The sequence below is a fragment of the Panthera onca genome, chromosome A1, assembly GCF_046562875.1.
Source record: "Panthera onca isolate mPanOnc1 chromosome A1, mPanOnc1 haplotype 2, whole genome shotgun sequence".
Lineage (NCBI taxonomy): Eukaryota > Metazoa > Chordata > Mammalia > Carnivora > Felidae > Panthera > Panthera onca.
In genome coordinates, this window is record NC_138339.1 from 208,122,903 (window position 1) to 208,194,991 (window position 72,089).

Sequence of the window (72,089 nt, forward strand, 5' to 3'; positions counted from 1 at the left end):
ACAAAAAACAAAAAACAAAAAACAAACAAAAAAACACAGTCAACAAAACTAAAAGGCAACTGACGGAATGGGAGAAGATATTTGCAAATGACATATAAGATAAAGGGTTAGTATCCAAAATCTATAACGAATTTACCAATCTCAACACCCCCCCAAAAAAAACATATAATCCAGTGAAGAAATGGGCAAAAGACATGAATAGACACTTCTCCAAAGAAAACATCCAGATGGCTAACAGACACATCAAAAAATGCCCAAATTCCTCATCATCATCAGGGAAACGCAGATCAAAACCATAATGAGATACCACCTCACACCTCTCAGAATGGCTAAAATTAACAACTCAGGCAACAACAGATGTTGGTAAGGATGCGATGAAAGGGGAACCCTTTTGGACACCTGGTGGGAATGCAAACTGGTGCAGCCATTCTGGAAAACAGTATGGAGGTTCCTCAAAAAATTAAAAATAACACTACCCTACGACCCAGTATTGCACTACTAGGTATTGATCCAAAGGACACAGGAGTGCTATTTCAAAGGGGCACATGAACTTCAATGTTTATAGCAGCACTATTGACAACAGACAAAATACGGAAAGAGCCCAAGTGTCCATTGACTGATGAATGGATAAAGAAGCAGTATATGTATACATTGCAGTATTACTGACTATCAAAAAGAATGAAATCTTGCCATTTGCAACAATGTGGATGGAATTAGAGGGTATTATGCTAAGCGAAATAAGTCAGAGAAAGACAAATATCATATGACTTCACTCATATGTGGAATTTAAGATCAAAACGGATGCACATATGGGAAGGGAAGCAAAAATAATATAAAAACTAAGAAGGGGACAAACCATAAGAGACGCTTAAATACAGAAAACAAACTGAGGGTTGCTGGAGGGGTGTTAGGTGGGGGGGGGGGAATGGGCTAAATGGGCAAAGGGCACTAAGGAGGAAACGTGTTGGGATGATCACTGGGTATTATATGTAAGTGATGAATCACTAAATTCTACTCCTGAAATTATCATTACACTCTATGTTAACTAACTTGGATGTAAATTTAAAAACAAAAACTTTGAAAATAATTTTAAAAAGTAAGAATAAATGTGTATGTAAACAACAATAAAGAAATGATATTGTATTGTGCATGTTGATAGGCTACCATTACATTTACTAGTATACCACTTATCAGAGAATCAATTACTTGAGCAAGGAGGGCAAATATGAACAAAAATGATAAATTTGAATTAGTGAACAGAGACTTGTAATTCACATCAAGGCCCAAAATATAATTTCTTCTTCACTAGAAAGGTTGCTATCCCAAGTGGTAGAATTTGGGCATGGCTTAATTTGGGCTTTTGGGGGCTCAAAAAATGTGTGGATGAAGACTTCTGTGAACATTTTGGTTGGTATCATAGGGTGAAATGTGTGGCCCTCAAATTCACATGCTGAAATCCTAATCCCCAGTATGTCAGAATGTGACAGTATTTAGAGAGAGGTTCCTTAAAGAGGTGTTTAAGATGAAGTGTCATTGGGGTGAGTCCTAATCCAATATGACCAGTGTCCTTGTAAGAAAAGGAGAATAGGACACATACACAGATGAAAGGACATGTGAGGACACAGGGAGATGATCACCTGCAAGGCAAGGAGAGAGGCCTGAGAAGAAACTGACCTTGCCGCACCTCGATCTCAGCTTTCTAGCCTCCAGAACCAAGAGAAAATATATTTCTGTTATTGAAGCCCCCAGGTCAGGGTTACTTCATTATGGTAGCCCTTGCAAACTAACACAGTTCATACCTACTACCTTTAGGTTTCATGGTGTGGCTGCTTAACCATCTCTACAGGTCAGTTACAGACCACATGCAACCTCTTTCTGTGTCTTAATACCAAGGTCGTGAATTTAGAGAAGTTACAATCTCCATGGTCATTAATTACTAAAACAATTATTTTTAAAGAAGACTTTCCCAGCCAGCCAGAAATACACGTTAACACTAAATTCTAGTTCTTCCTTCAATCCTCAAAAAGGAGTGATTGAAATAAATGAAAAAAAAAAATCCTATACTTAATATTAACCCTATTTCACTTGGTCATTGATAAGAAGTTAGGTTCACTCTTTAAAAAAGTCATTTACTGCTAGTTTGGAAAGGCAAAAGTGAAAAAAAAACAGTGAATATAATATGAAAAATGCAAATACAATTTTGTATGCTTAAGTAACTCAGATGACAGGTAAATTAATGTAATTAAATATATTCATTTTTACATAAATGTAGGTTGCTCCTAATATGTGAAGTGAAATTATTATTTTTGAAGTGCAAATTTCAGAAAGACCTCTGAATCTGCTGCTCATTTTTAACATACCAAATTAAAAGAAAAATCACTTTATTGATTAAGTTTCGAAACTGGATGAGGAAGGGGCGCCTGGGTGGCTCAGTTGGTTAAGCGATTGACTTTGTCTCAGGTCATGATCTCATAGTCATGGGTTCAAGCCCCGCGTTGTGTCAGGCTCTGTGCTGACAACTCAGAGCCTGAAGCCTGCTCCTGGATTCTGTGTCTCCCTCTCTCTCTGCCCCGCCCCCACTTGCAGCCTGCCTCTCCTCTCTCTCTCTCAAAAATAAACATTAAAAAATTTTTTTTAATAAAAAAAATGAAATGGATGAGGAAGAGACATATGACTTGAATCACAATTTCAAAATCAATCTTTGCAATGTAAAGAGTTTTTAGATTATTAGTTGAACAAACTCATGAGAAATTAGCAACAGAAAGATTTTTTAATCTTCTCAACATTACTGGTGATCTTAAAAATGGTGAACTGATTGTGGATAGCCAACTATTGTCTCGATGCTTATTGCCATAGATTAATTTGGTCTCTCACCTCAAATATCAGGCAATCCAATTTAATTCCAAGGTCATATGAGGTCAAATTTAGTGTAAGAGGAGTAGCATAAAGCACTGGCAACTACATATTTTCTCAAAAAAATTTTAGTCATGGAAATGTTCATTTGGTTAATCATTGTGACAATTTTAAAGGTTAAAAGTAAAGTAAAAAGTACTCATAGTAACACATGAAAACTGAGAATGTAGAGTAAAATATAACTGCTCAACATTGATTTAATTTTCATCATTGTGTTTCTCTTATTTATAAAGCTGATTTAAACTCTGCAATTGCATTTTAGATACTTAACTCTTAAATCAAGATAAAAGAGTGGTACACAAGCCTCCCTACTATATTTACGGTAAGAAAGAATCCTACCAAAATTAGGCATTGACAGACACTCACTTAGGAAGAGAGGCTTTGAGCCTTTACAGATTCATATACAGATTTAGGACTTAGAACTTAGGATTTAGAAATCCCAGATACTACAATCCAACAATCACACTACTGGGTACTTACCCAAAAAATACAAAAACACAAATTCAAAGGGATACATGGACCCCTATGTGTATTGCAGCATTATCTACAATAGCCAAAATATAGAAGTAGCCCAGGTCTCCACTCACAGATGAATAGATAAATAAATTTATTTATAAAAATAAATAAATATTATAAATAACATATACATATATATATATGTAATTATTCAGCTACAAAAAAGCCATCAAAAAGAATGAAATCTTGCCATTTGCAAAGACACGGATTGATGGAGCTAGAGAGTATAAATCAGGAAGAGAAAGGCAGATACCATATGATTTCACATGATACCGTATGTTTGAGAAACAAAACATAGGCACCTGGGTTTCTCAGTTGGTTAAGCATCCAACTTCTGCTCAGGTCATGATCTAGAGGTTTATGAGTTTGAGCCCCTCGTTGGGCTCTGTGCTGACAGCTCAGAGCCTGGGACCATCTTCCAATTCTGTTCCCCCTCTTTCTGCCCCTCCCATGCTCATGCTCTGTCTCGCTCTGTCTCTCTCTGTCTCTCAATAATAAATAAACAAAAAAAAAAAAAATTTTAAGAAACAAAACAAATAAGCAAAGGAAAAAGAGAGAAGAGAGAGAGAGGGAGATTAAGAGAGAGAGAGAGAGAGAGAGAGAAAGAGACAGAAATGAAGAAACATTCTTAACTATAGAAAACAGGGGCACCGGGGTGGCTCAGTCAGTTAATCTGACTTCATCTAACTTTGGCTCAGGTCATCATCTTGTAGTTCATGAGTTCAAGCCTCACCTTGGGTTCTGTGCTGACAGCTCAGAGCCTGGAGCCTGCTTTGGATTCTGTGACTCCCCCTCTCCTGCTCACACTCTGTCTCTCTCTGTCTCTCAAAAAATAAATAAACTTTAATTTTTTTTTATTTAACTTTAGAAAACAAACTGATGGCTACCAGAGGTGGGTGGGTGGGGAGGTTGGGTGGGGAGGATGAGTGAAATAGGTGATGGGGATTAAGAGTACACATCATAATAAGCACTGAGTAATGTACGGGATTGTTGAATCACTATATTTTACAACTAAAACTAATATAACACTGTGGTAGCTCTACAGAAATTATTTTTTAATAGTACAAGAATAAATAAATAATTTGGAACTCTATATGTGTTTTCCTGTGGGAGAAAAAAAAAAGAAATCCCACATACTGAGTAAAAACAGTATGGAGTAGAGGGTAAAATAAGGATCAAATTAAAATCTATCAAGAGTAGATTACTCCTGCCAACCCTTCCTCATTTGCTGGCTTTGACTTTGACCCCATATATGTAGACAATAGCAACCAAAGTTTCCATATCTGTAGTCTAGCAATAGCTATCCTCCAGTGTGGAGGTCTGTTTTCCACTCTACCAGTCTAAATTTAAAAATTCCAAAAAGGCCAACAAACCTATAAACAACTCATAAGCAGCTGTTTAAAGGTTTTAGACTTAAATTTGAACAATAAACAAGGATTGCCAGTGTACTGAACATTTTTCAATCATTTCTGTTTTCCAGGATTTAAATTCTTTCATGCTCTCTGTGTCTCCCTCTCTTTCTCTGTCTCTGTCTCATCAGTGACAGGTTACACTTTAGATGGCCCCTGGGTTAATTTCCTGACAGAGGTGTCAGAAATTACAATATAATTGAAATTTTGGATTATTTCATTTTCGGAGGTACTGTTTCTGATAGCTTAGACCATAGGTCCTCAGCCCTCAAAAATATTTTGAGTTACTCAATATTTAATGAATCACTTAGTTAATAATATATAATAAGCTTTGATCATTTACAATTAAGACTGTTGACTGATATAAAAATTGGTAACTGGATTAAATGTGGGTCAGAAAACTTTAGGAACATGATAGGAAGGTGGCATTTGTTTTACGGTTTGTGGCTAAAGGCAGAGAAGATTCCAGTTGGATTAAGACATGGGATTCTGGCAGCCCATGACATTTAGGGGAAAAACAGCTAATTAAATTATTACCTGTGGTCACCTAGAATAAAGTGTCTATTAATGACAAGGCTTTGAGAGATTGAGTCACCTCTAAAAAGAACAGAATGAAGAGTATGAGGAATTCAAGGCTCTAGGGTGGGCTGGTTGCTTTTAATTTTTCTGAATAGCTTAAAGAAAACTGTAACAAGCTCAAGGTTCTAAATTCTCAGCTCAAAACTCAGATAGACAACCAAGGATTTTCAGTATCTCTCATTTCTTTTTGCCTCTAGGCTGAGATAGATGAAAATCAAACTAAAACTTGATCCTAAGGGTTTTCAATTTATGTAGGTTGAATTAACAACCTGACAATGCATCAAATGTGACAAAGCTTTGATAAGGAAAAGAATAAAACCCTGAATGTAGGCATAAGGACCTATTGAGAGATTTGGATGTCTTAAAATACACCAAATATCCAGACTCTAACCTTTATTTCCAACTGAGACATTACCTCTGTCTTATGCGACTATTCCTGTCCTCAAAAATCTTAAACTTATTTGACCAAAGCCGTTTCTTCCAAAGAGAATTCAATCCTTCCCATTTTCCATACTCAACAGCTCTCTTATTATCTTTAACTAAAATCAGATTCCAGCAGATGTATGAAATTACATATTCAAATGCCAAAGAAAAAAGCTTATATCAAAAAAGAATACAGTATGTGTGTTGTGTGTGTGTGTATATATATATATATGTATATATATATATATATACATATATTGTGTATATATATATATATATATATATACATATATGTATATACACATATATACATATATATGTGTGTATATATATATATGTATATATATGTGTATATATATATGTATATATATATAATCTTGCATAGAAACAATCATTTAATTTACTTGTATGGTTACTAAAATCTTGATGAAAGATCATTCACACTAACATAAGTGGACAACCTAAAAATTCCTTTGAATATGTAGATGAAGGAAGAAAAGGACTTAAGGATGCATTTCTCACATATAATATCTTAAACTATTCCCCAAACTAAGGAGACCCAGAAAACATTACACTCACCAAAGCATCGAGAACACCTTTAGTGAGAAGAGTACATGCATCTGTGAAAAGGCAGGAATGGCACTGCTCCTGGGGATGGCTTGTTGATGGGGTGCAACACTTGAAATTTAACCCCAGATACAAAATGGATAGGCCAGAAATGAGATCAGAGAAATCACCAGACTGATTTGATAAATAGGAATTATCAAACAGGAAGGTTGCTAATTTATCATGGAGTCTATAGGACTGAGATTGATATTTCAAATAGATTCTGCCTTATTCACAACCAAAATTTATGCTAGATTTGGCAAACAGAGCACTGACATTAAGAATCATTTCTATACCTAATTTCAGTTCCTATACCTGAGTTACTTCATAGACTTAAGAGTATCTAGAAATAGAATAATGGTAGGTAATTTTGAGAAATAACATGCAAATGTGTACTATAAATACTTCTATCACTACAGAAATTCACCTGCAAACATTCACCAGGATCATTAATCACTGCTAAAAGGGAAATAACCAAAATTTAGGAAATTGGTTAGATTGGATACCATCTCTAAATTAATGTTTATTTCTGTGGTCCAGGATAACACTGTTGTGCACTGAGGAGGGAAAGTTAAATTTTCACCTGACACATAATTGGTATGGTGGGCTGTTAAATCTCTAGTTTCTGAATTTATGGTTGAAGTAGTTACCCATATAAAACAGCATTTATGATAGGAAGAGTCTAATGAAACCCAATGGAACTGCTTTCTTTTTTCAAACAGTAAGCCAAAAGCAATAACATATTCTTGCAGTCATCATAAACATTACTATTGAGCTTTAGATGACCAAGGAAAGATGGTGATTCCTATATGTAACTTATCTGCTTCCCTAAATAGAACACAGATGAGATACTGTTTTTTTAATACATTAAGCTTATTATAAACTTAATTCAATTTCGTCCGTTAATTCAGATGTCTACTTTACTAAAGAAATCAACACAGCCCTTGACTGGTATGTAGCTATTGATCTAGAATGTCCTCTTGTACCCATCCTAACAAGCAGAGATTATTAGAAACTATATTTTCACCTCCCAGTAATATTAGCACACATTCAGCTTATAATGTCAACTCCCTGACTTGGGCCACAGTTTAGTCCACAAGGACTTTGATCATCATCTTACCATGCCATAGGAGGTCCTACTCTCAATTACACTGTGACAGCATTCTACTAACATTTGGAAAGCTAGAATCACCAGACATTCTCAAAACACCAAACATCCCAAGTTATGAGTTAATAAAAGAATAACAAAAAGTTAAGATACCCAATTCAATGATGGTCTTGGAGGTCAAGTAGTCTTGGTTTATATTATAATAAATTATCCAAGGTAAAGTACCAAGTACTGCCCTCAGCATATTTTATTATTGCAAAAGATACATCATGCCTATTGCATATTTTAACAATTTAGAGACAAATTGATATTTTGGACATAAATGTATATTGGGAAACCTGGAAGCTTTCTACTTTATGTGGAATCTAAAGGAAGTGAAGGTTCTCAATCTTCTCCAGACAGTGACATACTCATCTCTACTACTGGACTATTTGAGGCAGCAGGTACAATGTTCAGGCTGCATTAGTTCCATTCACTGTGCAACTCCAAGGATACCATTCAAAGCTGACAAAAATGTGGGGGATTCCTTGGAATTAGACAGTGCCCAATCTTCATGATTATATATAGTGACCCATACAAGTATATGACAGAGTAGAATTCTCTTTAATCCATAAGAAACTCTTACTGGAAATCCTAAGTAGATGCCCCTAGAGTTCTGGAGATAATCCATGATATCTTGGGGAAATAAGGAAAGATACCTTTTTAAAAAGTTGTTCCTAGCTTTTCTGAGCACTAACATAAACTAAATGGTTTACTCTGAGATACCAGGTGATCACTCCAGGTGATATCACTTGAGTGCCCATCATGAGCTGGTGTTGTATGCACAGTGAACAATATTTATTATTGAACATTAGAGATGAGGCTAGGTTCAAATAAGTTTGAAGGCACAAGTAGGTTGCATGAGCACACAGCTCATTAGCCTAAAATACCCACCCTATCACTTTCCTCAATCTACACTTATGGCTTCATAGACATTACAAATATACAGATAATGCAGAAAAAAATTAGTCTTATTTTAAAGACAGGCCTCTAAAATTTTCTAGCACCAGCACAACATGCAATATTTTGGTGAGACACTTCTGGGCTGAAAATGTTAATGATATATCTCACCGCCACCTCTATTAGAAAGAAGAGATGGTTAGAGGTAAGGATGTCTAACATTTGGGGCTAATAGTTAGACTATATTTTAAGTGAGTTTTTAAGAGTAATATTAGAAATCTAATGATCAGCTTTGGGAAAAAGGGATGCAAATGCTCAGCTTCAAATATTCCAAGAGTGGGATATCTTCGTCCTGTATGAATGCTCAAAAAAGCCTTCAACCGTAGGAAAGCCTATAAATGTCAAGTAACCCTTTACCCTGCCACACTCAGTTTTCCCACAAAGGACTCATGAACCAAGTGATAGTGGCAGCAGGGATAAACACTGTACATAGCCGAATACTGACTTCCCCTTATCAAGGCTGACCTGATTGCCAACACTAGTAGATGTAGAATTTTCCAGTGACATGAACCAATTCCATGTGTCATCATCCCCTCAGACAATCAAATAGTATGGTGGATTTTTTTTTTACACTGAATGTTTCCCACCCTGAAAAAGAGACATTACTGATTGGAAATCACCATTATACACACTATACTTTAGAAAGCATTACCTTATGAAAATTACTAAATGTGTTATTTAATATTATGGTATAACCAACAATAATACTTATGACCAAAATGATTTTTAAAATTAAAGATACAAGGTTGTACACTATTACTCATGGGACTCACCAATCTTGACATGTATTCCATCTTTCAGAAGTAATTGCCCTAGAGTACACTGGAATTAATATAAAATACGTACCTAATATTCTAAATGGTGACAACAACTTGAAAGGTTTTTTTTTCTTATCCTAAATCATAGCAACTGACTAATATTGGGCATCATTTTTCTACCCAGACAAAATACAAGGATCCAGAGGGTGAAAAATAGAATGAAGAGGTGAATCTTGTGATCATATCCATGACCTACTTGAGAGTATATGGTCTACTCCTTGTAATCTAACACTGTGCATGCCCACTGATCTTGTGCAAACAAACAAACAAAAAACAAAAAAACAAATTATGTGCATGAGGTATTTTGGAATAGCCTACCAGATAAAGTATTCTGTGGTGCTGCCTGAGAGCAAAGGAAACATGGCATAGATAAAAGAGAAAAGCAGTTGAAAATACCACCTGTGGCCTTGCGATCAGCTATAGGAATTAGTATATAATAACAACCTCTTCACTCTTATTTTACATTTAAAATTCCCTAGTTTTTTAATAATGTTTGTTCTTACAATCCATAAGCATGGAATGTTTTTCCATTTTTCTGTGTCCTCTTCAATTTCTTTCCTAAGTATTCTATAGTTTTCAGAGTACAGATCTTTTACCTCTTTGGTTAGTTTAGTCCTAGGTATCTTATTATTTTTGGTGTCACTGTAAATGGGATTGACTCCCTGATTTCTTTTTCTGCTGCTTCATTATGGTGTATAGAAATGCAACAAATTTCTTTACCTTGATTTTATATCCTGTGACTTTGCTGAATTCACGTATTAGTTCTAGCAAATTTTTTGGTGAAGTCTTTTGGGATTTCTGCATAGAGTATCATGTCATCTAATACCCAAAGCAATCTATACACTTAATGTAATCCTTATCAAAATACCACCAGCATTTTTCACAGAGCTAGAACAAATAATCCTAAAACTTGTATGGAACAACAAAAGACCCTGAATAGCCAAAGAATTCCTGAGAAAGAAAAAGCAAAGCTGGAGACACCACAATTCCAGAATTCAAGCTATATCACAAACCTTTAGTAATCAAGACAGTATGTTACTGGCACAAACACAGACACATAGATCAATGGAACAGAATAAAAAACCCAGAAACAGGAAACCATCAAAATCCTAGAGGACAACACAGGCAACAACCTCCTTGACCTCAGCCAGCAACTTCTTGCTAGACACATCTCCAGAGGCAAGGGACACAAAACCAAAAATGAACAATCAGGACTTTATCAAGATAAAAATCTGCACAGTGAAGGAACAATAAACAAAAATAAAAAGCAACTGACAGAATGGGAGAAGATATCTGCAAATGACATATCTGGAAAAGGGTTAGGTATCCAAAATCTATAATGAACTTATCAAACTCAACACCCAAAAAACAAACAACCCAGGTAAGAAATGGGCAGACAGGAACAGACATTTTTCCAAAGAAGACATACAAATAGTTAACAGACACATGAAAAGATGCCCAACATCACTCATCATCAGGGAAATACAAATCAAAACCACACTGAGATACCACCTCATACTTGTCAGAATGGCTAAAATCAACAACACAAGAAACAACAGATGTTGGTGAGGATGTGGAGAAAGATGAATCCTCTTGCACTGTTGGTGGGAATGCAAACTGGTGCAACCATGTTGGAAAACAGTATGGAGGTTCCTCAAAAGATTAAAACTAGAACTACCCTACATTTGCACCCAGCATTTGCACTACTAGGTATTTTCTCAAAGGATAGAAAAATACTGCTTTGAAGGGGTACATGCACCCCAATGTTTACAGCAGCATTAGCAACAATCACCAAACTATGGAAAGAGCCCAAATGTCCATCTACTAATGAATGGCTAAAGATTATGTATACACACACATACATACATACACACAACGGAATATTACTCAGCCATCAAAGAGAATGAAATCTGCCATTTGCAACAACTTGGATGGAGCTAGAGTGTATTATGCTAAGCGAAATAAGTCAGGCAGAGAAAGACAAATGATTTTCACTCACGTGTGCGATTTAAGAAGCAAAACAGATGAACATATGGAAAAAAAGAGACAGACAAACCATTAGAGACTCTGAATGGGGTGCCTGGGTGGCTCAGTTAAGCATCTGAATCTTGGCTTTGGCTCAGGTCATGATCTCATGCCTTTGTGTGTTTGAGCCACACCTCACACTCTGCACTGGTAGAATGGAGCCTGCTTGGGATTCTCTCTCTCTCCCTCTCCCTCTCTCTCTGCCTCTCCCCCACTCATGCTGTCTCTGTCTCTCTCAAAATAAATAAATAAACTTAAAAAAAGAGACTCTGAGTGACAGAGAACAACTGAGGGTTGATGGAGGGAGGTGGGTGGGGATGGGCTAGATAGGGGTTGGGTATTAAGGAGGGCACTTGTGATGGGCACTGGGGGTTGTATGTAAGTGATGAATCATTGAATTCTACTCCTGAAAACAATATTGTACTGTATGTGAACTAACTAGAATTTAAATAAAAATTTGCAAAGAAAAAAAAAATAAAGTGATCGTAAAGGAATAAGATTCCAGAGAAACAACAAAAATGACTTTTTCAATAAATTATATCTAAAACTCCAAAAAAACCCGAAACAAACCCCTAGCTGATAACTTTAAATACCTTTCAAGTATTTTTGATTTTGTAAATGTATTTTTTAAATACGAAATATCAGTGTTCAGATAGAGGATAATAATATTATGTTTAAGTACCCAAGCCCTCAGTAATGAAAACTACATGCTTCCAATTACTCAGACCAAAATAGCAGCCAGTATTTTCCTCTCATAAAGTAAGCCAGTATGCCATTACTCCGTTCAAAATCTTCCATAACTTATTATTACATACATACTATTACATACAGAATTAAATACACAATCATCTAGCTTTTTAGACCAAAGCCTAGACCAAAATTTCTCCACTATCTTGTCTTTTACCAATGTGATCATTTCTCATAGCACATTCTTCCTTTCTCAATCAGTTACAGAAATATTGGTCACCCTTTAGAATCAATCTGTTTCTAAATTCTTATTAGAAGGGAAAAAGTTGGGGCACCTGGGTGGCTCGGTTGGTTAAGTGCCCGACTTTGGCTTAAGTCATGATCTCATAGTTCATGGGTTCCAGCCCCGGACAGGCTCTGTGCTGAGCTCAGAGCCTGAAGCCTGCTTCAGATTCTGTGTCTCCCTCTCTCTATATCCGTCTCTCTCTCTCTCTCTCTCTCTCTCTCTCTCTCTCTCTCTCTCAAATATAAATTTTTTAAAAAATAAAAGTTTTAAAAATAAGACAAAAGTTATTGTCCACATTCTACCCCATTTAATCCTAAGTGAATCTCAGAATTATTTTCTCCAACATGCCATCAAAATAGTGTTTGAAGAATTGTGGTATATTAATGGCCTCACTATTTTATGCATCCACACAGCTATACTCTTCACTATTTGACTTTGATGTTTATCCCATTTAAAATGTTGAAGATATTTTTCCACCCCCTGACTTTGAATTTTGCAAATAATTAGCTTTAGCCAATTGAATGTTAGCAAGTATAAGTTGACCAATGGCTAGAAAGTGCATGAGCAGTTGGGATTTCTATCCTGTGATACAGCCAACTCCATGAAAAAAATATCCCTGGTCCAGACACCTAGTTCCAAAAGAAGAATTTAGGACATATGGAGAACAGCTGAGACTATCCAGATTCCCCATAAGAAAATGCCTAGAACTGCTGTGTGCCCAAACAAATTGTATTAAATAATTTTTTTCATAAAGACAAATGATACCTTTTTATATATAGATTATATGACTAAAAAGAAGTTCAAAGTTTAAAATACTTTCATTTCCTCTTTGCTATTTATTATAATCGAAAATGAAACAAAAACTTTAAAGGCCATGCTCTAGCTTTGAAAAAGAAATTTCAATTAAAAACTTCAGTGACAACTGTTTTGAATAAAGGCGCTAAAATGAACAAGAGCCTAATAATAACCAAGGATGATAGTAGAGGAAACCGTGGTCATCTTTGGGAGTGTGAGTGGAAAGGAAAAGGATGGCAAGTGAAGAGATATTCTGAGAAAGTGAAGAGGCAAGTGAAGAGATATTCTGAGAAAGTGAAGAAGCAAGGGAAGAGATATTCTGAGAAAGGTGAAAGAGATCTGTTCTCAGTATTGACCCATTTTTCCTTTCTCTATCTTCCCGGATATCAGTCTACTCCTATATTCAAAATCCTGGTGCCTATGATTCATTTTCCTCTATAACCTCTGTGCCTGCCCTTGCTAGTCGACACGTAGCCAGGATGGCAGGGGTCAGCAAAAGGAGCTTTAGGGTTTATCAGGGAGAGACCTGTTGGGGATTAGTGATTAATGAGCTACAGAGTGACTATTCTTGCTAAATTTAAGAATATATTTTATCATAGAAAGAAATTCATTCTGGTTGCTTACGTTTGAAGGCATACAACACATTACTATGGCTCCAGTTTATTACTGAGGTGAAATAATAACTTTGGTAGGCAAAATAATAAAAATTTCAGCCTCATATATAACATTGCTAATTTGAGATCATGTGTTCCATGCATTGTTGAAACTTTCACACAATTCAATTTTTTGGAACCCCACCTATTCTCAATTGAGGATGGTCTGCATATATTAAAATCATAATTTCTAAAAATCCCATCTTGCATAACAGGCTAAGTGCACAAAATCCATAGCCATCAAGTTCTGTAGAAGAAATAAAAGAAATAGTTCTATTATTTAATTTTTTAGATGATTTAAAAATATTATGAATTTGAATCAAAATATATACATAGATAAGTAAACCAAAAAGAATACATGGATTATATTTAATGTTTTATTTGCCACCACAAATTGGAAATGGAAAAATTATGTAATAGTAATTTATTATAGTAACTAAACATTGAAATTCAGAGGCAAATAAAATTATGCATTTTTAGTGCCAACATAGAAACTAGATGAGCAACTGTTTACATTTAAATATCTTTATTCATTTGAAGTAATCATAATTTGATTCAAATATTATTTGCATTTTTATTTCTCACAAAATATTCATATTTTTAAAACCATCTTTTGGCTAGATATACTATAAAGTTTTGCCATACATAATATAATTTAAGTCATAGATTTGAAAGAGAGAGAATCTGCTTTGATTATTTTACCATTTTTTAACATGACAAAGTTAAATATATTAAGAGGGACTATTATGAAGTGTCTAGACAAACACTAATATTTCTTAAATGGAACCCGAAATAAGGAAAATTCTTTGTGAAGATTTTTGGACTTGAAGATACAACTGTCAAAATTAGAATTTCAGAATGATGCTACCATGTCAAGGCCCCTATGCACCAACTGGCTAATATTTTACAGAAGGCTTCTTAAATTGTTTTTAATGTTTATCTATTTTTGACAGAGAGAGAGAGACAGAGCATGAGCAGGGGAGGGGCAGAGAGAGAGGGAGACACAGAATCTGAAACGGGCTCCAGGCTCTGACAGAGCTTGATGCGGGGCTCAAACTCGCAGACCATGAGATCATGATCTGAGCCAAAGTTGGACGCTCAACCGACTGAGCCACCCAGGCACCCCTTACAGAGGGCTTTCTTGACGGTTGTTGGTATCAGGATCTGAATCATTTAACCAACACACCTGGTGATTGCTGACAGCAATCCTCAGGGCCTGATAGAGAGCCATGCTTGGCTACAGTAGTAAGGTAGCCCATTCCTTTCAAAGAGTATTTTCTCCAGTTAATGTCTTTTCTTCTTTTTCCTCTTTTCTTATCTGGGCCAAGTCCTCTCTTTTGTTGCTAGTGTGGGTGGCTACCTGATCCATGTGCTTGTCACATGCCTAGTCCAAGCCAGGCTTCCTCAGCAGTAAATCCCAACTGCAACAAATTGTGAACTTGTGACAGATCAATACAGGACTGTTTAAAGTGTTGATGTGCCCTATTGAGATACTCACAAGGTTCTTCACCATTTCCATCATGATAATTTCAGACACCTAGAAGCAAGTAAGTCTTAAAAACAGTACCTTCTCTTTCCCACAATTTCCGTTATGTGGTTCAGTCTCTGATAGTTTTTCATCACAGCAATTTTAAAGGAGTTCTAGGATAACTTTAGGTTTTTTTCCTGCAATTTCAAAGCATCCCAGTTGTTCCAAGCAGAAGTAGCTCCATGCTGTATCCAGCTGGAGCACTGCATAGTTATTCAGTTCTCTGCAACACTCAGAAAATGTGTCAGTGTCCAACAGACACAGCAAGACTATTCCATATTATTTTCTTTTCAGGAAAGCTCTGCCCTACTGATGATATCCCATAGGTAAAATAAGGGCTTTTCTTTCTGATGGAGGAATTCTGGTTGCTCTGCCTGTCTGGTTAGTTGCATGTTGTTTCTGGATTTACCACCTATTCAACCCTCTCTGATAATCTTCATAGTCTATAAATCCTCCAAATTCTTCTTATTCTTTTATTTTGGCTTTATTTTTCTCTTCTTCTCCAACCTGAAGTTTATCTCACATCCTCTTCAGACTGCTTTAGTTAGAGCACTATAGTTTTTACATTGTGTTACTACTCGTTCTTTAAGTGTTTCTCCTAATTGAAGTTCTTTCTCATTTATGACAATTTTGATATAGTTTTATTGAAAGCCAAAGGTTTCAGCTCTGTTAGACTTCAGTTCTCTGCTTTTAATATACAACCAGTCCTCCAACAAGTGTTTTTTTGTTGTTGTTTTGTTTTTTTACCTTTTCTTAGTCTTGGAGGTGAAAATACTCAACTGTGGCAATTCCTATTGTCTTATAATTTTCATTTCTTGTTTCATGCTCAATTGCTTTGTAACATACTTCTTCTGTTAGCTTTCCTGCTTTACTTTTGCAACCTATTAGCTTGTCAGAGTCCTTAGCAAGGTCCTTCAATGCCAAACCAACTTCTTCATTTTCAACTGTATACAAAGATCCCAAAAGTTGCACTCTGTCTTCCCTTAAAAACTAGGTCAGGTTTGCTTGAATTCCGTGCCACCCTGCACCATCAGGGCTTCTGCAGCAACCCACGAAGTACCTGGATGCAGAGGCAGCCGTGGTTTGTTTTCATGACACATGAGGACCCCCCCGTGTTCAATGTACTTTGATTATATGCCAGTGCCTATATGGAACAGATGTTCCATTCACTTTTGCATTTGTGTCTCATTACCTTAAAAAAATAAAATACAGTGATTTTACCTATTTGGAGAATGAGATTTATGAAAGTTAGGAAGTTAACTGTGAAAGCTGTAAATCCAGGATTAAAGATGTTCACATACGATTTTCTAATTTCCGCCAATAAGATTCTTGACTATGTTTACATTGTGGTGGTTTTTCATATTTGAGGACATATGTTTGCTTTTATATGGGCAATACAAAACCATCAGAAAGAAAAAAAAAAAGTTGTCCTTTAACTTCTATGTACTTGGGATTCAACCATTCCTTACTAAGTATACAGTCCTATCTGTTAAGCTTCTCTCAAAGTAGTGGAGCATAATTAAATTGCCATGGTAGCAGGGAGCAAGCATATATGAACAATATGAAATATGTCCAGCAGGGCAATATGGGTACAAAGTAAAGTGACCCAACTGCAAATGTTTTCTCTCAAAGTAGAGCCTTGTAGGTGAGGTTTGGTAGAGGAAGCTGTTAACTTTAGTATCTATTGTCTTTACCACTTGATTGGAATAGCTCCTTGTTAGTAGGGGTTCCATCTTGTTTGCTTTTGTATCAGCAGATCTCTGAGTGTTAAGCTGAGCACTAAATGTTATTTCTCAAATGAGTGAACACTCAATAAGATGGATTGATAATTGACTTGTCAATATCAACAAGATCCAATCTAGGAGCCTAAATATGAGAACAAGCTCTGGTCAATGAAAGAGAGAGAGTATGCTCATCATACTGGTAAAAGTTTCAGGTTAGGTCTCTAAATATAAGGGGTAATAACAGGAACTTGGCAAGGAATAAGGACAAAGCATGCGTTTAATCCTAGAAACTCTGTGCCAAAATGTGGATAAGACAGATTGATAAGGTAAAATGTAAATTTGTAATAACAGTGAATAAAAGGTTTTTCTCTAGATTCACTAAAAAATGAGTCACATTAACTAAGGTGTCTCCAAGGTATAGAAGCTTAGAAACTCTGAATAGGCCAAAATATCCCTGTTGGATGGAGGGGTCTGGGCAATCTGAGACATTTGGAAACATATTCTGCTTCTTTCTGTACAGGTTCAGAAACTGGTGCAAGAATGATTTGCATGCAGGAAGTCTAACTTTCATGTATTGACAATGAACTACTTTATAGTTCCATTTATTCAGGGTGACTCTGAATCCAAATCTGGATATAAACATGTTGACTTGACATGATTATCAATGGCATAACTTTGTTTTCCAAAGTGTCTCAGTTTGAATGATAAATTAATTTGGACTTTATTGAAACTTTATTTTACTCATGTTTATTTTACTTATAAGACTTTGTCATATCTCCCATAAAAGAATTCAAATTTCTGGACAATGGCCATGCATTTCCCATGTAAACACAATATGTTATAGTTGATCACACTGAACTCTCTCTTAAAATCCTGACTCTACTCCTAATGTGAGGTTGGGCAAATTATTTTAACTCTAAACTTTAGTTTTATTGTCTATAAAGTAGAAATAATTATAGTACCTGGTATACAGTTTGAAAATTAAATAATATACAGTTTGACATATATGTAGAAGGCTAAGCATTGTACTTGGAACATATACTACTTAGTAACTTCAACAGTTTAGTTATTATAATACAAATTAATATAATATACTATAACAGATGTTATGAGTTCACAATAAAAGTTATAACTTCCCGGGAAAGGGGACAGCATTGAGTTAAAAGGGGAAAGGATTGAGTTAATTAAAATTTATGGATAAAGGAAACATTTATGTCAATGCAGTGGAGGACAATCTCATGAAAATGAAAGAAACATGAATAAAATCACAAAAGAAAATGTATGTTTAATGCAGAAACTGATAGGTGATTCATTTGATAAAATTTCAGAATAAGTAAAAATGAATAAAGAGCAATAAATTGTAATAATAATATGAGGAGTATTTACTTGGTTTTCCAGCTCTAAATAGGTCCTGCCTGAATTTGAATCTTTTTTTTTTCACTAACTAGATGTATATCTTGAGTAGATAAACTAGACTTTGTATGTATTATTTTTTTCATCTAGAATATGTTTCAGTAGAACATGTTTCACCTAGAATATATTTCATCTAGAATATGAAATAATCATTAGAATATGTTGACTAATAGCTTCTATTTCATAAGGTTTTTTTGAGAGTTAAATAATTCTCATATACAACACATACATAGTACGAATATACACATACACATATATATGCAATATTGCTTAAAATAGCTATTGACATGTAGAAAGTGTTCATTAAATGCTAGATACTTCAATATCAAAACTGTTAATAATATAATCAAAAGATATTGTCAAGAAATTGATGGGATGGGTTCGTTGGACCTGATGTCTTTAAGCTTTAAAGGAAAGCATGCCATTACCTTAGGAGACATGAGAGGATGTGGATTCAGGCTAAAAAGATGAAATTTACGGAATAGATGGTATTAAATTTAAAGTGCTGCTGGGGCATTCAGTTACTGTTGTTCAGGTGACAACTAAGAGTTTTATGGCTAATGGTCTTCAGAAACGATCAGAGATCGAACTACGGAGTATGCTTTAATGAAGGCTGGGATGCATGGAGACTCACAATAGAAAGCACAGTCATGGATAAAACAACTTGCCCAAAGCCACTGTGCCAATAGGTGGTAAACTGGGGACTCAGGGGCTAGTTTGAGAAGTGTGGAAATTTCTTTGAAACTCCATTACCTATAGAATGGTGGGATAGGGTTAGAGAATTCCTTTCTCCCCCCATCAAGAAAAGTCCCTTAATTTTTACAGAAGCTCTTTAAAAAAAAAAAATTAAGGGGCGCCTGGGTGGCTCAGTCGGTTGAGCATCCGACTTCGGCTCAGGTCATGATCTCACGGTCTGTGAGTTCGAGCCCCGCATCGGGCTCTGGGCTGACAGCTCAGAGCCTGGAGCCTGCTTCAGATTCTGTGTCTCCCTCTCTCTCTGCCCCTCCCCTGTTCATGCTCTGTCTCTCTCTGTCTCAAAATTAAATAAACGTTTAAAAAAAATTTTTTTTAAAAATTAATGTTTATTTATTTTTTGAGAGAGACAGAGCACGAGCCAGGGAGCAGGGAGAGGAAGAGGAGGGGGGACACACAGAGTCTGAAGCAGGCCCCAGATTCTGAGCTGTCAGCACAGAGCCCGACTCTGGGCTCCAACTCATGAACTGTGAGATCACGGCCAGAGTCTGCCTGAGCCACTTATATGCTCCTTTACAGAAGTTCTTAATTTGGTTTTGAGCATGGACACTGGATTCAACTACAATTTATCTGTTAACACAACCAGAAAGATTTGATTCTGTGGGCCTTATACCACCTTAAAATTATTTTCAAAGACGCTAGATTTTTCTTTAATTGACTGTATTATCAATTCCTCTGAATGGATTCTTTTTTTTCCCAAAAGTTTATTGTATTTCTCCCTTTTTCACTCCTTACCAAAGACAAGAAATATTTATTCTAAATGAAGTTACTGAGAGGAAATTATGCAGAATTTAGCAGCTTTCTCTTGGTTTTATGGGGTTCTTACGTCGTTATCCAACTAGAAGTCACAGTTATCTAGTTCTGCTTGTGACTGAGTGGTTTCATTACTGAGCTGAATAGTGTGCCCTCCAAAATTCATGTCCACCAGAACCTGTGAATGTGACGTTATTTGTAAATGTGATCTGAGCAGATGTAAGCAAGCTAAATGAAGTCATACTACATTCAGATGGGCTCTAAATCCAATGACTGTGTCCTCATAGGGAGAGGGAGATTTGGAGAGACACAGAGATATGGAAGTAAGAGGATTATGTGAAGATGAAGACAACAATTGGAGTGATGCGGCTATAGTTGAGGAACACCAAGGATTGCTGGCCATCACCATTCACTAGGAAGAGGCAAGAAAGAATTCTTCCCTACAGCCTTCACAGAGGACATCGTCCTGCAGACATCTTGATTTCAGATTACTAGCATCTAGTACTCTGCAAGAAGAGATTTCTGCTGTTTTAAGCTACCCAGCTTGTGGTAATTTGTTATGGAAACCTTATGAAACTAATCCTGGAGTGAAATATTGGGAAATTGATGTAGTCCTATGCCAAGTTCTCCAAATAGCTATAACAGGGATGCATACATATGCTTTTGTCTTCTTTTCAAATATACACTTGGGTAGGAGGATGAGGAGAAGGGGGAGCAGGTGTGTAATTTGTTCTTTCATTAAAATATCAACATAATGTTTCCTCACTAGGGAGGCCAAATTTAGGAAAATAAACTATATCAGCAATTATAAATAAACTCTGGAAAATTTGCTGAAAAGACCTTTCTAAGACTGAACAAAGAAAATTGTCAAATACTTTGGAACTATATCCTCCTAGAATTACTTTGGTTTCTGGTTTCGAGGCTACTGTTTCAGAGTAGTAATGCCATTTATAAATATATAATGTCACTTCCCCTTAGCCTATGAGTCCCATATTTGGAGGGGCCATATGTATTATGCAGGCTGTTTTATCCCTTATCTCTTGAACAGTGTCAGACACATGAATACTATTCAATAAATACCTATTTATGTTAATGTTTTTGGGACACTAAGACAATGTTTTTTTTTTTTTCAATATATCATTGGAAAACCCAAACATATGTAGCCATGACAATGGCAACATATCTAACAGGAGAAAGAAATAGAAAATTAGGGGAAAATAATACAAATGGCCAGTAATCTACATATGTAAAAGATTTTGCTTCAAAACATTCAAAAGAATAAGCTAATAAGTTTCTATTTTCTCCCCTTGATTGTAAAAATAGGAAAAATAATGATACCTAAGAATAGACAGAGCCTGGAGAAAAAGTACTGGCCCAAGTGGTAAAAAGAAGGCCACTACATACACTACATGCTCAAATAAAATTTAAAATTAAAAAAAACACAAAACAAAACACAGCTCTACCATGGCTGTTTCCAGATGGTCGCATTTTATTTTATTTGTTTGTAATGCTAATCTGTTCATCCTAAATATGATTTCATAAATATGTATATGTAGTTTTATCTTAAAACTACAAAAATAAATATGTAATTTTATCTTAAAACAACCAACGGTCCATAATACCTAATGACAATCAGTTTAAACATAATAATGTTGAGTCCTAAGCAGTGCCTTACACATAGCCATTGTTTTATAAATAGTAACTGCCATTACTGCCATTGTTGTTATTGGAAAAATCATCACGGGACAGTGTGTGCTATGAGACAACACAGGACTAAAGATGGGATTTGGGGAATAAGAATGTTTACAATCTCAGACAAAAATTACATGTGTGAGAATTTACATATACCCATTAATGAGGCTAAGAAAATTTTTCATTGTCTTATGTATTTTATAATTAAACATATAATGACTAAGTGTTGGATATTCTGGGAGTAAAGTGTGATCTATAAGGAACAAGTAAATCAACAATCTTCAGAAGGGAAGGATCTGATAAAACGATCCAAATGTCTTAGTAGATGAAGTCAAGTTTAGATTATTCTAACTAATGGAATGTAGCTTCAATTAAATGCCTTGAAAGTGAAGTAGCCTCTTTTAAACTAGAATGTTATCGATTTAAGTACTACTTAAATCGAATAAAGATACAGTTGGATGTTCAGGTATCTTGGTTTTACTTTGGAAAATTCTAATGTAAGGGAAAAATATATATCTGGCTTAAGACCAAGCTGTTAAATCTTTTAAAACCTAGAGTTAATTTTAAATTGAATAAAAATATTTGTTTTTTAAATAATCAAGTATATAATTTATGGGGTTGTAAAGTTGGTATCAGTATGCAGAGCCAAAATTTAAAAAACGTTCGGTAAACGACTAATGTTTGGTAAAAAGAGTTTGGTAATCACTCTTCAATTTCACTAACAACCTTTTTACCATAAACTTAATTCAATAGGCATTCATTGAGAAACTTCTACTTACATGTTTTCAGTAGTTTAGTAGGTTCTGAAAGTACAGTGTTGAGGTTAATGAAACAGTATTTTAGATCTTATGACATAAAACTAGATTAAAGTAATATCTCACTCAATCCCCCTTGAAATAATTTTTATTAAAAGTTTACAACTGATTTAATAATACATAAATAATAGAAATTTGAGGTTCCTGTTATTATTCAGAATACATTTATTAAGAATTTCTTTTTTGATTTTCCAATATTATTTAGAGGATAACATGAATATTAAATTATTCCCCCACTACTACTGCCTGCCATGTTCTCATTTTCATAAATGTATTTATCTTTGTATCATGAGCGTATTTACAACAGTTTTCTCATGTCTATGTGATGATAGCATTATCATACATAATGGGAGGAGTTGGGGTAGAAATTTCTTTTCACCTCCCTATTTACGTACATATCAATAAACTTGGATTCAGAGGACCATCACCATGGTAATATTAAGAGGATTAACAGTAAGAGTATATATGTAAGTACTTGCAATTAAACTATCTATTCTAACATTGTGGAAATTGAGGTCATCAATATAAGTACCAATATTCTCTACACAATTACACTGAAAAGTGAACAAAGAGGAAATTATTTTCCTCTTGTTTTCAAAAGAGAAAATGTGTACCTCATGAAATAAATTATTATCCATTCAAAAGAAGGGCCCTCTAAAACTACTTCAAAATGTGTGCTTTTCTTGGGACAAGTCTAAAGTAGACATTGGGGACACAAATGCAATTTGAAACATTTCATTTCTACATTACTTCTATAGTCTCTGTTATTACAGCTTCTCTCATAGTTAAAGAAGAAATGGAGCACTGAACTTTGTGTCAACAGAAGGGAATAGAAAAACAACCCTCAAACTCAATACTGTTTAGTCCAATTTATGAAGTGATTTAAGGCAGGTAATTCAGATACTGGAAAAACTGTCTTTCACTTAAGTACCAAAAAAATCTAATTTAATGCAGTTGATATCTTCATTTCAGCCAGGAAAGCTGTTTCATCTTCATTTTAGCCTAGATTGCTACTATATGAAATGACAGTGGCTTTACATGCTCTGGTTGTATATTTATTTTTCGAAAAGAGCTGAGGCGCCATCATTTTTCAATTTCATTTGCCATTTCATTGGTTATTCTAGGAAGGCTCAAAATGTGAAATGGACATGGTGATCTAATTATTTTAAATTAACTAAACTTCACAAAGAGGAAATGATGATTAGTTAAATAATTAGCAATGTCTAAACATTGAGACTGTTAACATGTCTCCCATTCTGATATTTTAAATAAATTGAAAATATTTATTAAAACCCATTCTATGAATGCCTTCAAGTAATTGCTACTGAGATTTGAATGCCAAGTCTTTTTAATAGGGTTTTTTTTCTCTCTTCTCCTCTGTAACTGGGTATTTCTGTTTCTACCTACCTACCTACCATCATTATCTATATCTCTCATTTGAAAAGATCAATTATTGCTAAAATACTGAAACACACAACTAATGAATGGTACTATAAAAAATTTAAATATAATATAGGTAAGCATTTTCTTTCAACAAATATTAGAATCAAAAATGAAACTTCATCTTAGCAAAGAAGTCAGATAATTCAAGTGAAAGGACACAGGAGAATGAGAAATGGACTTTGAAAATACAAGGTGTAGCTGTAAAACAATGATGTGACTATACTTATTACCTGCCTTCTATCAATTTTAGTACATGCACAGCTTGTTCATAAATTATTTACTCGTATCTTTTCTGGCATGAAATGCTAACTTTGTAATATATCTTGCATCTATTCCTTTTTTCCAGATGTGGTCCAGGCCCTCAGTGCCTTGAAGTTATACTAGATTCATCCCAAATTGTTTTCTTGTCAAACAATTCATCTATCCAGAATTAACTGATTACTCTTCTCTGGAATAATTACATTTTTCTCCACAAAATCATTACATCCATATCCCACCACCACCTCAAAGTTACTAAAGGGTAAACTACATTGCTTAGAATTGAAGTAATTTTTGTCATCAAATCAATCTAGTACTGCTTTAATTTATCAAGAGTCTTCTGTCTTTATTTTCAGATATTACTTTTGAGGGGTCATCTTTCAAATCTAGAAATGTAGATGTATATGAAGTAAATAAAGTCAAAACACTATACCTTCTAAAGAAATGACTCAGAAATTTAAGATAATACATATATGTAACTAGGCACTGACTAATAAAACAAACAAATGACAACAACAGAACAGAACAATACTTAGATATCCAGGTATTCTGCTAGAACTCCCTGGTGTTCACTGCCTCTTATAGGATGTTTACTCTCCTATATTACCATTACTATGTTCATTTCACCTATCACTTTTTTTTTTTTACTTTACTCCTGGACATGTGATTCTTATTGAATTAGACAATCTTTGTCAATACCATTACCTGGCAGTGTCAGAAAAGCTCCACATTTACTTTCCTTGATGCCTGTCCTATCCAGTTTTAACAAAAGGTGTCCACAACTCCCAAGTGATGAAATCCATCAGTGTGGTGATATGACTGTTAAAAACGTACACTATACAGGGGCACCTGGGTGGCTCAATCGGTTAAGCCTCCAACTTCAGCTCGGGTCATGATCTCATGGTTCAAGGGTTCCAGCCCCCCGTCGGGCTCTGTCCTGACAGCTCAGAGCCTGCAGCCTGCTTCAGATGATGTGTCTCCCTCTCTCTCTGCCCCTCCCCCACCTCTCAAAAATAAGTAAACGTAAAAAAAATATGCTATACATATCAAATATCAAAAGAAAATACATACTATTCCAACAAGTCTGAAGAGTGAGATAAAATACATATTTAAAGAGATCTGTGGGCATGAAAAGTACAGCATAGGGAATATAGTCAATAACCATGTAATACACTTATCTTGGTGAATATTTCTTAACATATATAACTGTTGAATCACTATGCTATACCTGGAAATGATATATGTCAGCTATGTTTCAATTATTTTTTTTTTTAATTTTTAAAAGAGGATATTAGGACACAGAGAGAAAGACCATGTAAGGACAGGGGTAGAAGGCGGCCATCCACAAGCCAAGGAGAGGGGCCTCAGAAGAAACCAACTCCACTGACATCTCAATCTCAGACTTCTAGCCTCCAGAACTTCGAGGAAATAAAATTTCTTTCTTTCTTCCTTCTTTCTTTTTCTTTCTTTCTTTCTTTCTTTCTTTCTTTCTTTCTTTCTTTCTTTCTCTTTCTCTCTCTCTCTCTATTGCTCTCTCTTTCTTTTTTACAGGGTTAGATTGGCCTCACACTGAAAGAAAATGGAAATGAAGAATTTGAAAGCATTTGACGGCAGCCTGTTAACAGGGCCTAATGCATTTTATGGTGAGTATGACATGATCAGGCAGGCCCTACTTGTGCAGACAGCACTACCAAAATACTCTCTCAGATACAGATTTTATAGAATCCAGTTTTGACAACTGTGGTATGAAGTGAGCATAATTTCAAACTCAAATATAAATCAAAGTAAAAATAAGTATTATTTATTGGTAAGAGTGATCTAGATTTGCTCAAACCCCTTCTGTCAATATCTGGATTGGTCCCGGGCTCAAGATTCATAGTAAAACATCAAAGTTTCAGTGAAAAAAAATATATGTGTAATGACTTAAATTCTCTGAAATATTCACATCCATAAATACTCAGGGGTTTTCTAGTCTCTCCATAGCTCCACCCATAATGTTTACATGGGCCTACCTTTCCTACCTACTTTGAACAAGATGGTAATTTTTTAAAAATGTGATTCTGATTATGAATTTAACTAATCTGGATTTTTCTTTCTTTACGATGCAAAGATATTAGATGTGAGCTTTGTCGTACTCTGAGAGGGGGTTCTTATATGCCATGAAAATCTCTAACATCCTTAAATCTAAAGATCATCCCTAAAGTGGGAATGATAGTATCTACCAAATATATTTGCTGTGAGGATTAAATGTCAATTGTTTGTAACATAATAACTGTTCATAATATGAATTCTTTTATTTTCTTGCTTCTATCTCATACTTTGGTTATATGACTGTTACCATGGATAGTATTTATTAGCAACTTCTCAAATTAATTAAATTCTAGAAACTATAAAGTAAGATGTTAAGTTCTCATCTTTAAAGGTGAATATCCTCCTTGCCTACTTTTGTTTGTTTGTTTGTTTGTGGGTTTTTTCTTTTTTTTTTTTTTGCATAAAGTGATTATTTTTCAAGCTTACATTGTTTTTCCATTAAAACTCATGAAATGTACCAAAGAAAAAGCTACATACAAAATACAGAGAATAGTGTTTTACCTTGTGTATGTTAAGGAAACCATAGAAACATTATTAAAATCATGAATGACTGTAGCATTTAAAAAGCCTAAGTACATATTCTGAGAATATTAAAAGCCCACCAAAAACATATTTGGTTTTCCAAAGACATTTTGCATAAGAAATTCTTACTATATTAAAATATTTGTTCATCAAATACAAAAAAGGAATTAGGAGTTTACAATTAATACTTGTGTGGATAATGGAGACAGAGTTGTCATTTATAGTACAGGGCTGATTTATAACCTCAGATGCTCTGTAAAAATTGTTGCTTCTGCATATTTTAAGAAATTAAAACATTAACATTTGACACTTAAATACATCAACCTTCTCAAAGTTTACCTTACACTAAAATAAAAACATATAAATCATACCTGTAATTGTTTTGAGTATTCATTACTTAAAAACCTCAAGAATACTGACCTTCTAAGAAAATCAAGTAAAAAAGCTAGGTTTACCTACCTAAGAGTTAAGATTAAGTTTAAAATAAAAAATAAACCTGATGAAATATTCTTAAATGACTCTGATTCTCCAAAATGAATATAAGAAATTTGAATGAAGAGTATATGAGCTTGTTGTGTGTTCCTGATCTGATAGCAAAAGATCTCTGGTTAGTATCCATCCGTTTTAACTTTTAGTTAGATGATGGGTTGCACCATAATCTGGTCAATACTTAGTTCCCCTGCGGTCTTTTGTGAGCCCTTGTTACTATTAGTATTTACAATTTAAAAATAAAGAAATTAGATTCCAATAAAGTAAGTAATTTTTCCCTGATCATCCTAAAGGTAAACAGCAAAACTTGAGTTCAAACCAACATGTTTGAATTCAGAGTTGGTGCTTTTCCTACAACGTATTATAGAATTATTGATGCTATCCTGGCATATTTAGTGTAGAATAACAGAAAAATAAGTACTTTGAGCTGCAACTTAATACAAAATATGCATTAATTCTTAAAATAAAAGGAGTGGTTGCCTAAAAATATTATGCTTAGAATGATTTTGCTTCTTTAATCAAGTGAAGCAAGAAAACATTGATTTGATTTCAGCCTTTAAAAAACAGATTCCTTTCTTACTATATGCTTGTTTTTCAAATTTTTATTTAAATTATAGTTAAGTCATCTGTAGTGTAATATAGGTTTCCGGAATAGAATTTAGTGATTCATCACTCACATATAATACCCACTGCTCATCATAACATCTTAGTATACACTTTGGTTTCCTAATTAATATGTAGATAGATAAAGATTAGATGTTATAATGTGATTTTGATAAGAAATATACTACCAGTTTCAAGAAAACTCAAAAGCTAGTATACAAAATACTTATTTACTTATTCAACTCTTTTCCACTTATATTTTCAAATGAGAAGTCTTTATATTTAGACATTTGAGAGAGCGTACTCTTTCAAGATCACTATAAAACTGCTGACTTGGGGTGCCTGGGTGGTTCAGTTGGTTAAGCATCTAAATTTTTTAAAGAGTATTTATTTTGGGGGAGGGAGAAGGGGCAGAGGAAGAGACAATTCCAAGCAGGCTCCTTGCTGAGCTTGGAGCCTAACATGGGGTTTGATCTCAAGACTGTTGGATCATGACCTGAGCCAAAATCAAGAGTCAGATGCTTAAGTGACTGAGCCACCCAGGAGCCCCAAGTATCCAACTCTTGATTTCGACTCAGGTCATGATCCTGTGGTCCTTGATATCCAGCCCTGCATAGGGGCTCTGCACTGACAGTGGGGAGCATGCTTGGGATTCTCTCTCTCTGTCTTTCTGTCTGCCTTTTTTCCACTGTACTCACTCTCTCTTTCTCTCAAAATAAATAAATAAACTTAAATAAATTAATTAAATTAAAAAATAAAACTGCTGACTCATTTGTGTGATACAAATATGTCACAATCAGAAATACAATTATGAGATCAAAGATCAAATTTTGAGAACTCTTATTAAACCAGTGAGCCTGATGTATTATTGGGATATCCAAAGTACATTTTGTGGGCCCTTCACGAAATGTATTTATCCCTCTGAATTTGAATGAAAATAATATGAGTCCTCAGGCTCCTGGGTGGCTCAGTTGGTTAAGCAGCTGACTTCTGCCCAGGTCATGATCTCACAGCTCGTGAGTTCGAGCCTCGCGTTGGGCTCTGTGTTGACAGCTCAGAGTCTGGAGCCTGCTTCATGTTCTATGTCTCCCTCTTTCTCTGCCCCGCCCCAACTCATGCTGTCTCTCTCTGTCTCTCAAAAATAAATAAACATTAAAAAAAATTTAAAAAAGAGAAAATAATATGAGTTCCTATATCATACCTTAGAAACACTTCAGAGATGTTCAAAATTTTCCTGAGGTGTTGATGACTGCTTCAGGCTCAAAATGCTTTTTGCCAACTGCTTCTCAAACTTTTAAATTAAAGCTTTGGCACTATCCTGATAGTGTTCAAGATCAAAAATGAGGCACAGTAGAAAATGATAGAAAGTCACTTTCAGAATACTTTCACCTTGACTTATAATTTTATTTTTTATAAATTTAAGTCACTACTTAACTAGATGTGTATAAAAAAGTAAATTACAATGTGCTCCAAGGATTGGAGGATTGATTTCAATAGGAGAATCCCGGATTTACATCCCAAATAATTTTAAGAAGATTGTTGGATCTAGCAATGCACATAGATAAAAGCTCACTTCTTGCGGTAAAGTACAACATTAACATAGTCTTCACTCACTGCCATTGCTTTTTGTTCGAAAGTATCTTCAATGATACAATGATGCTAAAAGTCTAATCTCTCTTATACACAACACACACAGACACACAAAACACACTAATGCAATTTCTCTCTTTTAGGAAAATCAAATTTAAATGTGCAAAGTAGTTCTAAATTCATCTTGCAAAAAAATCCATCTTAATATACATGTAAGAAGGATCACCTTGAAAGATTGTGGGGCTAATATTTTCTCATTTTGATTTCTAATAGTGCTTATTTTTCCTCAAAGTTTTCTGCCGTGCTACTTGTGCTTACTGACTAGACATGCATCAGGCACAAACACCATTTTTTTTCTTTTTTTTGCTTACTATGTACAAACTATATTTAGTTTTGGCAATAGACAAATATGACACGTGGCATCATTAATTGTTGTGTTTCTTGACATGGGGAAATTTTTAAAAAGGTTAATTCTGTAGGGGCACTTGGGTGGCTCAGTCGGTTGAGCGCCCGACTTTGGCACAGGTCATGATTTCGCTGTCCATGAGGTCAAGCCCTGCGTTGGGCTCTGTGCTGACAGCTCAGAGCCTAGAGCCTGCTTCTGATTCTGTGTCTCCCTCTTTCTGCCCCTCCCCTGCTCATGCTCTGTCTCTCAAAAATAAATATATGTTAAAAAAAACCACTTTTTTTAAAAAGTTAATTCTGTAAAAGTAGTCAGCTTCTGTTAATCAAAAGGATGCTTCTCAGTTCTCTGTATCTCTTGTTTTCAAAACCTGAGAAGCACAGTACTGAAAAAATACATTAGACTTTGTGGTGTCTGAAGTGATTGTCTATTTACCTACTGTTTTTCTCAGTCAAAAACTCAGAGGATCTAATAGTGTAACTAATTGTTCAGAGGACTGGGCAGACGTTTGAACAAATAACTCCACTGGGGTACTCTAATGGGATATGTGAATTGCGATGGAGACAGTATACATGTGTCTGAATGTGGTGTTTAGGGAAGTTACTATTAAGGAGATGGCCTTTGGAATGATTCTTCAAAATAAAGACATTAACACTAAAGAAAGACATCCCACACAGTCTAGTCATGAACTTACGTTAAAATAAATTTGGACGTTTGGAGTAAAGGATGCATATAGGGTAGGTACAAAGGAGGGCAAGAAAATATATTTGAAGAACAATTACTTCACTGTAACTGGCTAAGTATTGGAAAAATTATCGCTTATTGAAGCATGCATAGATATTACTTTACCCCACGGAACAAAAAAGAAAAGCTCAATACATTTAAAAAACACATTGGATTTACTTTAATTCTAAAACTTGATAAAGAATGAATATAAGAAATAAATGAGAAGGAAACTATATACTACCTGACTTATGGAAAAGTCCTAATTAAATTTTAGAAAATTGATTATTACAATGTAGCAAAAAGAGAAAAACCTTACAAATTCGTCAATATGATTCAATGCATACACCAATCAAAGAAATTAAACATTATGATCCTATCCATGGAGGTTAGCAAAATCCAACTGCAATTTCTAAAAATCAAAATAAAATAAAAAAAAATAAACAGAGTATGGTTATTTTGCAGTTGTTTTCTGAGGACAATGACAATGTTATTCCACTAACTTTTAACTGCTGTTGTTGATGTCTGAGAAGTTACCCATGGGTCTGCCCTTCTTCTAAGTGATCAGAGTTTTCTTTCTGGTTCCCTTTATCTATCTTTGTTTCTCTGAAGTTTCACTATTATGTATGTCCAAGTTTGATTTTCTTTTAATTTATTCTGTTTGAGGTTCATGGGCCTTATTTGGTAAAATTACAGTGCCTTAGATTTTAGAGAACTTCCAGTCATTGCCGGAATACACATTTCTTTCTTTCTCGTTATTTGTATTACCTCTAAGGTAACATCAAGCTAAAAGGCATTGGACTTTCCATTCTTTCTATCATCAGTGACTCAATGTCTTACTGTTTCCTATCTCTGTTGCATCATTACGTGTTCTAGATAATTTCTTAGCACTGCTTTCATGTTTTAGTTCTATCGTATGCTGACTTTCATCTGCTCTCTAACTCTTCTATTGACTTTTATATTTCGATTACTATGACATTTTTTTTTAAACTAAAAGTTTTAAAAGTTTTTTTGTACTCATTGTTATCTCTTGTTTCTTGTTCATTTGAACATGCTTATTTTATAATCTTTATTGGACACTCTATATAACTAAAATCTTACGGGACTCATTCTTCTATATAATATCTATGGTTTTTTTAACTTTTTTTAATTTTTATTTATTTTTGAGACAGAGAGAGACAGAGCATGAATGGGGGAGGGTCAGAGAGAGAGAGAGGGAGACACAGAATCTAAAGCAGGCTCCAGGCTTCGAGCTGTCAGCCCAGAGCCCGACACGGGGTTTGAACTCACAGACCATGAGATCATGACCTGAACCGAAGTCGGAGGCTCAACCGACTGAGCCACCCAGGCGCCCCTCTAATATCTATGTTAACTTTCTTGTAGCATGTCTTGTTTCCATGTTGATTTTGTGATTTTGACAGTGAACTGAAAATTCAAAAAAAAAAAATATCTATATATCTATATCATCTATATCTATATAGATAGATATAGATATAGGTGATATAGATATAGATACAGATGATATAGATAGATATAGATATAGATATAGATATAGATATATAGATACTGATGCATTCAGTCTACCAGTCATTTAAAGCACTACTAACCCAGGAATCTGTTCATTTAAATTCACTTATTAGGTATTTTTGACCAAAAAGTAGCATAGATTTAGAATACAAAATCATGTGAGGATGGGCTCCTGGTTATAAATGTCCAGGAGGATTTTATCTCTAGCATCAGTCCATACAGTACTATCAGAATGGAAAAGTGTAGTTTTTATCATTGTATTGTAGATTTATTTTTTATACTAATTTACACAGGGTGTATCCCATTGAATCCTAAGTTTTTATTAGTTTCCAATTATATTCTCGAACTTGAGTGAGCCCTAGACTTTTTCTTCATCCACAGAAACAAAAACTCAACTTATCTAGGATTTAGCAGACACCAGCGGAGTGAAAGTTGACTTGGGTGCTTAATTGTCTCCCCAAATTTCTAGTTTCATTTTGTTTTTAATTCCCTACAATTTTATTTGTCCCTCAGACTTTTAGATTTTTATTGTTTATATTAGCTAATCAAATATACTAATATAAACTGAAGCATGCATTTCAAATAATTCTGATCATAAATATTTAGCTGGATTCTTTGGTGAATATGGCTTTTAATTTTGGGAAGGATAAACTGTCTTTTATCAGTTTATTATTGTACCTTATCTTTAGTGTTTTCAACACAAAATTGCCATGTATGTAAATGGAATGTGTATTTCTGTTTATTTGTCATTTTCTCTTAATATTTCTTGACCTTCTTTTTGTAAATGTTTCTTTAACACTTTGTTTCTCACAAATATTCCTTAGTTGGGTTTTATTTTGAGTATCAGAAGCAACTCAAATAATATAAGTTTCTTATTAGAATTTGATCTTCTCCCTTATCCGAGAAGTGTGGAAAACCAGGGCATCAATTTGGTCAGAATGTCAGGCTTATACATTCATGTTGCTCTACCGTATTTGGCTTCCATCCCTAAGACCAAGTCAGGTTCTAAAATTGTTTTTGGAGCTCGGGAAATTATATTAACATTCAACCAATAGAAAATTAGAAAAAAAAAAGATACTCTAATGTCCCTTTCATTTAAGGTCAGTTCCCCCAAATTTCCCAAATTATATCTTCTTACATTTTTTGGCAAAATTTAGTAATATAGCCACACCCAGCAGGATGTAAGCCAGAAATATTTAATCTTACTAACTGCTAAGTCTTCTGAGTTACAACCAAAATCTATATAAGGATATGGCTTGGAGTAAAAAAGCCATTTCTTCAATCTGCCAAGGTTCCAAACTACACATTTAGCCACCAATTATGTTTCCTTTAATAAGGTTTCATTCATTCTCTCTCTATGTAAAGAATGACCATCTAATTCTAATAGAGTACTTCTCTCTTGAAGGATTAGAAATAGAAAAAAATGGACAACTAAGGCTGTTATTGATTTTCAACTATTCCCCCTAGTTCTGCTTGTGACTCTATCCAAAAATGTAATAGGGGCACTTGGGTGGCTCAGTTGGCTAAGCATATTTGGCTCAGGTCATGATCTCATGGTTCATGGGATCGAATCCTGCATTGGGCTCTGCTTAGGATTCTCCCTCTCTATTTCTCTCTGCCCCTCCCTTGTTCTCTCTCTCTCTCTCTCTCTCTCTCTCTCTCTCTCCCTCCCTCCCTCCCTCTCTCTCTCTCTCAAAATAAATAAATACTTTTAATGTCATAATATGACTTCCGTTGTTTAACAAGCATCATCAGATTGCCAACCTATCTTCTTCTCTTATTCCAAAGCCATGTATAGGTTCTGTCATGTGCAGTATTCTGCTGGGTTCTAATTTTTTTCAGTTTTGTCATTAGAGTCATATGAGAGTTTCAAAACATATTAAATAACAGGAGTTTAAACAGATAGTTAATTTTCCCTGATACTGAGAAAGGCTGGAAGTTGGCATGCTGGTACTGCTATGTCCCTGCAATTCTACAGGGATGCAGACTCTTTTCATCTTGTTTGTCTACTTGGCAAAAAGTTTCCATTGCAAAGGTCTGGCGGATTTCCATCCACTACATCCACACTCTACTTGGAATGAGTAAAGAAGAAGAAACCTCTCTAATGCAAATGATACTGCCTAGGATTTAGGGACTGCTTCTGCTTATACATCTGGGAAGGAAAGAGTTAAGAATCCAATCCACCTTAAAGGAAAGAAAGAAGTCAGTGACCTGTTTTAATGTCCTTTTAGGCATGTTAATCACAGACTTCCTGGCAAGCAAACTAATGATATTTGCAGGCAGCAGAGTCTGTATGTATGGGACACATTTAGCAGGAGATACTTAGCAGGTTGTCTAGGATTGTTTATAAGAAACAAACAAAATCTATGGATCTATGGGGAATGGTTCCCTGGAAAATGTCACTGAAGCTCTATCACTCACTGAATATAAAATGGAAATGTTTTATAACTGAAATGACTCTCTTCTGTGTAAGATTTGCTGTTGCACACATCACCTGATACCTCACATTGAAGTCAGGATAGAACAAGTTGGACACAATTAGAAGTAGCCTGGGAAGCTCATTGTAAGTCCTTGACCAATTTTTATAACACCTTGCGATTATCGGAGTACTTTAAATTACTGGTAAAGTTTAATCATGGGTTAGATCTTTGATTTGTCTGAGGCTAATTTGACAAACCAGTATATTATAGTATCTTATCTTTATTGGCCAGTACTTAGGCACATATGAATACAACTTGGGCAAAAGTATACTTATATTTTGAGAAACCATGTGCCCAGTGCAACATGAAGAAATTCAATGTTACCTTAAAAAGGAGATGATTAATACTGGAAGACAACTAGAAACCTCTGTAATTTACCTTGAAATATATATCCTATAGAAACTCTCATAATATGCATCAAAAGGCAAGTACGGAAACATTCACACATTGGAACTGACATGTTTAGAATCCTAAACAATAGTGGAAAGGGTTGCCTCTGTTCTTTTCTCTCGTCACCTGCACAGTTGCATCAGCAACAGTTGCAGAGGTCAAGAGAGTGAACCCTGGTCCTCAGCCTTAGGATCACTGGGAGTATGTCAGCAGGTCCTTCCACAGATATTCACTCAGGCCAGAATGGTTCTTTTTCTTACATCCCTAAGGGCCAAAGTATCTCTAGAAAATGCTGTCTTATTCTTGCTTCAGGGCTTTTCACAGTTGGTCACTAGATTTTGTCCTCTGGTGTCATCTGTTCCCTCCCAGTCTAGACCAGTGCCCATGATTTTTCTCACATCATAACGATATATCTGAAGGGATGCAGAGGACAGAGAAGGCAGCGGGCATGCAGTCAACATGCTGAGGCTTTCTTACACAAACCCATATCTCTGTTCATCATTTTTAAAAGTGAATATAGTATATATAATTTGATTCTGTTTTCATAAAGTAGTTGTTAGTGTATCTAGATCAGTATATTAAAATATGCCTGGTTGACTTAATGCCCAATCTGTTGTTACTTCTGAGCATTAAAATTGGGATTTTCAAATATCATTCGGTTAGTGTCCTACATTGTCTTAATGCTTTAAATAATTACATAACTTTAAAATAAGATATTTTTACGGATCTCTTAAAAAATAAAAGTGTGTACCCTATGAAAACACAGACTTAGGACAACATCCCTGTCGATAACGGCCCTAACCCCACGCCTACAAGACATTCTGGAGATACAATGGTTTGCCTCATACTTTGTCAGAAATTTGACAGAATTAAAGCTTATTTTTAAAGAATTTTATGTTTAAAAATATTTGTCTTAATAACATTATGATTTTCTATGCAAATAGTTTATCATCAAAAAGAACTGCACTTCAAATTAAGCATAGTATGTCACATCGAACCTTTCTTGCAAAATATAAACACTTCTATATCAATATCTACAGATCCTTTCATAAGACAATTTAATGTTACAATCCACGGATACATTCACAAAACAATATAATGTTAAAATCCAATCCTGCTAGCATAAGTTTCCGTTTAAATCACAATGAGTGTAAAGTCAATGCAATCCAAATTATCTATTAAATCTGTTTTGCATTCAGCAAGCACCTTTACAATCACTTTGCAAAATGCACCTTGAGAAGAAGGTAAATTTTCCATCAATTAACTACAGATTCTATATGCCTTAAAGTTCAAAGGCTTATCTGCACTTGCACCTAGACAGAACATAACAGCTGAAACTTTATATTCCCTCCCCACGCTTAACCAGTGCCCATGCGTAGCAACGTGCAGTGTCTAATTCTCTGCACACAATTTCTGTAGCTAAGGTGAACTGGCTCTCCTGTTTTCTGTGGCTCAAATTAATAACTAAGAGAGTTCTTCAAAATACAATATGATTAGTCATCTTTAATCAACTGAATAAATTGACTAATAAGAACCTGCCCAGTGATCACTCTCTGGAGAAGCACATTAATCTATGTATACACTCGAGGCTTCCACCCAGAGAGAGGTCACTTACACTGCCTGTGCTGTTGCCATGTTAAGTGCCTCCCAAGCAGGGTAAACATCCATCTTGCTTCAAGAAATGATAGTTCAGCTCCCTGGATAATGTCAGAGATTACAAGCCCCGTATGAGTATGCAAAAGACTTGCAAAATAAAAGCAAAATAAGCAGGCTATCAAATGCTTAACATTTCTTCATAGTCTGGATGCTACCTTATACTGAAATGAACTGTTCCTTTTCAAAAGCAACCGACTAATTATCTAACAAATAAAATGCATTTCTATTAAATTCCCTTTAAGTATTTTATACTATAAAACAATGTTTATAATCTGAAGTACAAAGATATTTAGGCAGGCAATCATGTAATGTGTCAGAGCTAAGCTACCATTTTTTTTTTTAAGGAGAAAAAAGAGGTTTTACTCTTTTAAAACATTTGTCACAATATAACAATTTTATAAATATGGTGCCCTCAAGTTTAGAAGCTGTAAGATTTAAATCAGCTCATTTTAAACAATGAGAAAGAAACATAAATCTGCAACCTGGTACTCAGAAATGTATTTAAACCACAATGTCCTTGGGACAACTCATACTGAAAGAAGTGTTGTACATCTCAGTGCCTTGTCTAAAGTCACAGCCACAGCCTGCATATAAGTTTTGTGCTCATTCTACTCTATACCTGAAGTCCAGCCCTAGTCCTTGCATTTTTAAAGTAATAAATTCTACAGGACCTAGAGGAAGTGAAAGCCATATAGCCCCGATTTCTCGCTGGACTATCAGGCAGCCTTCAAGTATGTTTTTGCATTTTTGAAGTTGGTAGAGAAAGAGAGAAAGAAAGTATTTTTATGATTCTTGTACCTGACTTTGAGCAATTTGCTGCTTCTATTCGGAGATGTTACTAATACCACAATTATATATAAGTCATCACAACATAATAGGTGTCATTTTCCCCATTTTCACAATGAGAAACATAGGATTCAGGTGGAGAACCTAATTTCCTTAGGATGATTCAGGTGATAAACAACACAAACATAGTTGGTTTATAAAGCTCTTGAACTTACAACTATTACAAGTAGAATTGACCAAAACATGAGTGTGCTTAACATGCCATGACTACACCTGACTGCAGTGGGACAGACTGTTTCCATCATCTGTGTACCTGACGAAGTGTTTTATTTCACATCAACAACAGATCTGAGTCTTTGTGTTTTGGAACTCAAATTGGAATGCAATTTTATATTCTCTATGCTGATGTAGTATTTAAATTTTAAGAACAGATGAGAGAGTCAAGAGACAGCTTGCAAGTACATAAAAGAAAGGAACATAAGAGATAACCTTAGAAAATGTCCAGTCTTGAACATAAAGGAGTCAGAGCTGTAAATATCCATGTTAGAACAAAAACCAAGGGATAAAACTATGTCCCACAGAATGAAATTAAGGGAAGTCAAAGTGTTGAGGATGCATTAAAGATAGAAAAGGGAGATGATGCGAGGCCAAATATGGATTACTCAAGTTGAAACTAGAGAGCAAATATGGAGTCAAGAAGGGATTCTTTTGGATAACAGATACACAAGGGAAAATACGATAGTATTTGTTATATGTAGAAAATATCTCAGGTATCAAATTAAATGGAAATACTGGTAAGGAGAAACTTGGGATACATCAATCTGAAAAAAAGCAAACAAAAAAGATTCCAATCACTAAGATGACAATGAATGTCTGACAAAAAAAAAAAAAAACAATGTAAAGAAGGGAAGCTGGCTTTTATTATTTTTTCACATCTTTTAAAATTTAAATTATGAAATATTTTAAATTACTCAATGAAATATTTAGTTTGGGCTTTTACTAAATAATATCTCATATTTTTAAATGAAGAGACATGGTTCCTACATCCTAATTTACCCTCCAACATTGATGCAAACACTGATATGATAATGCTTATGCATGTTAGTAGCATAGTGACAAAAGAGACTTAGAAATTAACTTATGTGGACATGACAATAAAGGTTCTGAAATACAATATATGAGGGTGTGCTTCGGTGGCTCAGTCGGTTAAGTGTCCGACTTCAGCTCAGGTCAGGATCTCGTGGTCCGTGAGTTCAAGCCCCACCTCAGGCTCTGTGATGACAGCTCAGAACCTGGGGCCTGCTTCAGATTCTGTGTCTCCCTCTCTCTCCTCCCGTCCTCTGCTCATGCTCTGTCTCTCAAAAATTAATAAAAATGTTAAAAAAATTATAAAATACAACATATGAGGACATATAGAAGTTATTCAGAAGAGATTAAATTTATGCAAGGCTTATTCTCACATTCCAAAACTAATTACAGACACACACACACACACACACACACACACACACACACACACGCACTTTCTCATGTATGATCCTAATATCATTTCTAATGACTTTAAACCAATGGGACCTATTTCTAAGAAGAAATAGGTAGCCTTACAGTAAAATCCTCATTACAGAGCATGACAAGATTCCACATTCTTCTGTCTCTTCTTCCAGCTTTGGTCATGGTCACAAATGAAGCAATAATACTATAAATCTAGTCAAAAGAATATATGAACCCAGCAGTTTTAAGTCTAGTTATATACCTAATATATATGTATATTATATTTACATTAGCTATATCAGTTATAACTGTATGTATCTGTTCAGTTTAGGATATATATAAGAATGTTCAAAGAAGGACTATTTGCAATAGTCTCAAACTGAAATGTCCATCAAGAGTAGAATGAATAAATGTATGTATTACATTCATCTAACAGATGGTAAAAGCTAATGAGAATGAGTAAAATATAGGAATTAACAACAATTCAAATGAATTTCAGAAGCACAGTGTTGAGCTAAATAAGTTAGAGATAAAAGAGTACTTATCATAAACTGATATACATATACATATATATATATATATATATATATATATATATATAGTGTATAACACAGGTTTTATTTATGTGTGTGTGTGCGTGTGTGTGTGTGTGTGTGTGTGTGTGCATGTGTGTGTCCTTTGGTTATGGAGTAAATGGAAAGATACTTTCTGGAGTTTCTGAGGTGCTGATAAATTTATGTAATTTAATATGTGGAGTGGTTTCATGGGTTATGTTCTATATGGAAATTCATTAAGCAATACTTAATCCCATATATATGTTATACACCTGTTTAATTAGTCCACAAGGTTTGCCCTAACCAAACATCACAGACTAGGTATTTTAAAGCATAGCATATGCTTAATATCTTTATTTTCTCACAATTATGGAAGCTAGTAGTCCAAGATCAGGATCTCAGCAGGTTTGGTTTCTCCCAAAACCTCTCTCCTTGGCTTGTAGTAGGCTGCCTTCTCACTGTATTCTGTACACGATCTTTTCTTTATGTGCACATCTCTGGTGTATTTTCCTCCTCTTACAAGGACACCAATCCTATTGGATGAGGGCCTTACCCTTGTGACTATATTTAACCTTAATCACCTCCTTAAAGGCCCTGACTACAAACACAGTCACACTGGGGATAAAGGGCTTCAACATATTAATTTGGGGGGGCACAATTCAATCCATAAAACGGCAACAACAAAAACAACAACAACAATGTCACAAAAATAATAAAAAATAAAAAACATAACATCCACAATCTGAAAAGTACCTTATTCAGCAATCATCGTCCCTCACTCTTTTACTTTGATGTTCTTGTATTTGTTTATACAAGAAGGCCTAACAAAGTTTAATATTCCTGTCCCTTCCTCACCTCTATGTCTACATTGACTGTATTATGCATTTACCTTTAACCAACAGACCTAGCATCATTGTTCTTGCTTTTTATGGAAAGAGTTGATAATATTTCTCCCGCAAACTTTAAGCAAAACATTGAAAACATAATTATTGTGGGCTATGATTGAGGGTAAGACATTTCCCTTTGTCTGACCTTTATAGAAGAAATATACATTAATAAATTTACCAAATCTCCTCTTTTCAACTCATATTGAAACGTAAATCAAATTTGGAATATGAATTAGGGATACAGCATCATGTTAATGAATGAACACTTGCTATGAAATTAATTAGTAAGAAATTTAGGTGGCATGAGCTGTGTTAAGCCTAAAAATTTTAAAGGACAAATAAGAAAAAAATTAATAACGATGAGATTGCTTTTAGTGATTAAATAAATTATAATTATAAATCTGCATTGTACATAAAAATGCTTACTCTGATACTTAATTTACTGATATTCTATTCTACCCAATTTGTTGTTGGATAATACACAGGAGGCAGTGTCTGATCTGGGATTATACAGCTTGTTGTTAGAACTTGGCAAGCAATTTTAGAAATTTTAGATACCAAGATAACAACTCTGAAGTTGGATGAACTGTAATCCTTGAATAAAATCAATGTAACACCCAAGATTTTCAATACAAATCATATACAATACATTTCAAAAGTATACCAAAAGTAAGGGACTGAAATACACAGTAACTAATCCATAGCCCCAGGGGTATATGAACAGCTAGCTTATTTTTCACTACTCATAAGCCTTTGAATTTAGCTGTTCTGTTTTCTGCATTTAAACATGTGGTGCTTATAACATCCTTAATAATCAAAACTAGATAGCTACCATAAAAACATGCCCCTAGTTATAGCATATTAAACACATAAATAATTACATTAAGTGCACTTAGCTGTTCCAAAGTAAGGAATGTTTTTGCAAATGGTATTATATGTTGGAAAATGATATTTAAAATATTTCTATCAATTTTCATGACCAAAATTATCCTGCATGTATTTTTCTACTTAATAATGAAAAACATAACAAAGGTATGGCCTGAACATGGCATATGAATATGTGCTATATTTACTCTAAATCACACATAAAATGGAAGAAACTCATTTGATATTTTGCCATATCAGTTTGTTTTTCTGAATTATAGCAAACAGGTCAACTTATAAATTCTTTTATAAGCATATTACACATGCTTATGTACAATGACATAAATTTAAAGGGCTATAAACTAAGTTTCATCGATTAATCTTATAGAGAGAGATGTTTATGATATATATTGTATTACTTAATATAATCCTTTAGAAGGCTAAAGGAAATATTTGGTATATTCACTTGCTTTCCTATTGATTTAATTTTAAAAATTTCACAATGCTTTTTAGAAATCCTTATTCCTCCCAGGTTTGTAAAACTATATGAACTTACCAAACTAATATAAGCATTAATTCAATAAAGTTTTGAGGGCACTTTCTATATAACTGGAACTGCCATAACCTTTATAATGTACAGCAGTCATCCAACTATGGCCTATGGGCCAAATCTGCCCTGCCACCTAATTTTGTAAACAAAGTTAGCTTGGAACTCAGACCTATCCATTCACTTACACTTATTTACTATGAGTGTTTTCTCTCTGCACTGCCAAAGTTGTGTAGTTGTCACAGAGACTACATGGCAAGCAAAGTAAGATTATATACTTATATATACTATCTGACTCTTTACCAGAAAAGTTTGCCAAACCTCTGCACAGAGGATTAGGATTACGTGAACATAGAGAAAAGACAGCATCTTCATGGGCAATGAGGAATGAATAGCAATAGAAATTTGCAGGGCTGTTGTGATCATCAGAATAGGCATTATGTGAAAACACCTTAGTGTCAATATTAGTGCATGTTTTGAAATATTCAATAGATATTTACCAAGAAACTGAGCTAAAATTTATCTGTGAATATGCACTGAGCACATATTGATGCAAATCAGTCAGGTGCTTATACAAATATGAAAAGAACACTTTTTGAGTTTAATCTATCATCTTACTTAAAGTATAAGAATAAAAAATAAACTTTATGCTGAGTCTGCCCTTTATTTTCTGTCCTTTATATTTATTTCTGCCCTTTGTAATCTTAGAAATTATACTTTGTTTTCCTATACTGCCCTGTCCGGACATCTTGTTTTTAAGCCTCACTACTTCCTAATAGACTGTGAGATTTTGTTCTGCTAAATATCTTTAGGATGCTAACAGGGTTGCAGGGATGAATATATGTGATGGGTGAAGTGACAGGAAGAGGTCAGATCCTGGATATATCTTGAAAGTACCATCAACAATAATTCCTGACTAATACCATACGAAGTAAGAGAGGAGTCAAGAATGAGTTGAACATGTATATATTTCAAAATATTTTTTTCTGAAAAAACTCGGAGGATAGAGCTTCTATTGACAAACATGGAAAACACTATGCAGCATAGATTGTAAAGAAAAGAATCAAGAGTTTATTTTCAAATATGTTATTACTGCCTAAGCTATATGTGGGTGATTTTATCTCCTACATACTAAACATGTGAAAGTATGTATGTAATGACCCTGGGTTTGTCAACAGGTGTAGACAGAAATGTTCCTGAATAGGACAGAATAGGCAGGATGACAGAAAACTATGTTCTCTTTTCCTATACAGTAGAAAAAAAAAAGTCAGAAGCAAAACTGAACTCATGTGTTAATCTCATGATGCCTCAGTTTCCCCTATTAGAACATCAACTAAATTTGAACTATTTCCTGAGGATATTACAATGACAGCAAAATGATTTATATTGGAATAAATTGCTTTTATTAAATGTGTAGAGATGAGATGAATATTTCTGAAAATGCATACATAAATTTAAATATATTTTCAAAACAGCAACTATGTAGCATTTCCCATGATTTCACTATGGAGTTATGAAGTCAATTTGATTTCCCAACTGAATGAACATCCTCACACCTTTTTACTCATAAAATGAAGCAGTGAATGGATTGTAATTTATGGTTCTACTGTGTAGATGACACCAGGGGAAGGAACAGAGGTATACATAAAAATATACATTTCTTATTTCCTTAAACTCCATCCCAGTCACCTTCAATGAGTATTTGATTCATTCCATGTTACTGTTCCTTGGGTTAAATGAATAGACTGTAGAACTTTTCTTTATTAGTTATTGCATAAATAGAAAAACTTCCTCTAAAATAAAATTAGAAGAAAATACTTTAGGTTAAATGATGAATTGCAATATTATTCTACAGAAAAAAATCAAAGTGTCCTGATACATGTTATTTGAAAGTAAGGTTTATGAGCATAAATTTATTTGTATCTTAAATATAGTCAGGAGTAATGAAATTACTAAAAAAGAGTGTGCCTTTATGCCCATGGCACCAGAAATGGGAAAGACTATCTCCCCCGAATGAAATTCTTGGAAGCGCATCACAAACTCTAATTTCCTCACCACCTAGTGGATGATTATTTAAAATATTTAAATGTTAGGTTATCATCTCAAAAATGAAGTAGAAAAAATGTATAGGGAATCACCAAAAAAACCCAAATAGTTAAAGAAATCATGAGAAAGGACTAAGAAGGAGGCACCACACTCCTTGATTTCAAGCTATAATATAAAGCTATAGTAATAGAAAAATTACTTGTATAAAAACAAATAGATCAATGTAACATAATCAAGAGCCCAGAAATAAGCAGAAGTATATATGGCCAACTAATATTTGACAAGGGGCCAAGAATACCCAATGCAGAAAAGAGTCTCTTCAATAAACGGTGCTAAGATAGTTGGATGTTCACATGTAAAAGAATGAATCAGAAACACTATCTTACTCAACTCACAAAAATTAACTTGAAACGGATTAAAGACTGAAAATAAGACCTGAAACCCTGAAACCCCTATAAGAAAACATAGGAATAAAGCTCAATATGGATATTGGTAATGACTTTTAAGATATGACACCTTAAAGTACAGAGAACAAAATCATAAACAAGTGGGACTACATCAGGGTAAAAAGCTTCTGAACAGCGAAAGAAACCATGAACACGGTAAAAATAAAACCAATGGAATTGGAAAAATATTTGCAAACCATATATCTGATAAGAGGTTAAAAGCCAAAATATATAAAGGACCCATACAACTCAATAGCAAAAAAAAAAAAAAAAAAAGCTCAATTTAAAATATGAGCAAAGAATCTTAATAGACATTTTTCAAACAAAGAGATACAAAAGGACAACAGGTACGTGAAAAGATGCTCGATATCGTTAGTCATTAGGGAAACACAAATTAAAATCACAGTAAGATGTCACCCACCCCAATCCTGCTGGAATGGCCATCATCAAAAAGACAAATGCTGGCATGGATGTGAATAAAAGGGAACCCTTGTGCAGTGTTGGTGGGATTATAAATTGGTACAGGCACTATGGAAAACAGTATGAAGAATCCTAAAAAATTAAAAATATAACTACCATATGATCCAGTGATTCCACTTCTGGGTATACATCCAAAGGAAATGCAAACACTAACTACAAAAAGATATGTGCACCCCCATGTTCACAGTACCATTTTTTTACAATTCCCAAGACATGGAAACAACCTCAGTGTCCACTGATGGATGAATGGACTTAAAAAGTTGTGTTACATATACACAATAGAATATTATTCAGCCATAAAAAATGAGGAAAGCCTACTGTTTGCAACATGGATGGACTTTGAATACACTATGCTAAGTGAAATAAGTCAGAAAAAGACAAGTACTGTATGATCTCCCTTATATGTGGAGATCTTTAAAAATTTAAATTTAAAAAACACAAAAGATCAGACTTGTCTTTATCAGAGACAAAGAGTGGGGGAAGGGAAGAGTGAAGGAAGATGCTCAAAAGGTACAAACTTTCAGTTATAAGATAAAGTATTAGATATGTAATGTACAACATGATGATATAGTTAACACCACTGTATGATATACAGAAAAGTTAACAGAGTAAATCCTAACAGTTCTCATCTCAAGGAGAATTTTTTCATTTATTTTGTATTAGTATATCTATAGGAGATGATGGATGTTAGCTGAATCTATTTGGGTAATTATTTCACAATATGTACAAATCAAACCATCAAACTCAACTTCTTAAACTTATACAGTAAAGTATATCAATTATTTTTCAATAAAACTGAAATCTGCTTTTGTAGTTTAAACAAACATTAAGTGGAATAATGCTTTTGTTGTTGTCATCAATCTATTCTTTTTATCATTCTGGGATTCATAGCAGTATATTTCACATGCGTTATATAATTATGAGTGACCCTCACATAGCATGTTGTTTCATTTTCTTTACAAACATAAAATAATGCATCAAGTCTTTTCATCTTGATTCTATTAAAAACACAAATGTTTGTTTTTAAAAGTGTAGAACTAAAACATCACAACGCAAATAGATCATTTATATTTAAACATACATATGACTGAGTTTAAGTTAACAAATCAGTTTACATTATTAAAGACAAAAACTGAAACTATCCTTATATAATCTAATTAGCATTATATTTGTTTTAAGGCAGTAAATGTGATGAGTCCATTGGTATTTTCCTCCAATACAAGCTATATAAGTAGCCATTATTTATCCTAAATGTACTAAAATATATATATACATATATATACACATACACAATAATACATATATACATATATACATACATATTTAATTCCATTCAGAAAATAGGAAATGAGAAAGAATGAATTTTAAAAATGAGAAAGAATGAATTTTAAAAAGGTCTAGGGGCACCTGGGTAGGTCAGTTGGTTAAGTGTCCAACTCTTGATTTCAACTCAGGTCAGGATCTCAAGGTTGTGAGATCAAGCCACACATCAGACCCTACGTCCAGCACTTAAGATTATCTTTCTCTCTCTCCCTCTGTACCCCGCTGTCCCTCCCAATCTTTCTCCCTGTCTCAAAAAAAAAGAAAAGAAAAGAAAAGAAAAAAGAAAAGAAAAGAAAAATCCAAAATGGTCTAGAAAGCATTCTAAATTATGAAATTAAAGGTTTTAGAGGGCATTTCATATTTTCTTTCATGTTTAGTAAGTGTCGAAAAACCGCAGATTTCACCATTTTCATGCCAGAATTATATCCTAACTCTAGTAGACTTTTTTCCTTAAATTGTTTCAATGATATTTTGCTTTGGGGACATTCTTAGGAGTTTTTCCTATCATTACCACTTACAGCTGTAGCAGGCATCAAGCGAAATTTAGCAGTGTGTTTGTGGTTTCAATTCATTCAACAAGTATTCCTTAAATGACTACCATGTCTGAGATGTTACTGCTAGGATAGCAGTGATGAAAAATGTAGTCTTTATTCTTACGGGAGCTTAAGTTCTTATGGAAATTCTTCAGAACAATCTATCAATAATCTCAGATACTGGTAAAAGTGCATCATGATAAGAAAATATGAAAGAGTAGGAGCCACAGTTACTGCAGAAGAGTAGAGTTATGGAAATCTTGAATGATAAACAGCTCTGTGATTTGTAAAACTGAACACAAGTAAAGTAGCTATTCAGGATCAAGAGGGAAAATATTCTGAATAGAAGAAACATCATGTGCTTTGAGACCTATAAAATCGCATGCTCATTTGGTTATTCCTATTGACATTGTGTTAGTTTCTTCTTCAACCTTGTTTTAATGCATATCCACAGATTCACAATAAAGGTACTTTCAGTTATGATAAACGATTATGTAAGAAGCATGCACTGGTATTCATATTTATATTATTACACTAAATATGTGAATATATTTTTGATTATTAGAAAACTACAAGGCTCTTGAAAGGAGGGCTTCCAAGTTAATTTCTTACCCCATCCCCAGAGTGATTTTAGAAGCTTGCTTCTTCAAAGCCAATAGTATAGCCTCTCTTTATAGTCTACTATAATGGAGTCTTACACAATGCGATGTACTCATAGGAGTGACGTCCTATCTCCCTTGATTGTAAGCAAGTCAGTTTTCATCTTCACTCAAGGTGAGAGGATGACATAACCCAGTGAATCTTCAGGGTTATATTATTAGGTGTGTTACTTTTCCTATCTTCCCAGTTAACTCACATTTTTTCTTTGACTTTGGCAAAAAAGTTAACTTTTGTTAAAATATGAACAGTGAATCTATGGCTGCCTAATATTAGTTTTCACAGCTTTAAAATGTTTAAATTTTTCATAGGCAAATATTTTTAAAGGTATAAGCAGTATCTGTATTCAGGCACAGTCTTCTTTTTAGAGTTTTGTTAGTTCATCAGGTGGGCTTAATCATGCATTTTTTTCTTCCTTCCATTACTGACTGACAATATATTAAAACACTAACATTTTAAAAGACAAAGGAAAAAAGACTATTTTTCTTTTGTTTTCATATTCCACATTGTTACAGAAAAGACTGAAATTAATTTATACAGAAATTCATATGTAAAAAATAAATTCACACTTTTATTTCCAGTTGACTATACTGACATAACTGTATATTTTCAGTGTTTGTTACATAGAAAGTATTTAAGACATATTTGTTCACTGAACTGAAAAGTTCAAGTGAAATTTTTCCCTCAAGAGAATGAAAGGATAAAATTCTTTTATTTTTATGCATTATGTCCTTCACTGAATGTAATTCTGTTTAAATGATTTTAAGTAAAAGAAAAACTAAGATTTACTCTTTTTTTTTTAAGGTGATTATTTGATAGGTTAATTTTTCCTGCTTACCCTACCTTTTTTACAGGACACTCACATTAGTAGCTGTCAGCTCTAAACATGCAACAGTTTACTCTGTTGTTTTTTTTTTTTCCCCACCATCTCCAGCCTTTAGACATTAATTCCACTGCCAATGAGAGATGTTTTTCAGTCCCCAATTAACACGTCAAAGAAATTTTTGCACCTTCTGATCAGGGATTGATAGTCTTTATCTGGACTATTCATTATCATCCCAATCTCTTATTTTATGTGTTTTATCCTTTTGTGGGTGTTTGCTTTTTAATACACCATGAAACCAGTGTGTCTTAAAATGTAGTGTGTTCCTTAGACTTCATTAGACCTACAGGATCAGAAATCTCATGGTATTGGATCTAGAAACTGGCACTATAACAATCTCCCAAATGGGCTACAGAAGCAATAATTTGAAGAACACTTTCTGGGACTTCATACATATGCACTGCATATAGAGCATATAAACAACAGACTTCTGTTATTACTCTCACCATACTGACAGGAAAGAAAAATTACATTGAAGACCTGATCTGAAATAAGTGGAAAAGTCATAACTATTGATACCTTAGTCAATATTTCCAATAAAGTGTGACTCTACAGTGTAAAGCTGTCTTAAACTAGGCCTTACGTTGTTTGCAATGACAGTAAAGGAAAATTACTACTTACATTGTTTGTACTTACATACAAAAATGACTATGTTTATTGAAAGCACTGTCACAATATTTTTACTCTTCATAAATAAAATTTAATTACACAAAGAATAAGTTTACTTATTGCCTATAATATATATATACACTATATAAACACAATGTGCATGATTGATTCATCAATGATCATTCACATCTCTAAATTTTAGAAAAGAATTTCACAATCTTTTACACTACAGTATGTTTTCTACTGCACTTATTATAATCTATTACATATTTCTGAAATAAATTATATTGGGAAGTTACAAACTCTCTCCTTTGAAGATACAAAATACAGAAAATTATCCTATTGGGAAAGGAAAGATTAATTTAAAGGAAGACAGAATTTTTTGAAAATTTCTACTTATTATTTAAAAAGATAGATTTTGGTAATAAAATATGCTATTCTAGAAGATACATTCCTATCAACACTAGCTAATAATGTTAACTGAGGAAACATTAAAAATCATCACCATTGATATATCTCTGGTATTCAATTGTGGTCATAAGATATCTGTGAATAAAATAATGTATTTATTTCTAAAATGTATATTTCATAATGAATCTACTAAGGTTATTTATTTAATGTTTATTATTCTCAGAATATATTGATATTATAGTTATATATCCATAAAATATCTATGATGGAGGTCAACTGCTGAGTAATTTGTAAACATGTTAAGTTTATCTGAAATTAAGCATTTCTGAATTTTAGGTGAAAGAAGCAAGCCAAATGTCAACATAGTAAAAAAGCAATATAGTTTCATCTGTTACTCAGATATGGGCTTTATTGACCAAAATAGCAATTCTTTGTATTCTTTGTTTGTGTGTGTCTATGCGTGGGATGAAAGATTCCTGTTAGAATTAGAATTACATGTTTGAGTATGTTGTATAAATAAATTTAAAAAAAAGTTTTGCGGTGAAAATTTTAGCAGACATTACAAAGGAATTTTCATAAGTATATTCTATTCCCTGATAGATCCCATCCATACTCAATACCTTTTAAATAAAAGTATTCGAAAGTTGGCTTCAGTGACACTCTTGCTCTTATGATATGAAACTCTTCCTCAAAGTGGTGATATTTAGGCAATGGCAAGAAAACCTGTGTTTTATTGTTAAAACTTGAAATACTCTTTACTCATTGACTAATGGACACTGTCTTAAATATATGAGTGCCTCTTCTGTCATTCACTCTCCTATCCTCTCCTTGACAATCCCTCATTTTCCCCCATGTCCATAATGAAAGGATTATCATTTGTCCCATTGAAGAACCACAAGACTCTGACCTAGTACTTCAGACTTCATTCATTCAAAATGTCCAGTGTCAATGCAATCATTCCTTTAAAATTCCCAACTTTAGGCTATCTAGGGAGACACAAGAGGATCAACTTCATTTCCAAGTACCCTCCCCTCAGGGCTTGGGCAGTTGACAGCCAGATAGGCAAGACCCTCTGTAGACATCCCCTCCTTTCTCCAATTTCTTCAGAGCAAGTCCAGATGCCAGCATGAAAAATGGAATCTCTTTAGGCAAACACCTACCACTAATCTTTATTAAATGCTGTGATTAAAACTCCTGACTTCTCTTGCTTGGGCAAATAAATATTTGTCTTTAGATTAGTTGGTATCTTCTGTTACAATATAATCTTTACTTCCTCTTCATTCCTATCATCTGTTTTTATATTCCTTCAACTTTGAACTCAACTTCTGTCTGTATTCTATAATTAGTTGTATACATATATGCCTCTGCTTTTAGATTATAAGCTTCTCTAAAATAGGTAAGCTCCAAATATGATTTGTTAACGTATACAGCTCCTAAATGTTCAGTATATGTTTCAAGAATAAATGAATCAATGAACTAGTTAAATAACTGTGTCATTAACAAAGGAGTGTAATGTCTCATTTTTAAATATTCAAATTAAAAAAGGAACCAAAACTAAAGTATCAGACTTATTTTATGTGATATTCATATAGACCAAGAAAAAATATGGATATAATTTTGAAATTCATTACTCATTAACAGGAAATATTTAGAGTAATTCAACAATGTGACAGGTGTTTCCCACTCTCTTCAGATTTCAGTTGATTCTTTATCAGCTAATGTGACATTCATAAAACAGGACACAATATCAAGGGACAAACCAAGGAGAAAGGAGCAAATGTACCAGAAAAGAAGAATCTTGCTAAATGAACTCCATTTCCATCCTTTTATTGCATAATTTAATTATAGAGTTTGATTACTTGTTTGGAAACTTTAGTTGATACACAAGCAAAAATGACTACTATTTATAATCATATAGACTTTTGTTATTTTCAATAATGATATACTTTTTTCATGTTTTATCTTGCTTTAAGTGGATTCCTTGTGATTGAATCTATAGTGGTCATAAATATGTGAGATTAATCATATTAAAATTACACTATCTTTATATGTTTGTATATGTAAACTGCCAATTAACATTCACACAATATTTTCCTTCCTGGCTAATTTTAAGATGATACAACTTACCAAACTATAAGATATATGTGTATACAACACACTCACATACATGCGTGCACACACACACACACACACACACACACACACACAGAACTATATATGTCATACATGTATAAAATGTTATATCTATTTCAAATCTCTAAAACATAGGGGAATATATTTTTATTTCAAAGATAAGTATGTATATACTTTTAATTAGGTAAAAATCAAATACAAATATCTGGGCAAAATATTTATAGCACCAAAATATAGATGTATATATAATATATATTCAATGTATTTGCTAAATAAAATGGTTTCCTTAGTCTACTCAATAGAAAAAAATACCATAAACTGGGTAGCTTAATAAATAACAGATTTATTAATCCAAGGTTATGGCACAAGAAGATTTGATATCCGGTGAGGGCCTCCATCCTCTCTGATGGCTATTGAAGCTAACATCGTGAAGAGCAAGGGAATTTTCTCAGGCCTCTTTTATAAGGACATTAATCCCATTCATGATGGTACAAACATCATAATCCCCACCCTCCCAAAGGCCTTACCTCCTCAGGGCTTGACATTTCAACATATGAATTTGGGGGATACTAACATTTAATCTATAGCACTTGTTATAGAGGACATTTATTAAATCAACATATATTTACTAGGGGTCTCTTATGTTCTTGGTGCTGCTAGGCACAAATGATGTGGCCAAGAACAAGACAAAGCTGGTACCCCTCCAATGTTCTTTATAACATACAGAGTTTTCTGTAATCTCAGGACCTCCAGTCAATTCAATTATTCAACAATTATGTAGTAAGAATTATGCTAGATGGCGAAGATTCAGCAGGAAACAAACAGATTAAAATGTTTAACATCATAGATCTTACATGTTAGAGAAGACATATGTTAGCGAAGACAAAAAAATAATTAGGTAAGCTAGGTAGTATATTTAAAAGATTATGTATGGCATGGAAAACAGAAAACAGAATAAGAGGAGTGGATTATACTATTTTAAGAGTAGTCAGATTAGGGGCACGTGGGTGGCTCAGTTGACTAAACCTCCCACTCCTGGTTCTGTGCTGGCAGCACAGAGACTACTTGGTATTCTCTCTCTCCCTCTCTTTGCCCCACTCCCACTCATGCTATTTCTGTCTCTCTCAAAATAAACAAATAAACTTAAAAAAAAAAAAAGCAGTCAGACGAGGCCTCAATGACCAGTGAAATGTTAGCAAAAATTAAAGGAAATGAAGCGATAAGTCATGGATATTTGAAAAAAAGCCAATAGCCAGTACAAAGGTCAGGAGCCAAGAGGAACCTTTGAAAGGAGGACACTGGAAAACTAGAAAGGCCAGGATGAATAGAAACAAATCATCAAGGGAGAGAGTAGGATAAAATTCTGTCGCAGACATAAAGAATCCCTATATATATAGGCTTTATAGATTATTGTATAGACCTTGATTTTATCTGAGTAAAATGGAAAACCATGAGTGACAGACTGATGTATATTTACAAAAGAAAACTCCTACAAGTGTGCCAAGAATTTACTGCAAGAAAAAGGGTTTAAGCAGGAAGGCCATATAGCAGGTTATCACAACTATCTTGGTAAAAGATAACAGCAGCTTTACCAGGATGGAACCAGTGTTAGAAGTGGAAGATCCATTCCGTTGTATTTTGAAGGAAGAAGAAGCCAGATATTTTGACATATAGGATGCAGTGTGATCAAAAGAGATGACTACAGGTAATTTAAGATGTTTAACCACATCTAAGTTAAAGAAGATGGATGGTGGAATAGGTTGACGGGGCTGGTTGCAAATTTAGATTGGGTAATCCTAATTTTGAAGTGAACAAACTGAAGACACATTTGGGTAAATGAGTCTGAATTTCAAAGGAGAATTATGGGCCTAACAAACTTATTCAGAATCAAATAAATTTGCCATGCAAGTGAGTTTGGATGGAAAAGTCCAAGGACCCCTCCTACATTAAGGAATCAAAGAAACAGGAAGGTGAGAAAAAAAAAGTGCAGTTAGTGAAAAAGAAAGACAAACACGATAGTTTGATTCCTGGAAGTGTGGCAATGAAAGTGTTTCAAAGAGAGAGTGATAAAATACTAAATAATGTTGAGAAGGCAAGTGAGATGAGAACCAAGAACAGAACATTGAATTTAGCAGGCAGAAGTCAGTTCAGACTTTGACAAGAGCAGCGAACATGGAGTGACATGGGCACAAGGCAATTCAGTGGTATTGTAGAGAATGAGAGGAGAAAAAGTAGGAAAGAAAAAGTTGACAATTCTTTTAAGGATTCAAAAAATGGCAGATCCTTCTTCCCAATTGTTTAAGAATTGTTGAAGAATAAAAAACTAATATTTAAAAAAAATTCTCAGAATATCCTCAGTAATAGGTAAAGTACAGAATTCTCACAAATTCAAATGAGAAACATACATAAAATTAGCTGTGTAAAAAAATTTTGAGCCACTAAGAATTTTGTAAGCAAATAGTCTGCTAAAGCATTTCACCTCAATTTCCACCACTTCCATAGTAAAATATTTTGTTTCTTCACCTAATTTTACAGTCACAAGATTTTCCTCAGCCTGTACTGTATGTGGTTACTTCTGTTCACATACACACATGCTTATTTCTCAGAATAAATCCTTTCACTGGGTTCTAGGAACACTCGGGGGAAATATTCATAGATTGCCTTTGTTCTCATCCTCTCCTGAACTGCAATTGCACGTTGAAATCAGTTCCTTTGAGGACTAGAAAGCAATTCAGCAGGAAAAACTGCCTTTTTATTGGCTTTAAGTCCATGAAAGGTCCATCACTGGACATCAGAATTGTGTGAGTCTTGGTTGTGTGCTTTCCTGAATTTTCTGAATTTTCTCCTCTTTTATAAGTTTTAAGGCAAAAAGAGGGTGTACATATACACAGGGAAAGAGTAAAGCATTTAGGAAAGTCTTGAAATACAACATAATCATCTAAGAGGCAAGTGGAGGAAGAGAAGCAAAGAAAAAAACACACAGATAATAGAGTATTGTTTAAGAATAAAAGAAATAATATTTTTAAAAATTCTCAGAAAACACAAGAGCATTTCCACAATGTCAAATTCATAGCCATCGAATACTATGAGGACATAAACATATTTCACACATATACTAAGTAGGGTGTCATTAGCAAATACAGTAAGATCAATTTTGACTGAATGGTGTGGAGGAAAAAAAAACATGATTCAAAAAGGTAGTCAAAGAATAAACAGGGTTTAATGAAGAGAGTCAAAAAAGTGGTGTTGATACGACCTGCATGAAAGTGGAAGCTGTTGTCTATTTTATACAGTATTCATACCCAGTACCTACCACAAAGACTGGTAAAGTAGGGACATGCATTAAATATTTGTTAATTAAAGGATCCAGAGAAAGAAAACACTCTCAGTACTCCTTTTATGTTTACTAACATTCCTATTTAACAACCTGAGAAATCGTGGGGCACTAACACCCCGTTTTCCTTCAGAAAAGTATAACTCTTAAAAAAAAAAAAAAAAGAAAGAAAAAAGCAAACAGAAGAAATGTGTAACTCTTCCCTTAAGCCAATCACTGACTATACATTTCAGAAGACAAAATGTCATTGGGTGTTTAACATTAGAAAAGCCTCTTTGACAATATAGCTATTTAACAAATATAATATGCCAGACTATAAATAAGGGAAAACAAAAAAATAATTAAATGAAATATTTACTGTTAATGTTAATAAAATTTAGCTTCAAATATTGTAATCCATAAATTTTATTTTCAGCTTTTAAGATTAAATACATAAAATAAAGTAGAACACAATACTTTCTTCCTATTAATTTTGAAAGTCTAGTCATGTTTTGAACAATATACATTTAATATTAACCATAATAGTAATAATTAATTTAGATAAGTTATTAATTGAAAACAGCCTGTGTCATTAATATATATTTTCTTTGTTGTTAATTAAACCCCTAGAGTATGCAATTACTTCATAGAGTCCTCAATGTATTTACACTAGTGCTCTAGTAGAGAAAATGTATGAGTAGTAAAATTCTTTAAAATAATAGTGCGAGTAAGTGTAAAATATATTCAGTGAGCCAAAATACCTTTGCATAAACTCTCCTGAGCCATCTAAATAACAAAGTTTAGTCTCTTCTAGATTTATCAAGATTGCTTCTGAATTTTGTAGCTACTAAAACAACTTCACTTGATTATTTTGAAATAAAATTAAAATACTCTTATTTATGTCATTCATTTGCTTTTTTGAGAGAGATTATATTCACTGATATTAGGTGTGTAGACTAGAGAGCCTTTTAAATTTAGATTTTGCATCGATAGAGAACACATCTCCTAGCCAAGATCTGTATTTTTATACTACATTTCTGAAAACATACTTATTCATTACAAATTATAAAGTTAATTACTTCAGTTTAGACCTTATTAATCTGAAATAGATATATTTACTTGGTATACTATGTGGATAATTTTTTAGACGATATTCTGATCACTTCATTCTAAACCACAGAGGCACATGGGCACAAAAATCATCCACAGGTGGGACTTTTCTCCCACCTCCCAACACAAAAAGCAATAGAGAAATGGAAATTCTCTGGCCATCCACAAGTAATGCTGCCATTCTCTCAACTCTTTTAGACGTCTTGTTTACACTACAATATTCAGATCCTTGAGGTATTATTGGACACTGATTCTGAGATAATACTAATTCCTAAAGATTTAAGAATAATCCTGTGATCCATAGGTAAGAGCAGGCGTAATGGAACCAGAAGATAAACTTCATTTTGTTCTAAATCCACGTCATGGTAGTTTAACTCATAGCTATCACCCATTCTATATTTATTCCTATCCCCAATGTGTATTACTATAATAAATACTTTTACCCACTGGAAGAACACCCACAATGTTTGCTTGATATAGATATAATAGTTATGATGGTAGAACAGTCAAGTGGAAAGATGTGGAACTCCCACTAACAAAATAGTGAATAGCAACTTAATACCAATATTATAACTTCAAGGGGAATAGAAGAATTAGTGTCATATTGAAGGATTGTAGGGTTCAAGAATATTGATTCCTATCACATCCACATTTGTACTTTCCAGTACAGGGATAGATTATATTTGAGAATGGCAGTGGATTGTCTTACAATTAATCACCTGCAAATGTAATTACAGCTATTGTTCCTGATAGGAACTTATCGCTTGAACAAATCAAACAGTCCCTGGCAATCAGTATACACTTATTAGGATAAAAACACTTTTATCTCTTGTCCAAAATGGAGAATAGCATAACTAGCTGCCTTTTATCTGTAAGAGACAGCAATATACATTTCCTACCTTGCTCTAAAATTTATTGGCTTTAAACCATTATAAATTCAAGGTATCCTTGTCATATAAAAATTACACAAAACATTACTATAAATGATTATTTAAGTTAAATAATACTATATGAATCTGTAGAGCCGTTCCTAAATGGTTTGACAAGATAGATGCATGCTAGAGGTCCAAGACAATACCCATGACCTGCTACCCTAACAAATTTTCTGGTTATTTGCCAGAGAAATATTACATATCCCCTCCAAAGTGAAACTATTCTGCATCTTACACCCTCGACTACTAATAAAGTTGTAAAATAGGTGACTTTGCTTCATTTTTGAATGCTAAGTATTCTGATGTTCTCATTTATTCCTTAAATGACATAAGATTCGTAGCTTTGGGTGGCTTTCAGTGCAAGGTTTCCCAGCTGGTTTGGGCAAACCTATAAAAAGCAGCATTGCTATTCAGTACTTAAATATCAACAATTAAATATCAAATATCAAAATGTTCTGAATATCAAAATGTCTACAATGGATAGGGATACTGTAAAGATGCAGAAAACCCTGCTAATAGGCTTACAATGGAGTCCACTAGTTTTGGAGCCAAGATATTCCCTCTTTATAATGTTCTTCTTTTGAAAAACAGATCTTGGTCTAGTGATAGAACTTAAGTTGCATCCTTAGTCTCCCACATGTGATTTCAAGGGTAATTGCCTATGACTGGTTGACTCTAAACAAACAAACAAACTAGAATCTGGTTCACAAACAACTCTTAATGACATACTGAAACCATTTGGAAGGATATTGTTGCTATGGTTCAATTCATTTCAAGATCTGTAAATGAGGAAAACATAAATCTGAGCAGAATATTGCTAATTTTTCTGGAAATAAAGAGAAGGATCTATACTACCAGGATCTTGAGATAAGGATCTATATTAATGTATAGGAAGTAATTAATGATTTTGAACTGGGACTTAGAAGATAAAAGGTTAGAAGACTGGAGAGAAGGAGACGTGAACAATGTTTTGAGGGATAACTATTAAACATAGGCTCAGGGCACATGGGTAGCTCAGTCAGTTAATCATCTGACTTTGGTTTCAGCTCGGGTCATGATCTCATGGTTCGTGAGTTCAAGCCCAGCATCAGGCTCCATGCTGACAGCCTGGAGCCTGCTTCGGATTCTCCCTCTCTGCTGCTCCCTCTCTCGCTCTCTCTGTCTCTGTCTCTTTCTCAAAATAAAATAAAATAAAATAAAATAAAATAAAATAAAATATAAAAATACGCTTGATCTTTAAGAAAATCTTTGTCCCATGGAATCCCTTGCATAGATCTCCATTATGGACATGCTCACTGATTGAGTGTAAAGGTGATGTCAGTCACCCTTAACTCCCAGCTTGTTTGGTATACCCATAAACAAAGTAAAATGGCAACAATGGAGACTATGCATGGGGTCAAAAACATGGATTCTCTAGGTCAGGCCAATCTAGCCACTACTGCTTCTCAGTGCTCAGTGGCAAGGAGCAACCCAAGCACCTGATATGGTGCTATAAACCTGAGTGGACAAGCCATTTGTTGGCAGCTTGATTATACTGAACTTTTTCCTTCAGGGAAGGACTAGAAATATGTTCTCAAGAGAAGAGATACTATATTTGGATTGAACTTCTTTATCTATCACTTATCTAGTTATCTGTTCCTACATAACAAATTCCTCAAAACTGGGCTGTTCATTTCTAAATCAAATAGCATCAGCTGAGGTGAGCTTCTGTTGGAGAATCCACTACCAAATTGGCTTCTTCATTCACATGTTTGACTTCTGAGTGTTCCTTAGTGAGTCTCTGCCCCTCGCCTCTTTCTCTCCATATGGTATTTCTCCTTCAGATTCTATTTGCCTTGGGCTTATCATAGTATAACTGTTTCTGGGTATTTGGTCTTCTTAAAAGGTGGCCAATGCCCCAAGTCAATTATTTCAGTGTTCTAAAAGCACTTCAATGAATCTGAGCAAAAGTGGCAAGGTTTAATATCACCAATCTTTAGCAGTTTGAACTATCACCTTAGTGCATTTTACTGGCCAATCAAGTCACTAAGGAAATCCCGATTTAAGTAGAAGGAAGAAATCTTTTCACAAATACCACTTCTCACTGGCAAAAAGGCACATACATGCCAGGGGGCGCAGTGGGGGGAAGTGTCTGGAGTCATCTTAAAGAGGAGCAACTACGTCTATTTTTTTTTTTCTGCCAACCATAATATATATTATTCACCATCACGGCCCCCATACAACCTATTTCTGATGAAGATATTCTTTTAATTATTCATAAAATATTCAGATGTTAGCTTTATTGATGCATGGAATAACTTATTGAAGATACTGCTACAGTTTCAGAAGTATAAAATTCCTTCCAAGTTTGAGGATTCTGTCCCTCCAGAAGTGGTACAGCACCCAAACCAGACATCATAAAATGGTAAGCTCTCTTATCTAACTAGAAGGTATGCATTCTAAAGTCAAAGGATGGAAATTAGAATGACACCTCTCACAATGATGCCTACCGATCTTTTCACAAAGACTGCTTCTTTCCCTGCAACTATGGGTTCTTTAGTTTTGGAAGATGCAACACTCAAAGAAAAAAATGTTTCCACCAGGAGATACATACTAATATCATTTTAAATGGAGATTGAGATTACCTCCCAATCTTTTGGTTTCCTCTTACCTCTGAGTCAGCAGAAATCAGTGGGGTTACAGTATTGATTAGGATGACTGATCTTGACCATCCAGGGGAGATAAGGTTGTTTCTATAGAACAGAGCAAGGGAGGGAAGGAATGGAATCCAGGTAATTCCCTGGAATGCTCTATGTACTGCCACATCCAGAGGAAAATATCAATGAACGTTCACTCTACTTCTATACAAATTCAACAACTAAGAGCTTATAATTGCTGAAAAATAAAAGTTCAGGCAGTTTATTTATTTATTTTATGGTTTATTTATTTGTGAGAGAGAGAGACAGAGAGAGAGGGAGAGAATGAGTGGGGTAGGGGCAACGAGATTGGGAGACACAGAATCTGAAGCAGGCTCCAGGCTCTGAGCTGTCAGCAGAGAGCCCAACGCGGGGCTCAAACCCAAACCCACAAACCATGAGATCATGACCTGAGTTGAAGTCAGATACTTAACTCACTAAGCCACCCAGGTGCCCCAAAGTTCAGGCATTTTAAATAATTTCTTTCTTTCTCTTCTCTTAACATTTTTGCCTATAGGTTGCAGAATACCATGACAGTATAAGGACTAAAACCAGAGGGGAAATATACATCACCGAGAGATTCTGAACTTGGACCTGAATGCAGCCAAGAGATACACATTTACATATTTTGTATTTGATTGATGGTCTCCCTTCCTTTTTTCCTTCCTTCCTTCCTTCCTTCCTTCCTTCCTTCCTTAATCTTCTTTGGAGAGGGAATTAATTTTATTTATTTTTGAGACAGAGAAAGAGCATGAACAGGAGAGGGGCAGAGAGAGAGGGAGACACAGAATCTGAAGCAGGCTCCAGGCTCTGATGTGTCAACACAGAGCCCGACGCGGGGCTTGAACTCACAGACTGTGAGATCATGACCTGAGCCGAAGTCGGACGCTTAACTGACTGAGCCACCCAGGCGCCCCGGAGAGGGAATTAATTTTAAACTAGCTATGTGAGGCTTAATTGAGAAGATATCATTGCATTTTTTTTAGGAATACATTTTGCTGCTTTCTTTTTTATTGGAATTACCCTCTGGGGGAAAAATCGTGTATATTGGTTATGGCATACCATAGCATGAAATGTACTGGATGTTTCTACTTGTTTTATTGTCAAGCAATTTAATACCATTCTTATATATGGGAAATTCCCCACTGTATAAATTTTTCCCAATCAGACATGTTTATGTGGATCTTTTAATCTGGACTAGTGATTAAAATAAGCAGAGACAAAAAATTCAATAATGACATCAATGGAAGCCATATCAGTTTTCAGGGTCATCCATAGCAAAAATGGCAGCAAAGTCAATTTATGGTTGGTGACATTGGTAGTTGTGGTTGTGGTAGTACAAGCTGAAACAATCTTTGTCCACTGGAAGAAAAATGGTCCTCACAGATTGCTTCTGTGAAATGATTTAGACAGCAGTCCTTATTCTCTAGATTCCCTTTTTCCTTCCTCATTTGCTAAGCCTTGTCCTTTTATTTTTCTGGTGAATTTATGGGCTACCTAATAATCAATCAGTAAATTCTCCTAATGCTTAAATTACTCAGAATCAATTTCTGTTGCATGCAACTGCAAATTCTGTCTTATGAACATATATCTACAAAGACAAATACCTTTTAAGTACATTCTGCATGATATATGAAGAAAGTAAATGTGTATTAAAATTTTTTAATGTATTTTAAAAAAATTCCATATCAATGTGATTGATATTTGCCTCATACAAAATATGCAATCCATCATATGCATACTCCATCAAAAAGTAAGAATTACAAGTCTGCCTGAGGATAGTGAAATCATATCAATTTTCTATAAAATATAACTGAACACTCACTTCTCCACTGTGGAAAAACAGACATTCATCAGCATATCCTGTGAAAGAAATGCAGGTGTTTTACAGAATACCAAACAAGTATTGATCTCTAGTAGTATTATAAAGAATGCAAACATTGGCATTATACCAGTGTTGCTTTACCTATTGGTATTGGCATTATGTTTAGCTAAAAAAAATCAGATAGTCCTGAAATGTCATTTTCTTGTTGTTTAAGGATAACTGTATCTGCTGAACACTCATACACACAAATTGATAAAGATGTCCCTTAAGATAATACAGGATTCAAAATGTTTCAAAAGTACTTGGCTTAATCAGTATTTATCATAACAGAAAAACTAAATAAATATATTAAGAGGTAGAAACTTCTGGTTATAAAATAAAGAAGTCACAGGGGTGAAAAGCACAGCATCAGGAATATAGTCAGTAATATGGTAATAACTTTGTATGGTGAAAGATGGTAAGTACCATAGTGAGCACTGATGAGCACAAATAATTGCTCATCAGTGAAATAGAAGAATTGTTGAATCACTATGCTGTACACCTGAAATTAATGTAACATTATATGTCAACTATACTCAAATTTTAATTTTTTTAACGTTTATTTGTTATTTTGAGAGAGAGAAAGACAGGCAGACAGAATGTGAGCAGGGGAGGGGCAGAGAGACAGGGAGACACAGAATCCGAAGCAGATTCCAGGTTCTGAGCTGTCGGCCCAGAGCCCAACGCAGGGCTCGAACTCCCAGATGGCGAGATCAAGACATGAGCTGAAGTCAGACGCTCAACCATCTGAGCCACCCAGGCGCCACAGTTATACTCAAATTTTAAAAGAACTAAATAAATATAAAATTAGGGATTGTAAATGAAAAGAGCTCAACCGTTAAATTTATTACTATTTTTTTAATTTCAAATTTTGTGTGTAGGTAAAATTTTTATATACTTTTATATATGTAGTCCAAAATATTTAAGATGATACTTTGCATATTCTTGCAACCAGGACATTGCTAGAGTTGATAACTGAGTTTCATGAACTTGATATAAAATAATTTAAGAAAGTAATCTAATGAGAATATACTATTTTTTTCAACAAGATTTGGAAAGAACCTTTGTAAAAACAGATGATGTATATACCTATAGGTACTATCCTTTTTTTTAATATGAAATTTATTGTCAAATTGGTTTCCATACAACACCCAGTGCTCATCCCAACAGGTGCCCTCCTCAATGCCCATCACCCACCTACCCCTCCCTGCCACCCCCCATTAATGCTCAGTTTATTCTCAGTTTTTAAGAGTTTCTTATGGTTTGGCTCTCTCCCTCTCTAACTTTTTTCTTCCTTCCCCTCCCCCATGGTCTTCTCTTAAGTTTCTCAGGATCCACATAAGAGTGAAAACATATGGTATCTGTCTTTCTCCGTATGCCTTGTACCCCAACGTTTATAGCAGCACTGTCAACAATTGCCAAATTATGGAAAGAGCCTAAATGTCCATCAACTGATGAATGGATAAAGAAATTGCGGTTTATATACACAATGGAATACTACTTGGCAATGAGAAAGAATGAAATATGGCCTTTTGTAGCAACAGGGATGGAACTGGAGAGTGTGATGCTAAGTGAAATATGTCCTTTTTTTTTTTTACATTAAACTTATTCATTCGAAGAAAGCTTAATGCCTAGGTTTTAAATACCATGTTTATTATAATATTGTTATTTTTTCATATTAGTTTGTCTTCATCTATTTCAGGGTCATTATTGTATATATATATTTAACACCATAGCAGTGCTTTATGGCAGTGTGATATTTGGATCATTTCATTTCTACTTCAGGAGAGACAGAGGGGAGGGGCAGACAGATAGGGGGACAGAAGATACTAGGCAGGCTCTGCGTTGACAGTAGCAAGCCCAGTGCAGGTCTGGAACTCACAAACTGAACCATGAGACCATGACCTGAGCCAAAGTCAAATGCTCAATGGACTGAACCACCCACGCACACCCACAGCTCCTCTTCTTGACTATGCTGTCAATTTGTTTATAATCTCAACCTGGAGTAATTGTCCCTCTATCTGGTCAACTTCACTTTTGGTGAATAAGCAGATTGTTAAATTCTGCTGACATATATGCTAGTATAATGCTGTGTATTGGCAACTGGTCTACTGGACCACATGGTGTGTATTCAGATCCATTTGGATATACAGTAGCTATACTTGTATCTGGTGTGGTATAACTGCTCATTATGTATATATGAATGTATCAACCTATGAATGAATGCCACCTTTGTAAGGCTACAGCTTTTATTTTTTCTCCTTTGATGATCCAGTAAAGTTAAGCAGTGTGATGTCTGACTCGGTAGTTTCTCTAAATGCTTGATGAATGAACAAATAATTGCTCATCAGTGAAATATAAGAAGGATATTCTAGACTCATTTTTTGTGTGTTCAATAAGCTCATGCATAATACACAAAAAAGTGTAAAATAAATGCAATCATGTGAAAGAGTCATATGATTATAGTTTGTTATATATAGACATTATACATTTACCATATCTTAACCCTCCTTCAGCTACCCTATGGTCTTTGTTCTAGCAAAGCATTTAAATAAGACTTTGAAATATTCTGTAGTATTTTTCCTTTAGTTTGCTATGATTCATTGTGACAGTGATTACAAACAGTGGTAGTCATTTTACTGACAGAAGGTGATTTACAGAACATGATTTATTCCTTTGGAAGTTTACCAGCTTCCAAGGGACAGCAACGCCCTATGATAACTCATATTTATTGAATAATAACAATGTTTGGAGAGTTCTACCTGTAATAATCCATTTAATCAATCAAGTAAGACTATTGCACAGGGATTATTATTTTCTTTGTTTACATATTAGGAAACCGGGGCAGAGAAAGTAAATAACTTGCCTAAGATCACAGAGTTAAAAGTACTAAATCTAGAATTTACAAGGTAGTGTAACTCTGGAGTTAATATTTGTGATTGCTACCCTCAAATGATGAAGGAATACAGCTCTATTTGGTAGATGAGGAAAGTTGAGCTTTCATGATCTAGTCTTAGCCATTCCTGAAATAACATTATCTTCAAAAACTAAAATAATGATGCTTTCCAGTAATCCCCAATTTTCCTTTGTCTTTGTTCCATTTCTTTCTGCTCTCCATCAGGTGTGTGTCACCACAGAATGAAGGTCTTACCTAGGTAGATGCTGTAGCCTAATGGATAAGAGGCTGTGCTTATTTAGTAGGTAAGGCTATATTTCCCAGCTAGAAGTGTTTACTCATCTTGGAAGAATGACACATAAGAACCTGCTTTCCTGCCAAAAGGTACTGGGCATCGAAGGATTCACAGACCTGGACAAGAAGTATATCAGGACCCAAAAAACTCACACTCAGCCTGAAGACAGAACAGGTGTAATAATGATATGGTTATCTGTCTCTAACAGACTGAACTTTGCTTCTGCTTCTACATTATATTATGGGATGTTTAGCTGTATCTCCACAAATCTCTTCAAAAACATTCCCCTTAGTTAGCTTTCAAAGACAAATAAAAGTCATAAATTTAATCACATGAAATAGTTCCTGAATTTACCTCAACAATTAACTGAGCAATGAACTGGAGGAAAATCTTTATTGTAGTAAGAAACACACATCTAAAAGAGTTAAACCAAAACTAAAAGGTATATATTTACTGGGCTCACTGAACCTTACAAATAAAAAGTAAATATCCAACAGATGCAAAAATGAACTAATACTTCATTTAAAGATACTTGATTTAAAGATAAAATGTAATATTATTTTACATATTACATTGTAAAGTACCTTCAAAGAAAGAAACATACTTCACATCTTTTAAAACTTATTCAATTTTATCATTGCTTTTTGCCAATTTATTTATTATGTATCTTGGTGTGGACCTCCTTGGTTTGAATTTCTGGGGAGATTTCTGTGCCTCCCAGATCTCTGTGCCTTTGTACCTGCCTCTGTTTCCTTCCCCAGATTATGGAAGTTTCAACTATTTCTTCAAATAACTTTTCTGCCCCCTTTTTTTTTCTTCTTCTTCTGATATTCCTATAATGCAAATGTTATTACACTTGATGGAGTCTCTGAGTTCCCTAAGACTACTCTATTTGCGTGATTCTCTTTCCTTTCCTTTGCTCAACTTGGTTACTTTCCATTATTTTGTCTTCTGGGTCATTATTTCATTCCCCTGCTTCATCTAGCCTGCTATTTATTCCATCATATATATTTTTAATTTCATTTATTGTGGTCTTGATGTCTGATTGGTTGCTTTTTGTTTTTGTTTTTTTGTTTTTTGTTTTTTGTTTTTTTGTTTTTTGTTTTTTTTTTATCTCTGTGTTAAGGATCTTACCGATGTCCTCCACTCTTGTCTCTGGTCAAGTGAGTTTCTTTAGGATCAGTACTTTAACTTTTCTCTCAAGCATATTATTTCTAACCATTTTGTTTTAGTCCCATGATGTGGTTTGGTCCTGTACTTTCATCTGGGAGATGTTTCTCTGTCTCCTCATTTTGTCTGACTTTCTGTGTCTGTTTCTGTGTGTTAGGAAGGTCAGCTGTTTCTCTTTCTCTTAACAATAATAGTGTTATGAAGAGGTCCTGTAGTGCCCTGCAGTTCAGTGTCAGCTGTTCCCCCAGGCCTATGTGTGTCACGTATGCTCTGATTTTGAGACTTGGCCTCTTTTTCTTTCAGTCCAGTTGTCTGCAGAGACTCTCTTTGCCTATTGTGGACAGGGTTCAGCCTCCAGCATGGGTGAGGTATGTTTTACCAAGGTGTGCAGTGGTCTACTTATAGACCACTCATAACACTATTATTGTTAAGAGAAAGAGAAACCACTGACCTTCCTAACATGCAGAAACAGACACAGAAAGTCAGACAAAATGAGGAGACAGAGAAATGGGGCCTGCCTCCACCACTGCTGAAACTGAGTTCCTGCACATCTTGAAGTAATTAAATGTTTCTAATTCCTCTCAGCCAAGTAAGATTCATATCTAAAGTTCTGGGACTACTATTTTTTTTTTCTTCAGAAACCCATCATTCATATACTGTAGGAAAATCAGGATGACTATAAATATAAATTATAATATTATGTACTATAATATTAACTGCATACTTGAATTGTTATATGGTAGGTGTTAGACAAATATATAAAATATAAGGTTCAGGTAGTGAATATTTCCATTAGCAAAGCATTAAAATAATTTCTGGCATAGTTTGCTCAGGAAAACTACTTCTAAACAAGTTTTTTTTTTTTAAGTTATTATTTAGGCTCTTTGTTAGATTTTTTTTATTTACTGCTTCCCAAAAGTTCCAGCCTTTTATGATTTTATAATTCTTCCAACAGCCTCATCATAACAATTGCATTAACTAAAACATGCTCATATACCTTATCTGCATGTCAGAAACATATCTAACCACTGAGACAAAACTCTCTTCACACCATCCATCAGAAGCATCAGAGGTATCATCAAGAAATGATTTGCAGTTCATTTAACAATAGGTCTTCAAAATAAGATATCCAGAGTTTATAGGACAATATATTATGCCTTCATGTAACATGACTCATTTTGAAATGGACTTTGTGTCTGATGAGAGAACTAATGAGTAAATCTGATTCTACATTTAGAGATGAATGTAATGTACAATAAATATTACTACTCCATATTATGGGTTAGCAATAATGAATTGACAGCTGGGAAAGGTGTTATTCATATGCATAATTCCGAATTCACCAACCCAAAAGGTGACGTAGAAGTGTGGATAACAGTAAACTAATATATAGAGCAATTCCCTTCTTATAGATTCACTTATTTCATTGGAATTGGATTACTCATTTATCATTACTGGGAATTTTCAACAAGAATGCTTTTTGTACAACCTGCTACATTGTCTTCTCAAGCTGAATAAATTGAAATATGGGAAGAAAAATAAAGATAGACAGGCTTAGAAGTTAAACATTAACTAAAATAAAACATTTTAAATTCACCTTATAATTAGAGAAGAGAGAGTCTGCAGAGTGAATATAAATTTACTACAATATAGATTGTGTTAAAGAATATATAAAATACACTTAAATGACATTAAGTTAGAAACATATTTCAGTGGTCACTATACAAAAGACTGCAAATGAAACAGAAAAATGGAAAGAATAAAAAAAATGACCGTATGACAGGCTAACAAATATAAATTATACTAAATAAGTAGACCTTTTTACAAAGAACAATTGCTATGCCAACAAATCCAGATAATGTAGAATTATTTGGTGTTAATTTTTAAACATGAAACTATTCTTTGTACTATGACATATATGACTGAAAATAGCAAGAATCTTGGATTATCATTTTATAGCTTTGTTTAAGGGTAAGAGTTCTGTTTAACCATGTGACACATTTACCTGTGCTGGAATGGAACCGGTAAACCACTTTTATAGGTCTTTGCTCCCCAAACTGAGCACAGAATGGTATTCAATTTAAAAGTAAGCAGCTGTCTTGCTACACTGAACAACTATTTTGATTCTCTCTGAAAAAAAATATTCATCTATTTTAGAAGCTAGTTTTAGCTGAATAGACAACTAAATTATACCTTGGACTCTTGGTTGACTTTTGAATTTCCCCTTCTATATCATCCCTTCCCTCATGTATTTAGGAAAGGCTCTGGTGAATTAACTTATACAAATTAAAACAAATTGTGAACAATCTTAAAATGTGACTTATGTCTAAAGTCTTCCCATTTCAGTGGAGTTGAATTACCAAGCTTAGGACTCAGTAGTCAAGAAGAGGATAATATCATAATCAACTAAATATCATAATCAACTTCTTGGAAGCTCAGAAAGTATCTCAAGGCAACTGGATATACCAAAACTTGAAGAGGTAGTCCACAAAGATGAGATACAAAGGGCTATCAGTAGGTGGAGTGGATAAATACGTGTTTTTTTTTTTTCAAAACCTAAGACAAGAATGACAAATAGAAAACAAGACTAAATTTAAGTGTGTAAGAGTAAATTATTGGAAAAAAAAGAAAAACACAAAATTCTTAAAAATGGGAGAATTCATTTAAGTTGTACCAATAATTTATACCCATTAATTGTTTATTGGACATATTCTTAGTTGAACATCTACTGCATTTGGGGCATTCTGATATTCCCTAGAAATACAAATATAAATACATTACTGTGAATAAATCCCTGCCCTCATGCAGTTTCTATACTGTAGTTGAGAAGGCAAATAATAATGCTGCCTCTAGTCTCACTGTGTCTTTGAATCTTTGTGGTTTTCCTCCCACGATACTTTCTTTCACAGAATATTCACTAACACTCATATCTACTTTCATTATTTAAGGTATCTATTATTCTTGGTATATATCTTTCAATTATTCTTTTTAAAAAATTTATTTATTTTGAGAGAAAGATAGAGAGAGAGCCATGAGCAGGGAAGAGTCAAAGACAGAGTGGGAGGTGGGGTGGGAGAGAGAGAGAGAGAGAGAGAGAGAGAGAGAGAGAGAGAGAGAGAGAATCTCAAGCCGGCTCCATGCTGTTAGCACAGAGCCCAAGCCCAACACAAGGCTCAATCTCACAAACCATGAGATTATGACCTGAGCCAAAATCAAGAGTCAGATGCTTAACTGACTGAGCTACCCAGGTGCCCCTCTTCCAACTACTCTAACTGAGGTTCTAACCATGTGAAGTATGTTCCTCAAAGAGACAGGTCTAGGTATTTTAGTTTGTCAATATAAATGGAAAGGGGGTCACTATTGGCATTTCGTGGAGTAGGAGCTGATAAAGCTAAATAATCTGCAATATGGGACAGTTAAAATTGCCAAGAACAGTCTTACCCCAAAGCTAATAGTGTGTTTGTGGAGAATTATATGCATGTTCTCAGTTCTTCTTGATATACACTTTGTTCTCCCTTGGAAAACCATCCTTCTAGGTGCCCCACTTTCTGGAAAGGTCTCTTCCTCAGTCTATACCTCAACACATCAAACTATCAAGATTGTCCCAATTTTAAGGCAAGGAAATGTCTCAGATGACTTTCCACTAGCCCCAGATACAGTGGTTGATGTGGAAATGAGTATAACCTAAGGTTTTCTAGCATTAGGTCCACAGATCATTCCATTATACCACACACTACTTCTGGTAAATAAAATTTTAGATGCTGAAGAAAAATAGTTGAGATATTTTTGGTAAAGGATGCTATTTAGTGTTTTTCAAAATACACTGGTAAGTAGGTATCTAAGTTGCTGGATAGGAAGTTCAGACTTGCACCTAGCAGTTCCTGAAGCAAGGACAAGTAAAATTTTCAGAGGAGGTTGCCATTAAATCTAGCAGTTTTATAGCACATCCTTCTTATCCATTCATCAACCAGTGGACACTTGGGCTGTTTCCATATCTTGCTATAAACACAGGGATGCATGTATCCCTTTGAATTAATGTTTTTGTATTCTACCCAGTACTGTGATTGCTGGTTTGTAAGGTAGTTCTATTTTTAATTTCTTGAGGAATTTCCATACCGTTTTTCAGAGTGGCTGCACCAGTTTAGATTTCCACCAAGAGTGCAAGAGGTTTCTCCTTTCTACATTTCCTTGCCAACACCTGCTGTTTCTTGTGTTGTTGATTTTAGCCATTCTATCAGGTGTAAGGTGATTTTTCACTGTAGTTTTGATTTTCATTTCCCTGACGGTAAGTCATGAACATCTTTTCATGTGTCTGTTGGCTATCTGGATGTCTTCTTTGGAAGACATTTATATATACAATGGAATATTATTCAGCCATTAAAAATAATGAAATCTTGCCATTTGCAATGATGTGGATGGAGCTAGGATATATAATGCTAAGTGAAATCAGTCAGAGAAAGACAAATACCATATTATTTCACTCATATGCATAATTTAAGACATTGTTGAATTACTATAATATATACCTGAAATTAATATAACACTACAAAGAAATAAAAATAAAGTTATACTTACACCAAATAAATAAAGTGTTTCTACATGAAAAAAATAAATCTAGCTGTTTTAAAAATGTTATGCTAAGTGAAATAAGTCCTACAGAGAAATACAGATACCATATGTTTAACTCTTATGTGGATCCTGAGAAACTTAACAGAAGACCATGGGGGAGGGGAAGGCAGAAAAAAAGTTAGAGAGGGAGGGAGCCAAACCATAAGAGGCTCTTAAAAACGGAGAATAAACTGAGGTTTGATGGGGGGGGGGGGTTGGAGGGAGGGGAAAGTGAGTGATGGGCATTGAGGAGGGCACCTGTTGGGATAAGCACTGGGTGTTGTATGGAAACACATTTGACAATAAATTTCACATTAAAAAAATAAAATAAATAAATGTTGCTGATGATGGTAACATTACAACTACTACTAATAACGACAGACAGAGAGAGAGATTGAATGAAGAACATATACAAATTGATGCTAGAGAATTAAACTAGCCCAACTTTGTTTCCAGGGTCCATTAAAAAAAAAGACTATGGAACAAGGACACTACATGACACAGCACAGTTTCCCACAGGCAGAGATTGGAGACCAACAATAACTGTTAAAGAAAATCACTGAATTTTGTCTTTCTTTAGGTTTATATCAAATATTCTTAGAGTCTCAAATTAGATGAATGAATGTCAACTATACATTAATATCCAAGATTAACTAAGAGTAAAGTATAGTCAATGAACGTGTGAAGACATGAGAAATTGACTCTCCATCTTAAGAAGTTCCATGAGAACCAAGAACTTAATAGTCATGTAAGTTGGGGTCAATTTAGAATCACTTTCATTTGGACAATGATAAAGGTATAAGCTAAGAAACTAACAATGGTGGATATTACCCTAAGTGACTTAAATACGAAGATCCTCTTATGTGGACATTATTTATCTACATTTTACAGACATGGACACTTAGAATGGTGTTGGAAAGTATAAAATATGTTTAGTCCTTCATAATATCAAAGTATGTATTTCATCTGGTAACTAAATATATAGAGCATGGTTTCCTACAGTTCATGCAGATATGTGTAGCCTCTAGCTTTTAGAAATTCATGCAATCAGCCATGCGATTAGGTTCAGTCAGCAACAAAAAGTGGCAATCTTCAAAAGAGCTCATGTTTACAATGCCATCATACAACAGGACCTTACCTTTTATCTCTCCATTACCCTGTTCACACCACACTTAACTTTATGCTTAATCAACTGCCTTGCAAAATAACACTGAAAGTTAACAATATATTTTATAAGTGGCTCATGCACGGTCAGAATGAGTACAGTAGCATTTATCATAATAAACATTTATATCTCATATTTATTGAATTGAAAATTATATAAATATAGTATGCATCTGAAAATTATATAAATATAGTATACATCTGATAATAGTTACAGAACAAAACAAAGCTATCTACAATATTTTTCATAAAATATCTAGTCGTCTCTTCTGTTTAATTTTTATGAAAAAATAATTGGTAAGAAATTGCATCTAGTTATATGTTTAACTGTTGGCAAGAAATTGCATCTACTTATATGTTTAACTGTCTACTGGACATTTCTACCAAAACCTGAAATGATTTACACTCACACAGTTAACTCTCTGTGTACTTTAATACAACTTTACTATTTCTTTGTATTTATCAACATGAATTTATTATTCCTGAAAACACTTTAATAGAATATTCAAATTGTAAATAACTGTATTTTTCGATTTGGGAAAAAGAAAACATTTAAATGTTTATGAAACCACTCAAATTTTGGTAAACAACATCAAAGACTGTTCTGTTTGTTTGTTTGTTTTAACTATAAGTCTTTGAATATTTGAGTTCAAAATGAAAAGATGGAGGGGACATCATACCAAAAATATTGTCTATTTTTATTTGCATAAAACTCATTATCCAAAAAATTCAGATCCAAAAA

At 34.3% G+C, this 72,089-nt stretch overlaps 1 pseudogene; it reads right to left on the reverse strand.

Moving 5' to 3' along the window:
• Positions 1-14,943: 14,943 nt before the first annotated feature.
• LOC132680569 (NEDD8 ultimate buster 1 pseudogene) lies at positions 14,944-20,450 on the reverse strand (annotated as a pseudogene).
• Positions 20,451-72,089: the final 51,639 nt, after the last annotated feature.